Source organism: Podarcis liolepis (genome assembly GCF_965112155.1).
Source record: "Podarcis liolepis genome assembly, chromosome: 5".
In the NCBI taxonomy this organism is placed as follows: Eukaryota; Metazoa; Chordata; class Lepidosauria; order Squamata; family Lacertidae; genus Podarcis; species Podarcis liolepis.
Window position 1 is genome coordinate 41,514,872 of NC_139556.1, and position 60,948 is coordinate 41,575,819.

The following is a 60,948-nucleotide window of genomic DNA, read 5'->3' on the forward strand; positions in this document are numbered from 1 at the left end:
TAAGGACGTCCTAAGGAAAAGCAGGACCTTATGGGATCAAATCAAAAACTGTGATGGCTTCTGTAAGTTTGGGGTGTCCCTGGAAAATAGGGACACTTGGACGGTCTGTTGTATATAAATTCATAAACATGTTTCAAGAGCTGGTTAAAAACAACAACCACAACCCTAAGATATCTTTGTAATAAGGATCTCCTAGTCAAATCTCACTTTATCACCAACTATTAGAGTTTCTGGAATTTGCACATCATTCACAAAAGTCACGTTTAGACTGCCTAAAATCCTTCACCAACTGTTCATGAGTAGGGGCACCATAGGCCACAATCACAACACAAATTTAAAGCCATGCATTTGAAACCACTTTAAACAGTCATGGATTTCTTCAAAGATTTCTGGGAGCTGTTGATTGTTCAGGATGCTGAGAGTTGTTAGGAGACCGCTGCTCCTGACAGAGAACTGCAGTTCCCAGCATTCCCTGGGAAAGGGGGTTGATTATTGTACCACTCTAGGAACTGTAGTTCTGTGCAAAGTAAAGAATGTCTTCCTTCATTAGCAATAAAGAATAAAATTTCAGGGATCCTGACTAGTGCTTAGAAAAACAGGGGGAAGCATTGGCCTTGACAGACATGTGAGCAAGAAAGGCCTTTCTTTTTTACAAAAGGAAGAAAATGAAAAACAACTTTTCCCAGAACTGAAAGTCCTCTCCCAGGCTAACATTTCAGAAATTGCTGACGTACGTGAATGAAAAACAGGCGATAACGGGGCACCTTGGGCTGTGCCTTCCCATGGCTCGGATCAGCCCCCCCTTTGCCAGCTGCGTTCCCTCCCCTCCTTCCCTCTCTTGCAAAAGTGATACTTCCCAAGCCTTCAGCAAAGCACAGTTCTTGCGTGGCCCCCATCTGCAGGTGCAGCCGAGGCCTTGGCAAGGGGGAAGGATGGTTATCGCTTCGGAAAACAGCAACACTGTCTTGTAATCCCTCCTCAAGGTCTTGGCCAAAGGATAAATTCTGAGGCAGAGGGACGTGGAGCACTGAAGAGCCCCGGCAACTGATCAGGTAAGACTCATTGCGAGGAGTTCCTCTTCACATTGGGAGCAGGAGACAAGTCCAGCACCTTCGGTGTTCCGGGCACTTTTTGGGGAGATTTTTCTACTTTTTCTTGCAACGCTATGGCACTAGTAAGAGATTTCCTGGGGTTACAGAGGAGTTTTCTTGCATTGTGCCACTCTTTAAAGCAACGAAATCACTTTTTGTTCAGTCTTTTTCTTCCTGCCGCACGTTGGTCCATATGTGAGTGTGTGTTTCTTTGAGATATCTAGTTCTTGTGTTTTAGATGCTGTTGAAAGAAGCAGTGAATGGGAGCACTGCAAATAAATTAATGTTGCCTCATGTGGAAATGTAAATGGGTGCATAGGGAATATATTTGTGTGTATTTCATGTATGTTTTTCTTCTAGGTTTCTTGGCGACCTCTTTTCAAGCTGCAGGATTCCTGTCCATACTTGCTCGTTGTTCCTTTTTCCTATGCATATACTTCTTTGAGAATCTGATCTAAAGAGGCATACGGCATGGGAAAATGGGGCGATTGAGGTGCTCCACCGCCCTGCTCTTCTGCGGCAAGACATCTTCCAGAGGCAAAATGTGGGGAGCGGGGGGACGGGACTTCTGAGTAAACTGGGCTGTAGGGTTGATTTGCAAAACCGCTTGTATGAGAAACTTGCATGAATTCTAAAGATTATTATTTTGCATGCCAGTTAGGTTTTTGAATGTGAAAGGGTACTTAAAAACAGGTTCTTTAATCTGAATAAGCAGGTTAGCTTTGGCTGTAATTCAAAGTGTAATGAATCATGCTTTTTTAAAAGTGAGTTAGCCTTTGATTTAGGAAATCTGTTATGTAGAGCTCATTTAGAATTGCCACCTTTTCGTAGTCAAAGGATCGGTGCTTTTAACGGCTGCATAGTAGGCAAAATTCAACAGGTGCAGCTTTCCCCAGGACAGGGAATCAGTTAATAGGAAATGCTCTATCTGTTTATTTCTGTCTTGCTAAAGGCAAGTGTTTCTCAGTAAGGAAGCCTGGGTGTGATTATGTGATATTATATTGTTAGAATACAAGAGAACATAAAACTAATTTTCTTCTTTGTTTCATCCACAGATCATTTTTCATGTAACTCTCAATGTTAAAGCAGCGGGGGAATCGTTGCCTTGCTTTTTTTAAAGATCTCTTTCGAGATTGTTGCATCCCTTTCAGCTCAATTAATTTTCTAACTCTTACTCATCTGTATAAAATTGCTGTGTAATATGCCTATATGTTTTCTGACAGAACTTTGCATAATGACGTGCTGTATTTAATGATGTATTGAATTTTAAGCATACACTGCAATAATGTTCAAAAAGTACAAGTTCATAAATGCTATCAATTTGTGGGGAAATGTGGTTGCTTTGATTGTTTTGTGTCACCTTTCCTGGCTTCATTCAGTTTGTAAATGTGCTTCCCCTTTGAGTTGCTGAGCAATAAAAAGAACTCTTGACTGCACTTATGCCTCTTACTTATTTTGCATTAAGACGGGTGGAGTGAGAGCGAGGGAAGAAACAGAAACCGTGTGTTATTGTAGCAATACTTTCGCTTAGTCAGACTGGGAAATGAGTGTGGGGTGATTCAATGTGTTTGTGGTTGCTTCAACAACTTTAAAATTAAATCTAGGTGCCTCTGCGCGCGCACACACACACAAAAAAAACCCCAATGATGCCAAAAGTGTAACGTTGCACAACAAGCAAACAACTGGTGCACTGGTTCACGGTGTGGTAATTGTATATTGAAACACAATGGCACTTAGGGTTCCCTGCAGTGTGGTTAAGCAATAGCAACACTTCAACATCTTCTTAAAAGGCTGCTCGGCAGCACACATGCTCCTAAACCCCATGGAAACCAGAGAAGTTTAAGTACACCTTTAAAACATTTAGGTGCATTGAGGGCAGGAGCTGCTCATCTTGAAACCAGCTCTCTGTGTTGAAATCTCATCAAAAACAATGGGACTTGTTCAAACTGGGCTGGGGAGGGATAAAATTGGGAACTCTTGCACAGAAACACAGGTAGCTGCCTTATATACATTGCTCCATCTAGTCCAGTATTGCCTACACTGACGGGCAACAGCTTTCCAGGGTTTCACACAGGGGTCCCTCCACTCTGTACCTGAAGACACCAGGGTGGGAAGCAATGACCTGTCTGCTAACTAGATACTCTACCACTGAGTGACAGCTATTCCCCTTGTTTTTTTATTTATTGAGAGAAGCTAAGTGCAGGGGACAATTGGGTAGAAACTCAACAGGTAAAATTTTCTCCATGAATAAGGATGCAGTGATAGGGAAAGCCTCATCTGTTCATTTATATGGACAGAGGCTTTGTGTCTTTACAACTGCCTGAGAGACAAATCAGTAGGAGCTTTCCTTATCACAGCACCCCCACTTCTGAACAGGGGAAAAAACTTCACATGTTAAATTTATTTGCAGCTGCTAAAAACACAATGCTTCTATCCATATAAAAAGTGAAAAGAAAAGGGGTGCTAGGGCATTTCTTTTTACATATATTTAGTTGAAAATACACCCCCTCTCCTGCAACCCCCCCCCACTCTCTTTCAAATACAGTATTAAGAACAACTGGGGTCGGTGATAATAGGGAATAAAAAACCATAGAATGCATTTATTCCAATATTTCCTTGAAACTCTGTAGTGTACTTTTAGGGCATGTTGCTGTTGGGTTTGGGGTTTTTTTAAGTTATCTGGCTCATAGAGAAATCCACAGCTCAGTAGTGCAACCCTATGTATATTTACTCAGAATTTGACTCTCACTATGTCCTAATGGGTCTTACATGGACGTCTGCACAGGATCACAGCCCACGTTTGCAATGTGCTGCTTAAATATGTGAATTGTTACTCAGTTACTAGCTCTGTGCCCGGAACCAATCATTTCGTTCATTCACAGATATCTTTTGGGGCACATGTCTCTTGATAGGCTATCGAACGAAATGGTTGAAGCTCCAGCTCTCTGAGTAGCAGAGCTTAGAGATAAGTATTCGGGGTCCTATCACTAAAAAAATTAGCAATAAATAATAGATTTAAATGGTCTGGGGTCTGTACAAGTAAGCAGCCAGCCGATGAGGGTCTCGAAGAAAGCAACACAATTTGAGGGCTCTCGTGGATTACCCGTATATATACAGGGAGAATCAGGCTGCAATCCTATGCCCATGTACTTGGGAGCATGCCCCATTGAACTCAGGGTGGGATCAGGGGGCATCTCCAAAAATATTGATGTTCAGCCTTCCTTCTCTTTTCCAAAAAAACTAATATAAAGGTAGACAGAACAACTGAAGCTCTAGTAGTTGGGTAAAAGAGGGTGAGTTGGCTGTACAGCAGGCACAATGTGGTTTGCCATACAGGTTCAGCTCAAGGATGAAAAAAGCTTCACCTATTAAAATGCTCACCCCCCCCCGCCCTTTGCATCTGAACACCCTACAATCTTTCCAGTTTCTCAATTCCTCCCAGCCTCCAATGCTGATTTATTGCTCCCGTTCCCACCTACAGTGGAACTCAGGTTAAGTACTTAATTTGTTCCGGAGGTCCGTTCTTAACCTGAAACTGTTCTTAACCTGAAGCACCACTTTAGCTAATGGGGCCTCCTGCTGCTGCCGTGCTGCTGGAGCACGATTTCTGTTCTCATCCTGAAGCAAAGTTCTTAACCCGAGGTACCATTTCTGGGTTAGCGTCGTCTGTAACCTGAAGCGTATGTAACCTGAGGTACCACTGTATATCTCAACAAAATAATGGTGAATGCTTAAAACAGGGAAAGCTTCTAGATATTCAAAATGCAGCTAGGGAGCCGAAGGAAAGCTGGGAGCCTCCTTTGGCAAGGAACCTGCTGCTTTTCTGGTCTGATCCTGCGCAGAAACAATGGAACAAGCACCATGGTGGGGTAGAATTAGTATCCACTTTTGGCTCCTTGTTGTTGTTGTTTAGTCGTTTAGTCGTGTCCGACTCTTTGTGACCCCATGGACCAGAGCACGCCAGGCACTCCTGTCTTCCACTGCCTCCCACAGTTTGGTCAAACTCATGCTGGTAGCTTCGAGAACACTATCCAACCATCTCGTCCTCTGTCGTCCCCTTCTCCTTGTGCCCTCCATCTTTCCCAACATCAGGGTCTTTTCCAGGGAGTCTTCTCTTCTCATGAGGTGGCCAAAGTATTGGAGCCTCAGCTTCAGGATCTGTCCTTCCAGTGAGCACTCAGGGCTGATTTCCTTAAGAATGGATAGGTTTGATCTTCTTGCAGTCCATGGGACTCTCAAGAGTCTCCTCCAGCACCATAATTCAAAAGCATCGATTCTTCGGCGATCAGCCTTCTTTATGGTCCAGCTCTCACTTCCATACATCACTACTGGGAAAACCATGGCTTTTACTATACAGACCTTTGTTGGCAAGGTGATGTCTCTGCTTTTTAAGATGTTGTCTAGGTTTGCCATCGCCTTTCTCCCAAGGAGCAGACGTCTTTTAATTTTGTGACTGCTGTCACCATCTGCAGTGATCATGGAGCCCAAGAAAGTAAAATCTCTCACTGCCTCCATTTCTTCCCCTTCTATTTGCCAGGAGGTGATGGGCCCAGTGGCCATGATCTTCGTTTTTTTGATGTTGAGTTTCAGACCATATTTTGCGCTCTCCTCTTTCACCCTCATTAAAAGGTTCTTTAATTCCTCCTCACTTTGGCTCCTTACAGACATGCATTTTTCAGATGTGCTTTAAGCAGCTGTCAATGCATTGTTCCTCAGATGCTCATGGCATAGGTTGTATTGTTAAATCCAAACTTCTGTTCAGCTATTAGAATGAAACAGTGGTTGCCCCAAAAGGTTGGCACAATCTGGTTTACTAGTGGCTGGCAAATAACGTTGCGGCTCAGGCATCCATGCAAATGTAGTAGAACAGGTTAAAAGGATCTTCCCTCTACAGAAGCCAGGTATAGCTATTGTGGTATCTGTTTGCCCAAAGAAAGAGAGCCTCAGGGCACATGCAGAGTGCCGTTATCTTTTTAAACCACAACTTTTTATAAAATAGTCAAAGTAGTACCTTTTCATAAAAGGGATAATTTCATCCAGTTCAGCTTTTTTCCTGACCCCTGTGTGACAAACTACAGCTGATAAAAGAAAGCAGCTCTGAATTATCACAAGAGACGATTCAAATCCTCCTTTGACCTGACTACCCTAGTTCAGCACACAACAGCAGGATTTTGGTGAAACCAACGCAATAGGGAAGAATATAAACAAATAATGTATCAATACACTATTCCATCACTGAGGCTGCCAACATCTCTGGGCACCAGGCTACTTTCAGACACTACCCTTGGTGTTTGACAAGGTCTCCTCTCCCCATTTTTATTTTAAATTTGGCTTTGTTTGGCTTTGAGGGAGTTTTCTGTTGGGAACTTTTTGTCTTTGTTTGTTTTAGGAATATAGGCGCTTTACCTACAGGGGGAGTGTTCTGAGCATCACTAGCTTTTCTTCTATGAAATGGGTATTTTGTGGTTGCCACAACAATTCCTTACATTTCCTGCTGTGTCTCTAGTCCCAAAAATATGAGGGCCCCTTATTAATCTGTTATCTCTAAATTATATTATCCAGGTGGCAATCTTAAGCATACTTAAAAAGGTAAAGGGACCCCTGACCATTAGGTCCAGTCATGGCTGACTCTGGGGTTGCGGCGTTCATCTCGCTTTATTGGCCAAGGGAGCTGGCGTACAGCTTCCGGGTCATGTGGCCAGCATGACAAAGAGGGAAGGCCACAGCAGGCTTTGGGCAACCCTGAGGTTGGCAGGAGTGCAACGCATTTCTAACAGGAAAACGTACACACACATCTAGAACACAGGGGCCACAGAATGCTGCGGCAAGGAAGAGAAGGCAAAGTCAGGTGTGATGAGAATGGAACTGGGTATCACAGAATTGAAGGGACCACGAGAGTCATCTAGGCCAACGCATTGTAATGCAGGAATCTTTTACCCAATGTGGGGCTCGAACCCACAACCTTGAGATTAAGGATCTCATGCTCTACTGACCGAGCTGTCCCAGGTTCTCATGAAGGAAACCATGGACAGGGCTGGTGAACAGGAACATCCCACACTGCAACATTTTGCTGCAGGTCCCACCTGTCCAATAGTAATAATCATCCAGTTACTTTATAGTTTTTTTTTTAAAAAAAGGCAAGGGACTCCTAACAGTTAAGTCCAGTTGCGAATGACTCTGGGGTTGTGGTGCTCATCTCGCTTTACTGGCCAAGGGAGCCGATGTTTGTTCTCAGACAGTTTCCCTGGGTCATGTGGCCAGCATGACTAAGCTGCTCCTGGCGAACCAGAGCAGCGCACGGAAACGCCGTTTACCTTCCCGCCTATTTATCTACTTGCACTTTGTGCTTTCAAACTGCTATGTGGGCAGGAGCACGGAGCAAGCAAAGGGAGCTCACCCCGTCGCGGGGATTCGAACCACCGACCTTCTGATCCGCAAGCCCTAGGCTCTGTGGTTTAACCCACAGCGCCACCCGCTGGAAGTAATTTCTATAGAAATGTGTGAGGAAGTCTCTTCTAAGTAGATTGATTAAGGGCTGCATTGGTCCCTGTAAGACCTTTGGAGAAAAGATTTGCAATTGGCTGTTCAAGGCAAAAATCCAGAACTTTCTTTGTGTAGTTACGAAGCAGGGCTTCAGTGGAAGTGGAAGTGAACGAGAAGTGGTAACAGGCAGCAGCAGAGTGAGTGTAGTCTCTGAGCAGATCCGCTTTGCTGCTTTGCTGCTTTGCTGCCGTGATGGGTAAGATTGTAACCTACTTCAGAGATCTCAGAAGGGGCAGTCCTTGTAAAATGTGGCCCACAAACAACTAGAACCAATGCAGGTAACCTCTAGGTTATATTACTGCATACCCTCCAATGTTACTCTGATGAAAATAGGGACACTCTATCCCATAATAATAATTTTACTCTTTATACCCCGCCCCTCTGACAGGGTTGCCCCAGCCACTCTGGGCGGCTTCCAACATATATAAAAACATAAAGGTACCCCTGCCCATCAGGGCCAGTCGTGACCGACTCTAGGGTTGCGCGCTCATCTCGCTCAAGAGGCCGGGAGCCAGCGCTGTCCGAAGACACTTCCGGGTCACGTGGCCAGCATGACGAAGCTGCACCTGGCGAGCCAGCACCAGTGCCGCACATGGAAACGCCGTTTACCTTCCCGCTATAAAGCGGTCCCTATTTACCTACTTGCACTTAGGGGTGCTTTCGAACTGCTAGGTGGGCAGGAGCTGGGACCGAACGACGGGAGCTCACCCCACCGCGGGGATTCGAACCGTCGACCTTTTGATCGGCAGGTCCTAGGCTCTGTGGTTTAACCCACAGTGCCACCTGCGTCCCATATAAAAAAAGGGGGGAAGGGTTTTTTAAAAAAATGTTTAATGTTTAATTATATAAAAACATAATTAAACATTAAACATTAAAAAAAACCCCTTCCCTATACAGGGCTGCCTTCAGATGGCTCGGGGGTCAGATAACTCCAGTGCTTTTTTTTCTATAAAATGCTTATGGGTACTCTCATTTTCCTATTCATATTGAAATATTGCCCCTCAATGAGGCCAAACTTAGATTCACAAAATATTTAGGGGTATACGTACCCCCAGAAAAAAAGCCCCGGATAACTCCATACCCTCCAACATTTCTCCAATGAAAATAGGGACATCCTAAGGAAAAAAATTATACTTTCTTGGGCTCCATGATCATTGCAGATGGTGACAGCAGTCACAAAATTAAAAGGCGCCTGCTTCTTGGGAGAAAAGCAATGACAAACCTAGACAGCATCTTAAAAACAGTGACATCACCTTGCCAACAAAGGTCCGTATAGTTAAAGCTATGGTTTTCCCAGTAGTGATGTATGGAAGTGAGAGCTGGACCATAAAGAAGGCTGATCGCCAAAGAATTGATGCTTTTGAATTATGGTGCTGGAGGAGACTCTTGAGAGTCCCATGGACTGCAAGAAGATCAAACCTATCCGTTCTTAAGGAAATCAGCCCTGAGTGCTCACTGGAAGGACAGATCCTGAAGCTGAGGCTCCAATACTGTGGCCACCTCATGAGAAGAGAAGACTCCCTGGAAAAGACCCTGATGTTGGGAAAGATGGAGGACACAAGGAGAAGGGGATGACAGAAGACGAGATGGTTGGACAGTGTTCTGTGTTCTCGAAGCTACCAGCATGAGTTTGACCAAACTGCGGGAAGCAGTGGAAGACAGGAGTGCCTGGCGTGCTCTGGTCCATGGGGTCACAAAGAGTCGGACATGACTAAACAACTAAACAACAACAAAGTAAAAGCGGGACATTCTGGGATCTAATATTCTGAACCAGGACCGCTTCTGTAAATCCAGGACTGTCCCTGGAAAATAAGGACACTTGGAGGGTGTGTTGCTGCAATGCTTTATATGTGATGTTGCTTTTGAAGAAGGTTTGGAAACGTCAGTTGGTGCAGAATTCAGAGGTCAGGTTGCTTACCAGGGCAAGACAGTTTCGACATAGAACACCAATCCTGGCCTGACTGCACTGGCTGCCAGTTAACTTTCCGGGCCCAATTCAAAGGGCTGGCTTTGGCCTATACTGCCTTAAACAGCTGATACCTCAATGCCTGAAGGGACTACCTCTCCCCATATGAACTGACCTGAACCCTGCAATCATCGCCTGAGTCCCTTCTTAGTGTGCCTCCTCCATGAAATGCCTGGAGGCAACATGAGAATGGACCTTTTCTGTGGCTGCAGCTCCCCATTTAATACATTCTCCCCAGAGAAGCTCACTTGGCACTTTCATTACATATATTTAGGCACCAGGCAGAAACATTCCTCTTCTCCCAGACTTTTGGCTAATTAAACAATCTATGGCCTTTTAAACTATATGCGAGGGGTTGTTTTTGTTTGTCATTATGGTATGTATTTTTGTGCTTTTATATTGTAAACTGCCCTGTGATCCTTGGATGAATGGCAGTATGAATAATAATAATAATAATAATAATAATAATAATAATAATAATACACTGGTACCTCGGGTTACATACGCTTCAGGTTACAGACTCTGCTAACCCAGAAATAGTACCTCAGGTTAAGAACAGAACCTTCAGGACAGTTTACAATATAAAAGCACCTTCAGGATGAGAACAGAAATTGTGCTCCGGCAGTGCGGTGGCAGCAGGAGGCCCCATTAGCTAAAGTGGTGCTTCAGGTTAAGAACAGTTTCAGGTTAAGAACAGATCTGCGGAACGAATTAAGTACTTAACCTGAGGTACCACTGTAATGCCTACTTGCCTTGCCTCCCCTCAGAACAACAGATTTCTTGGACCACAATACTAATCACTCTTCAATGGAAGAATTGAATTACAAAGTGATGTTTTATGCCTATTTTAGCACTATTAAGTGTTGCATTACAATCCTATGCCTGTTTCCTTCAGGTTCCATTGAGTTCAATGGTACTTACTCCCAGATAAATGCATATGTAGAGCTGCAGTCTTAATGAAAGTAATTCTTCACACAGCACATAGGCAACCTATGAAACTCATTCCCATAGGGGACAGAGCTGGCTGCCAAGCTGGTGGCTTTATTGAATTGAAATTGAATTGAAATACTTTATTGTCACTTGTACAACTTGTATACAGTGAGATTACATGAACCCCCCCCCCCACTCAGCTCTCTTAGTCTTAATTCCCCTCGTTTACTGACGCACACCCACTAAACCCGAAAGTCAGTTGCCCTGTTGTTATTGTTTCATTCAGCAGCCTAACAGCCCATGGATAGAAGCTGTTCTTTACCCTGTTGGTGCAACTAATCATGCTTCTATATCTTCTGCCTGAGGGCAGGAGATCAAGAAAGTGCCGGCCAGGGTGTGAATCATCCCTGAGAATTTTCCTCACTCTCCTGAGGCAACCAAGGATGGTATTAAAAGAGGATTGTGCAAATACATGGCAGGGAAGGCCTTCAGTGGCTACTACTAGCCATGAAATGGAGGCAGCGATGCTTCTGAATACCAGTTGCTGGAAACCACAGGAAGGAAGAGTGCTTTTGTGCTTAAATCCTGCGTGCTGGTTTCCCCCAGGCATCTGGTTGGCCACTGTGAGAACAGGATCACAGGGACTAGATGGGCCATGGGCCTGATACAGCAGGCTGCTATATTCAAACCTTCTTTGGAGGTCTTTAAGCAGAGGCTTGACAACCATATGTCAGGAGTGCTCTGATGGTGTTTCCTGCTTGGCAGGGGGTTGGACTCGATGGCCCTTGTGGTCTCTTCCAACTCTATGATTCTATGATTCTAGGTAGCCTCTTACCTGATTTGTTTTCCCCAAGTAGACATTTTACCCTTGCACTGTATTGCAGCCGGAAACCTCATATCTTTCCCTGCGCAGGCAAGGGGACATGAGAAACTAATTAAAAGCAGAACGTGTGGGAGGAATGTCCTTCGACTTTGCGCTTGTTGTTCTGGCTTAATAAATCCATCGATGGCTCTGATTTCACCTCTTCGCCTCCATACACTTAATTGGCTTTCACAGAGCGGTAGCAAAGCCCCGTCCTTTCATTCTTCTCATTGTGTTTCCGCAACAGTGTTTTTCTTTTGATTACCAAGCCGGCTGAAAGATCAACTGTTCCTCCCTGTTATCAAAGCCATCCCTGGCAGGCATCATGACTTTGGTCCGCACAGTAAAGCCAAAAGATGACCATTATTTTTCATTCCTGAGTAACACACTGTGGAACCTTAAGCACAGAAGTCAGTCTGTGAGATTTACTTCTTGGTTAAATGTGCTTAGGATGGGAGCCAAACTAGGCTTTATGAGTAACTCAAAGGTAGTGTTTATAATTTGTGTATAATTTTAATCCATAAACTCCCTACCCTACCATACAGTACAGTGGTGCCTCGGGTTACATATGCTTCAGGTTACATACATTTCAGGTTACACACTCCACTAGCCCAGAAATAGTGCTTCAGGATAAGAACTTTGCTTCAGGATAAGAACAGAAATCAGGCTTTGGCGGCGTGGCAGCAGCAGGAGGCCCCATTAGCTAAAGTGGTGCTTCAGGTTAAGAACAGTTTCAGGTTAAGAACGGACCTCCGGAATGAATTAAGTACTTAACCTGAGGTACCACTGAACTTATTCCTCAGCTCTAAACCCTTTTAACTAATCTATGCTTTTACTTAGTACAGTGGTACCTCGGTTGTTGAACGTAATCCATTCCAGAAGTCTGTTCAACTTCCGAAATGTTCAGCAACCAAGGCACAAAGGGCAGTTGGCAAAGTCAACTGAGAAAATTGAAAAAAAACGCAGCGGAAGCCGTTCAACTTCCAAAAAGCGTTTGAAAACGGAAGCAAATACTTCTGGGTTTTCGGCGTCTGAAAACCAAAATGTTCAGCTTCCAAGACGCTTGAAAGCCGAGTCACCACTGTATTCGGATTCTACCTCTTTGCAGCTTTAATCTAGAATCACTGAAATGAACAATTAAATTCTATGCAAGTCCTACCCAGAAGTAAGTCACACTGAGTTCTATGGGTGAGTATGCAAGAACATAAGAAGAGCCTGCTGGATCAGGCCAATGGCCCATCTAGTCCAGCATCCTGTTCTCACAGTGGCCACCCAGATGTCTGTGGGAAACCTGCAAGAAGGACCCAAGTGCAAGAGCCCTCTCTCCTCCTGTGATTTCCAGCAACTGGTACTCAGAATGGTTACTACTACCCATGATGGCTTGGCTCTGTCTAAAGAGCTGAAGGCAGCACTGCTTCTGAATACCAGTTGCTGGAAACTACAGGAGGGGAGGGGACGCGGGTGGCGCTGTGGGTTAAACCATAGAGCCTAGGACTTGCCGATTAGAAGGTTGGCGGTTCGAATCCCTGTGACGGGGTGAGCTCCCATTGCTTGCTCCCTGCTCCTGCCAACCTAGTAGTTCGAAAGCACGTCAAAGTGCAAGTAGATAAATAGGTACCACTCCGGCGGGAAGGTAAACGGCGTTTCCGTGCGCTGCTCTGGTTTGCCAGAAGCAGCTTAGTCATGCTGGCCACATGACCCAGAAGCTGTACGCCAGCTCCCTTGGCCAATAAAGCGAGATGAGCGCCACAACCCCAGAGTCGGTCACGACTGGACCTCATGGTCAGGGGTCCCTTTACCTTTACCTTACAGGAGGGGAGAGGGCCCTTGTGCTGAAAACCTGCTTGCTTGCCACAGGCATCTGGTTGGCAGAGCCAACTGCAGTAGACCTGTTTCTGGGTCTACTGGAACATATATACTTTGCATACAGAAGGTCCCAGTGGGTTCTATCCCAGGAAAGTTCAGTAAAAGGGCTAGGTAGGAATGTAGGAATCTGCCTCATACCAAGTCAAAGCATTGGATCCATCTCACTCAATATTGCCTACACTGGCTGGCAGCAGCTCTCCAAGGTTTCAAGCAGGAGTCTGAACCCCGGACCCCACTTGAGGACCTTCTGTACACTAGGCAGATACAGCATCCCCAAGCTACGGCCCTACTACAGCTGATAGGAAAGACTCCTGTATGAGACCCTGGAGAGCCACTGCCAGTCAGAGCAGACAATACCAGCTAAATGAGCAAATAGCCTAACCTGGACTAAGGTTGCTTCCTGTGTTCCTTTGACAGCACTCTAAAGCATTTTCTCTTGTCAGCCTAATGTTTGAGATTTGGTTCTGTTCTTCTCTGAGAGCCCTTGAACAATTTCCGCCTCATTCCAAGCTGACGCATCCAGCATATCCGTGGGGCTCCCTAGCCGGCTTGCTCAAGGTCTTTTGATAATTGCCATGCCAACCTTTCCTCTCCGTTCTCAGTCCAGAGACGTAGAAAGGGCATTATCTTCCTGCATAAAAGACAGATCAGTCATAACAAAATTTGGGTTCGCTCTTTTGAATTGCAATGACTGGGGTCGTCATGGAGACTGAGAGCGATCCAAATGCTCTGAGGGGCAGCGTGTAGGCAAAAGGGCACCCATCCACATACAAGAGGGAAGGCCGCAGCAGGCTTTGGGCAACCCTGAGGTTGGCAGGAGTGCAACACATCTCTAACAGGAAAACGTACACACACACTCAGAACCATCCAGGAAAGACTGGGTGTGCTCAGGCGCCACAGAATGCTGCGGTGAGGAAGCGGAGGCAAAGGCAGGTGTGGTGAGAATGGAATGGGGTATCACAGAATTGAAGGGACCACAAGAATCATCTAGTCCAACCCACTCTAAAGCAGGAATCTTTTTCCCAACGTGGAGCTTGAACCCACAACCCTGAGATTAAGGGTCTCATGCTCTATTGACTGAGCTATCCCAGGTCCTCGTGAAGGAAAGCATGGACAGGGCTGATGAACAGGAACATCCCACACTGCAACATTAGTAATCATCCAGTTACTTTATAGTAATCATCCAGTTACTTTACTTTATAGTAATCATCCAGTTACATTAGTAATCATCCAGTTACTTTAAACTAATAATCCAGTTGCTTTATAGTTTTTTTTAAAAAAATGTAAGGGACCCTTGACAGTTAAGTCCAGTCACGAACAACTCTGGGGTTGCGGCGCTCATCTCGTTTTACTGGCCAAGGGAGCCAACGTTTGTCTGCAGACAGTTTTCCCAGGTCATGTGGCCAGCATGACTAGGCTGCTTCTGGCGAACCAGAGCAGTGCACGGAAACGCTGTTTACCTTCCTGCTGGAGCGGTACCTATTTATCTACTTGCACTTTGACGTGCTTTTGAACTGAAGCTGGGACGTCCTTAAATACTTGGGACCAGTTTACTTGCAGGGTCGCCTTCCTCCATATGCACCCACTCAACCGCTTCAATCGGCAGATGTGCCACATCATTCTGCAGTTGTGAGAAATGGACTTTTTATTCTGACAGCACCCACATTTGGAACTCCCTGCCTGTTGACATCTCTCTTCCCAGAGAACTCTGCAAAGTATAGCTCTGTGAGGAGGATGCAGATCAATAATAATAATTACAGTGGTACCTTGGTTTTCGGACGTCTCCGTTGCCGAATGTTTCTGTTTTCAAATGCCAAAAACCCGGAAGTAAATGCTTCCATTTTCGAATGCGCCTTGGAAATCGAACGGCTTCCACCGCATGTATCTGTTGTTTTTCACAATTTTCTCTACCGAATTGGCATACTACCCTTTGCGCCTCGGTGTTCGAATGTTTCGGAAGTCGAATGGTCTTCCAGAATGGATTATGTTCAAAAACCGAGGTACCACTGTATTATAATAATATGATAATAGTTTATTATTTATATGCCATCCATCTGACTAGGTTGCCCCAGCTACTCTGGGCAGCTCCCAACAGAATAAACATGATAAAACATCAAACATTAAAAACTTCCCTGGACAGGGTTGCCTTCAGATGTCTTCTAAAAGTCAGATAGCTGTTCATTTCCTTGACATCTGATAGGAGGGCATTCCACAGGGCAGGCGCCATTACTGAGAAGGCCCTCTGCCTGCTTCCCTGTAACCTTGCTTCTGGCAGTGAGGGAACCACCAGAAGGCTGAACGATGGGGGTGGAGACGCTCCTTCAGACTAACAACTCTCGGCACCCTTAACCAACGGCACTTCCTGGAATTCTGTAGTTCTGTAGTAGTAGTTTGTGTGTAGCAGCTGAATTTCTGACATCTTCAGCTAGGACTCGGATTATCCTCTATCTGAAATGCTGGAGAGCTGCTGCCAGTTAGTGGAGACAAGAATGAATTACATGGACCAACAGTTTGCCTTGGCAGAAGCCAGCTTCCTATATTCCTTCCTAAATAGGAAACCTGTACACTTTTCATCCTATACAGTCCTAAACATGCAGCCTGTACAGTCTCCTATGCCATGTGTACCTAATCTTTGCAGTTAGCCTGATTGTATAAATGAAACTCGGAAGATGTATTCTGCATCCAGCAGTTGCAGCAGTCCAGAGAATATCAGAGAGAGATCTGAAGCTGGTGGAAATGAAAGAGGCTGGGGAGATGGGGAAGGCGAGTGGTGAAGCATTTCAGACAGCTCAAACGCATGAATTAAATGCTCAAGTCAGTAATTCACCCCAATAAATGTTTAGGTTGTCCTGCAGGGGGCATTGCAGACTGACCTCTGTGCACATCATGGCACACACACAAACCAAAACGCTACATTTTGCCATTTTCTGATTGTAAAACAAAACAAAACAAGAACAGAATGCGCTTTCTTTAACATAAGTAATATAAAAAGGGGCAGGGGAGGATAGTAACACATGATCCAGTAGGTTCAAAAATGAAAAATAGCCAATGTAGTGGTAGATACAACTTGGTGCATTTTGTGTTATGTGGCACCTGAAAGGCCTTCTGCTATGCATAGGTTTAAGTTTGATATCAACAGTGGGTTTTGTCTTCCAAATCCATTTTATTACCAAAATACAGTACTTGTGAATGAATGCAGTACAAGCACTTCGGAGCAAACATGGCCCCGTTTGAATGTCCCAGTGTGCTGCTTTCAATGGGACTGATCAAAAGTAGCTTTTGTTGTCTTGTAAAAGGGATTTTTAAAAGAATATTAAGTTTGGAGGGATGGGAGAGGGTGATGATCCAGTCTATTTAATATCGTTCAACAAGTACTGATGTGAAGATATGATATATTGGCATGTCCACTCTGATTCACAGTATCTCTCTGAGATCTCTGGCAAAGGTGTTTATCTCGAAGATCTCTGCTACTAAGCTATGACTCATTCCCACAGAATCATGGAATTTGAGAGTTGGGAGGGTCACCTATTCCAACAGTACAGGAAGCAGAATTCCTGACAAGTTATTCTTCTTGTTCTTGTTACAAAAATGTCTATCACATCTTTCCTTCCAAAGGACTCCAGCAATCAACAAAGTAGCAAAATAACACAATTAAAAATAAACCAAAAGCATACTGGAATTTTTTAAAAAAATATTAAGAACATGATTTGGTTTGGTTTTCATTAAGAAACAGTAACATACCCTCACAGCTGAAACTTTCAAGGTTTTCGAAAACAGCACAAATCAGTTATCTAATGCCTGGGTGAAGAGGAATGATCTAATATTTCTCATGCATGTTAAACATGAGGGAGGGAGGGTGCAACTCTCCAGAGAGAGCATTCACAAATGGGGAACCACCACCAAGAAGGCCCAGTCATGGGGCAGTGTCAGCTGAGCAGCACCGATTGGGGCCACCACCAACAGGACCTCCCCAGCTGATCACAGGGCCTGAAATGGCTGATACTGGGAGAGGCACTCTTCTTGGGTTCAAAGCCATTTAGAGCTTTGCATGCGAGTACTAAGATTGTTGGACTCTATCAAGTCCAGGCCACAGGTTCCTCATCACTGGTCAATACTGTCAGGCGGTGACTATTCCCCACGGTTTTAGACAAGAATCTTTCATAGTCCTACCTCAAGGTGTCAAGAGTTGAATTCGGACTTTTTACATGCCAGCTTTGCACTAGGGAAAGTGCTGGTTAGCAGTGGTGAAGAGAAATAGCTGAAAAACCATAATATTTATTTATTTATTTATTTGTTTGTTTGTTTCTTTATAACCCGCCCATCCAGCTGGCTTTCCCCAGTTGCTCTGGATGGCTTGCAGCAGAATATTAAAATACAATAATTCATCAAATATTAAAAGCTTCCCTAAGTAAACATGTATATTTGACATCTGATGGGAGGGCGTTCCACAGGGCAGGTGCCACTACCGAGAAGGCCCTCTGCCTGGTTCCCTGTAACTTTGCTGCTCGCAGTCAGAGAACCACCAGAAGGCCCTCGGAGCTGGATTTCAGTGTCCGGGCAGAATGATGGGGGTTGTGACGCTCCTTCAGGTAACCAGGCTGAGGCCGTTTAGGGCTTTAAAAATCGGCACCAACACTTTGAATCGTGCCCAGAAATGTCCTGGAAGCCAATAAAGGTCTTTCAGGACCGGTGTTATGTGGTCTCAGTGGCTACTCCCAGTTATCAGTCTAGCTGCCGCATTCTGGATTAGTTGTAGTTTCCGGGTCACCTTCAAAGGTAGCCCCATGTAGAGCGTATTGCAGTAGTCCAAGTGGGAGTATAAATATATGGTGAAGGAATCTTCAGAGTGCATCCAGATCCATTGTGTTTACCTTTCATGCTGTTCATTTTACTGGGGCTTTGAAGGTCTGATCCTATGCATACACACTCCAATAAAAGCCCTACTTTGCTCAGTGGGGTTTATCTCCGGATAAATCTGCAAAGCTTTGCGGCTGTCATAACATGAATTCAGTGAAAATACGCTTGCAGGGAGAGGAGAGAAGCTTACAGCTTGCTTAATTTGATAAGGAATTTAAGTTATCAAAGAACAATTCAACTGTTTTACCATCCTCAACTGTCTTCATCATTGTCATTGGTAAAATGTGAGTAAACAAAAAAACAAACACAATGCAATTGATTGCCCTTTATATGAATAGACCTTTTACCTTTTAAATAGGACCATCACGAAATTAAAAGATGCCTGCTTCTTGGGAGAAGGGCAATGACAGGCCTAGACAGCATCTTGAGAAGTAGAGACGTCACCTTGCCAACAAAGGTCCGTATAGTTAAAGCTATGGTTTTCCCAGTAGTGATGTATGGAAGTGAGAGCTGGACCATAAAGAAGGCTGATCGCTGAAGAATTGATGCTTTTGAATTATGGTGCTGGAGGAGACTCTTGAGAGTCCCATGGACTGCAAGAAGATCAAACCTATCTATTCTTAAGGAAATCAGCCCTGAGTGCTCACTGGAAGGACAGATCCTGAAGCTGAGGCTCCAATACTTTGGCCACCTCATGAGAAGAGAAGACTCCCTGGAGAAGACACTGATGCTGGGAAAGATGGAGGGCACAAGGAGAAGGGGGCGACAGAGGACAAGATGGTTGGATAGTGTTTTCGAGGTTACCAGCATGAGTTTGACCAAACTGCGGGAGGTAGTGGAGGACAGAGGTGCCTGGTGTGCTCTGGTCCATGGGGTCACGAAGAGTCAGACACGACTAAACGACTAAACAACAAGAACTTCAGGGAGTTTGATTGTGTTAGCTGAACTATTTAGCTTTTACTCCCAGATAAGTACCGCCAAGAGCACTTTTCAATAAGGAGTAATCCTAAAGTGAATGATGCTGACTGGATTATCCCCATAAAATTTGTTGATTGAGATTGCTTTACAAAACGTTTTCCAGAAATTAAATTTTAAGCACTGCCATGGTTCTTACTAGTTGATGTAGCTTAGTATTGGAGCAGATTGTTATAATCAGTGGATTGTATAATGGATTTCTATATAGCTCTGTTACATTTGGAGGGTGCTCACTTGCCAGCAAAATTAACTCCAGAACTCCAAGTGGCAGAGAACAAGAGTACAGTGGTTTTCCACCAAAGATTTCTGACATCTCTTGATCATCAAGTGACGTGCCTTACGTGAAATCTGACATAAGAAAATCCATCTAAGCTTCATTAACATGTGACCCTGAAATTTTGGATCCCCTGCAAACTGATGCCAAAGTTTTGCATAACCTATGGTCCCCAGGTTTGAAAGTCAATTACTCAGTTTGGAAGGGCAGCACCAAATGTGGGGCTCACAGTGCAAAACTAGCACAAGACTCTGGCACCAGTCTGGAAATGGCAATCCTGCAAGCTACAAACCAGTTAAGAAAGAGTTATTTTACTGAAGATGAAAGCGTCACCTAAGAAGAACTCTTCTGGAATAGTTTACACTAGAGATTGGAATAAGAATGCTGCCTTTCTGATTCAGGGTATTTTTTAAAAGTGATTTCTACTGTGTTCGTCGGATAATAGAGTTTGGAGGCAGTCATTGTTTTATCACATCACTATCAACAGTAAATTGCAACACAGTAACAATTACTTATTTAATTGTGACTCTCAAATTGTAAGTCTACAGATAATACTATTAAAGTGTTGACGCATCAGTTGTCTAATCAAAGTAGTTCTGGCTTCTAAACTGCTTTTTTGGCTTACAGCTCGAGCTAAAATTGTTAAGAGGCAAAAACACGACATTCTTCATGCTGTGTCCCAATTTCTCACTATTCATTTGAATGAATGCCTTGGATTGAATTCCATTATGTGCATTTCAAGCATATAATAGATGCTAAAAATGGAACTTCCTCTAGCACAGCTCATGCAAAAAAAAAAAAAAATCATTTTATGCAAAAGTTAAAAAAGAATCCATTCTCGTCTGTTAATCAAAGCCTTTAAAATTTACAGATAAAGCCACAGATTTCACTGTAAGTTATCAAACATAATACCAGCTAATTCTTTATTCCAGTAATTATAGTAATAAAAAAGTGGTAAGCCCATAGGCAGGGCCTATAATTTGTTATTTTAAAAAAATAATTATGAAGCCCCTCCTGGTTTATTTTATTTAATGGAATAGAATTTGTATACAACTTAAATTGTAAATAAAACCTCTAAGCATTTTTTGTAAGTAAAAATTATATTTTAGGAGCTTCAGTTAGCATTTTTTATGTTTACACCTTATTTGGGGAAATGAAATCATATGAATTTCAATGAAGTCAAGAGACAAAAAATTATGCTTGCTAGAGGCAAACGTTATGTTTGTTTGTGGTCACTAATACTCTGCCTATGACCCCACCTGCACTATACATTTAAACAGTGCTTTTTTCCCCCTTTTTAAAAAAATGTTTAGGAGTACAGTGGTACCTCGGGTTAAGTACTTAATTCATTCCAGAGGTCCGTTCTTAACCTGAAACTGTTCTTAACCTGAAGCACCACTTTAGCTAATGGGGCTCCCGCCGGAGCACAATTTCTGTTCTCATCCTGAAGCAAAGTTTTTAACCCGAGGTACTATTTCTGGGTTAGTGGAGTTTGTAACTTGAAGCATATGTAACCTGAAGCGTCTGTAACCTGAGGTACCACTGTACTGTCATTTTCCTACTCATATTGAAATACTGCCCTTCAATGAGGCCAAACTTAGATTCACAAAGTGTTTAGGGGTATGTGTATGCCTGCATCCCTCCAGAAAAAAACACTGCATTTAAAGCAGTTTCAGTTTCCCCAAGGAATTTTGGGAATGGTAGTTTATTAAGGGTACTTGTCAGGGAACTGACATCGGAGCGAGAGGCGAAGGGGAAGCTCCCAGATGATGCTGGCGAAGGACCCAGTAGCAGGGGGAGAAACAGCTCAGTAGAGGGGGAAGCAAATCAGCGCGACACCAGGGATAAAGGGGGGCAGATGGGGGAATTGGGGAGAGGGCTCCAGGACTCTTCACTGGAGATCAGTGAGGAGAGCCCAGGTCCTCCGCTACCCACACCCTCCCTGCGCAGAAGACTCCCGCGCAGTGAGAGGAGGAGGAGAGTGGGTGTCAAACAACTTTTATGTTGGAAGAGGTTCAAGAAACGCCCACTGACGGATTCTGCCAGCGACTGAGGCAGCCACGATGAGAAAGGGCTGTGCAGTCAGAAAGGTTTAACAAGGCAAATTAGCCCAGAAAGGCACCAGTTTACGCACGAGTAACTCATACCCACTACAGTACTGAAAGTTGTTAGGAGACACCTATTCTCCTCCTATAGCTGCAATTCTCAGAGTTGAGGTGACCAGAACTGTACACAGTATTCCAAATGCAGATGCACCATAGATTTGTATCATGGCATTAGGATGCAAGCTTTTATTTTAAATTCCTGTCATTATGATCCCTAGTGTTGAATCTGCCTTTTTCACAGCTGCCAAACAGTGGGTGGACATCTTCATCTTCATGCCTACCACAACCCCTAGGTCTTGTTCCAAATGTCCTTGTTTTTGCCATTCACATAAACCTGAATGAAATGCCAGCTTCTACAAACATCTCTGAAATGCATCAGGTTTAAAACAGGCTTTGATTGTTTGACTGCTAAGAGGTTAAAATAAAGAATAGCTATATTAAAGGTAATAATTTCTCTTGAAATTCAGTCAGCTCTGAGAAGGGTAGGGATGTGCTATCCTTGACTTCTACAGGGATTGTACTTTGCAAACCTTTTTGAAGCTTATTTTGGTGCATGAACTCTCTCTCTGAAACTACAGCTGCTGTCTGCTTTATCTGAAAATAATGTGACAACCAGACTAAACTGAGCACTTGAATTCACACCTTATGACAGCACAGCAAATTCAGATGGAGCCATCCCTGTGTGAGCCTAATAGCTATAATTAGCAAGCACAAGATTAATCAATTGCTGTGTGTTTAAACATATTCAGAGCAAAAAAAGGGCCTACAAATCAAAACCAAGAGCAGTTGCAGCCTATCTGTACAACGTGAAGATAAAGGCACAAATCTTTCAACTGTCCAGAAGCTTGATCTACAATTAGCAGACGTTTATGCTGATCTTCTTCCTGTTCATTTCTGCACATCAAAATCCTGTTGAAAGTATAGCTGCAGTGGCTAGCTGAAATACCAGCAACCCTGAAAAGAGGCTTGAAACTATCTGTTTGACAAGTGACTTGGAGACTGGTTTTAAGGTTTCCTTAGAAGTAAGGTCCCACAAGTCCAATGGGAAGTATTCTTAAGTAATGTGTCTAAGGCTGCAGCTTTTATTAAACAAGTGGTGCATAAAATGAAAATCATCTCAGTTGGGTCCTGGACTAGATGACTCTTGGGGTCCCTTCCAACTTCCAATTGTATGATTCAGTCTTTTGGCTTCAGAATGGGTTGAAGAACCTTGCTCATTGCTTTGCTTTGGAGTTCTAATAAAGCTATTCCCCTGCTGTCACCACAATACTATAATACTAATACTAATTTATTATTGTTACCCCATCCATCTGGCTGGGTTCTCCAGCCACTCTGGGCGGCTATTTAAGGGCTGTTAGACATATCATGGAATGAATGAACTAAATTATAAAGCTTTGTGAGTTTGCCATCACAGTTTTTCTTCTTCTTCCTTTTGGGCGTAGGAGCCAACTTCTAGGGGCCGAGGTCCCTTCAGCCCCCCCACCCATAACATTTAGGGGAGGCTGGGGCTCCCTACTAAAGCTGATGGGCATTGCCATTCAAATGGGGTGTGTGTCTTGTGATCGATTATGCAGGGTGGGGCTTACCTGGCCCCCTCCCAATATTTTATTAGGCACCCCTGCTTTTGGAGTATTTTGCAAAGAAATTTGCCAGGTTTTGTTTGTGTATGGCTTTTCTTTTTTCTTTTTGGTGAACCACTTGATTAAGACATCCTTCTCCTATGCAGATCCGAACTGCGGTTGAATTCCTTGTCCAGTAGGTGGCGGTCATGGAGCCTATGTGACCTCCGGGGAAGCACGAAACTGACAGCAAAAAGATCAGAGATGGTTAGGTAGCCGGATGCTCTGTAATTCTGGCACTGAGCGCAGCGAAGCAGCGGGAATCCCCTTTGAAGTGCTAAGCTCCTGATCCCTCGCGCCGCTGCAGAATCACAGCCGAAAAGCAGGCAGACTCATTATCGCCGCCTTGTCTAAATTCATGAAGGGGCGACTGTTTCCCCTGACAGAACATGCCAACGCGTCGTCCGCGGGATCCTTCTGGCACAGCCCCGCCAGCCACACTTCAGACTGCCAAAAGAGTGGCGCATTTGCCACCCTTATCGCAGGCAGCCCTCCAACAGGTGGGGCGGAGGAGCCGCACGGAGGCGGCGTGCCTTTGATGCGCTTTGTCAAAACATGGAGGGCTCTTCGCTTTGAAATGCATCGGCTCTCGGGGCGGATGTGTGAAAGAAAGAAAGGGGTGGGCGGTGGGTTGCCTCGGACGGTGGAAGGCAGCCTCTTCCAGAGTCAAACGGCCGGCCGCGTCGCTGCCAAAGCAAAGCAATTAATTGAGCTCTTGCAATCGACTAGTCCCTATGGCGGAGACTCTGAGCAGCGGAGGCGAATGTAGGTGGGCGGAAGGGCTGAGATAGGGCGAGATATATCACAAGGTGATGGTGCTGGACATAGGAGCCAACTCCTAGAGACCTAGGTCCCTTCGGCCCACCCAGTGCCAGATTTACATATAAGCTAAACAAGCTATAGCTTAGGGCCCCACTCTCTTGGGGGCCCTAAAAAAAATTAAAGGGGAAAAACCCTGTTATGAATAAAAAATCATTTTACGTTAGAGCTTAATAATTATTTCACTATTAATATACTTCTTCTTAATTGTATTTCACTATTAATATACTTCTTAATTGTATTTCAGTTCAAGAATTACTTTGATAAAGTACATATTTTGTTATGTGCAAATGGCTTTAGATACCTATTAGCTCCATAAATTACCATGTAGCATATATTCAACACAAAAAACAGCAACAATTTGTTATTGACAAAGGACAGCTGGATGTATAAAGGGACCCATTACCTTTAGTAGCTTAGGGCCTCATCAAAATCCAGCCCTGGGCCCACCCCCCAATCAAATATCTGAGGAGGTCAGCTCACACCCCCCCAGTTGATGTGCATTGCAAGTCAAATGGTGTGTGTGCACTGTGTCATGTAATCGACTATGTTGGGTGGGGCTTACCTGCCCCCCCCCAATATTGTATTCAAGCTGGCACCCCTGGGCGAGACATAGCATAACGTGGTGGTGCTTGAGGTGTCACTGAAAGAAAGCCCCCCCCTCTGAAATCAAAGAGGCACTAGCCTCTTTCCAGCTCTGCAGTTCAGCACTCGAATAGCATCTTGAAAGGCATCTTCGGAGGACGTGCAGAGTGCATTCTCCTAGCTCCTAAATTACCTGAGCTGCCTGCCTACCATTTCTGCAATCAAAAGAGGAGATTGAGCCCCAACACCTCTAAATTTCATATGATTATTGTGATTTCTTCAATCGATGCACGCCCAGCAAGAAGTCTGATCCCATTAGAGTCCACGGGGCTTTCTTCCAAGTCAGTGAACATAACATTGCAGCCTGAGGCTGTAAGCCTGTACACGCCAAAACACACACACTGTGGGTCAGCCCCATTGATCCCCAAGTTGCTGCTCCCCATCATAAGTAGCTGGCTTGCATAGGAGCAATGCTAGTCACCTCATTGACTTTTCCCAGACGCTGCTTCTCTAAGTTGAACCCCCCCCCCCCTGAAAAATAAGCAGCTTCTAGAACGGCAAAGGTGTATTTCCATCATTTCTATACGTGAGGGATGGATTCCAAAAAGACAAGGCTGGGGAAATGCAGCCGCCACCCAAAGAGAGACCTTTCGCAGCACTCGGGGCGTCTCTTTGTTCCTAGGCACGAAGAGAGGTGCTAAGCACACGGTGACATTTCATCACAGCCATGAGCGATGAAAGCCAGCAGCAGGACGAGGTGGTGCCTTTGGAACTATACAAGAAAGGGATCTGTGAAAGATTCGGGACAGACAAAAGAGAGCGCTTCTTCCCACAGCGCAGCATAGCTATGAAACTCTCTTGCACAGGAGCCAGTGATGGCCACCCACTTGAATGCCTTTGAAAGCAGGTTGGACACATTCATGCAGGAGAAGGCTGTCAGGGGCAGTGCATCCTGGTGGCAATGTTCTACCTCTACTCTCTGAGACAGCAAGTTCCTGAACATCTGTTGCTGGGAATCACAAGTGGTGAGAGTGCTCTGGTCTTGCTTGTGAGCTTCCCACAGGCATCTATCTGACTGGCCACTTTGAAAACAGAATGCTGGACTAGGTGGGCTCTTCTGATAAAGCCAGGCCCCAAGAAAGCTACACCACACGTTTGGGGAATCCAATATAAGGAAGAGAAGTAAGCCCACATCAGCAGAGCTGTGAGCCCAGAGGCCAAGGGGAGTCGGCTGGAGGCCTAGGAGAGCAAAGTGAAGGCAGTGGGTTTCTTCAGGTGTACAAACAAGATTTTACGAGCCTCTCTGCGTGGATTGGGCCCTCTGCTCCACTCAGAAAAGAAGGCACAAGTTTGCCAAACATTTTTCTATGCTTTGTGTTGTATGCAAGTCTGCATCCTCTCCTCCAGGTTGATTGGTGGGCTGAAAATTACTTGCCACAATCAAGTAATAGGATCCCAACATGGGAAGATTTTCTCATAATTGTATTTTCATACCAAACAATCTTTAACCCAGGCCCCTTCAAACTTTCTATACTGCAAAGGCCCACTTGAGAGGACTGTAAATTACTACCCCCCCCAACCTGAAAGTGGACTCAAGCTCACTGCTGGCTTCACCTGCTGAATTTCCACACAACTGTTAAAGCACAATAACCCTGCTCTGATGTTGGGAAAGATTGAGGACACAAGGAGAAGGGGACAACAAAGGATGAGATGGTTGGACAGTGTTCTCGAAGCTACCAGCATGAGTTTGACCAAACTGTGGGAGTCAGTGGAAGACAGGAGTGCCTGGTGTGCTCTGGTCCATGGGGTCACGAAGAGTCGGAAATGACTAAACGACAACAACAACAACTCCCAACACCAACCCTAAACCATGCAAAGAGCTCAAGGTGCATTAGTTATAAACCTGTTTTGTTACTGTAGGCCAGGTGTGGGGAACTTTTGGGCTTCCAGATGTTCCTGAACTACACTTCCCATCAGCCCTTGCTATTGGACATGCTTGCTGAGGCTGATGGGAGTTGTATTTCAGCAACACCTGGCAAGCCAAAGGTTCCTCACACCTGCCACAGGTATTTCATCACTTGATCTTAGGCTGAAAATACTGCATTCAGTGCAAGGCCAGACAAAGTACTTTAGATGGGGCAGTGGGGTTGGGGGCAAAAGAGATTTAAGGTTTGCAGAAACAAAGGATAAGATACCCTTGAGCTGAAAAAGAAAAGGTTCCCCACTCCCTTCTCCTTTTTTTTGGTGATCATTCATAGCCCGACCTCCAGTAGGTGCTATTAGACAAATGGGAGGTTTCTGATCTCTTTCTGAATGGGGTATATAGTGAACTGGAAAACCATCTCACCCTCCTGGAGAAAGATGCCTAGGAAGCCAGGAGCAGGAGCAGCTCTGCAACTACAACCACCACCCTGTCAGGTTGAGGCCACATCAAATTATCAGTTGAGCAGTTCAAAGCATTGGATCATCTCTTTTTTTATATATATAAATTTTTTATTGATTTTACAAAAAATTTTAAGACAATACAAACATATAAAAAGACATACAAACACGTATAATTTCATAACCTTTTTTTCATAAACTGTGTTTCTCAGACTTCCCCATACCTCCCCTTTCTGCATCCCAATGTCCAAAAGTTTTAGCAACTCTGAATATATCTGTCAGTCCTCTGTCCTCTTAGTCCTTTCTTCAACCTAGTCTTATATCGCTGTATCCCTTTCTTACTCAAACCTCGACATTCTAACATTCATCAAGTTTATAATAGTCCTTAAGGTAGATCTTGAATTTCTTCCATTCTTCTTCCGCCGTCTCCTTTCCCTGATCACGGATTCTGCCAGTCATCTCAGCTAATGTCATATAGTCCATCACTTTCATCTGCCATTCTTCCAGGGTGGGTAAATCTTGTGTCTTCCAATACTTTGCAATAAGTATTCTTGCTGCTGTTGTAGCATACATAAAGAAAGTTCTGTCCTTCTTTAACACCAGTTGGCCGACAATGCCCAAGAGAAAGGCCTCTGGTTTTTTAGGAAAAGTACATTTAAGTATCTTTTTCATTTCATTATATATCATTTCCCAGAAAGCCTTAATCTTCGGGCATGTCCACCAAAGGTGATAGAAAGTACCTTCAGTTTCTTTACATTTCCAACACTTATTGTCAGGCAAATGGTAGATTTTTGCTAGCTTGACTGGGGTCATGTACCACCTGTAAATCATTTTCATAATGTTTTCCTTTAAGGCATTACATGCCGTGAATTTAATACCGGTGTTCCACAACCATTCCCAGTCAGCAAACATAATGTTATGACCAATATCCTGTGCCCACTTAATCATAGCCGATTTGACTGTTTCATCTTGTGTATTCCATTTCAGCAGCAAATTATACATTCTTGACAAATTCTTAGAATTAGGTTCTAACAGTTCAGTCTCTAATTTTGATTTTTCCACCTGAAAGCCAATTTTCCTGTCCTGTTTGAAAATCTCCATTATTTGGTGATATTGAAGCCAATTTTGTACTTTAGGTTTCATTTTCTCATGACTTTGTAATTTCAATTTATCTCCCTCCTGTTCCAAGATTTCCCAATATTTCGGCCATCTGACCTCCATATTGAGTTTCTTCGATGCCTTAGCCTCCACGGGTGACACCCATCTAGGGGTTTTGTTTTCCAACAGATCTTTATATCTTATCCACAAAGCATTGGATCATCTCTGCACCAGGAAGAACACACTGCTGTCCATGGTGCTGACTTAGTGCAGGTGAGAGGCAAGGCAAAGGTATGGCAAAGCCAGGTAGTGTTAAAGGAGAAAGGGAGGCAGAGTCACAAGACTTAGCTGCAAGTAGGCAGGATGGTGGACTTGCTGGTATGTCCCACTGAGCTTAGTGGGCCACTTGCAAGTCAACATACAGTGGTACCTTGGGTTACAAACACTTCGGGTTACAAATTCTGCTAACCCGGAAGTAGTACCTTGGGTTGAGAACTTTGCCCCAGAATGAGAATGGAAATATGTGGTGGCGGCACGGCGGCGGCAGGAGGCCCCATTAGTGAAAGCGGGCCTCAGGTTAAGAACGGTTTCGGGTTAAGAATGGACCTCTGGCACGAATTAAGTTCATAACCCGAGGTACTACTGTACATAGAATAAAGCTGCAAGAATTTTGCACAGATAGTGAACAGTGGGGGTCGGTTTTTCTAAGAGCTCAACTAGACAGGATATGGAAATTTCATTAACTGGATCTCCCACTGTCCATCCGCCAGCTGCTGGTCCATTCTTGGGAAACCCAGGGAATATTGTAAGAACATAAGAGTATGCTGGGAATCACAAGTTGGGTGAGTGCTATTGCGCTCAGTTCCTGTTTGCTGGTTTCCTAGAGGCATCCGTTTGGCCATTGTGAGAACAGGATCCTAGACTAGATGGGTCATTTGCCCAACCGTCTCTTCTTAATTTTGTTCTTTTAGTCTCTTTAAAGCTCCCATTAGCAGTACAGAAAAAAGTGCACAAGGGGTGACTACAGCATGTGAGATGGGAAGAATACCCCTTCCCCATCCTGCAGCAATGCCTTAACACTGTTCCCATTGGCACACTTACTAAATGAAGCTCCACTGCTTCCATCAACCCATTTTGGTTGATTAACATGCTATGGCCTTTTAAATGTGCTTGTTGGGTGGGCTTATTGGTTTGTTATTGCCTTGTGTATTGGTGTTTTCATTTTTATGTTGTGAACCACCCTGCGATCTTCGGATATACAAATTTAATCAATATTTATTTTACCCACTTACTGACATTTAATCGCACTTTCTAACTTAGCTGTTAACTGTTTTTGTAGGCTCTGCCATGTAAAATCACTGTTAGCAGTCTTTGTAGGAATTTTTGCAGATTCCTTTACTAGACATCTAGCCCAAACTTTAGAAAATGCTGAAGTAACCACCTGCTTTTGGTTACAGGATTTTAGAAAACACTGAACTAAAGAAATCAACAACAACAAAAATTATATAAAAATAAATTTTTTATTCTCAATTCTTCAATCTTTATTCAATCATGATTCAATATTCAATCTTTACTCAATTTATTCAATGTTATGTGTCCTTGCACATTTACCTATATATGCTCTGCAATAAAACCAACATATTTCTGAACAAGATCTACCACGCCATCCCATATCCTAATGCAGGAGTAGGAAAAGTTTGCTTGGAAGAATCCATCTTGTACTCTTCAGTTAAATTTCCTGAGAACTGGGTTGGAAAGTGGTAAGGCAGACCAGGTAATGGAAATGGATAAGGTGGATTTTGGAAGGGCTGGTACTTGCAGCCAGGAGGATTGGGCCACAAAGCAGGATTTGGCATATAAGGTAGAAGGCTGGGTGGGATCCTGGGCAGACATATCAGACAGCCGGGAGATGAAGGCCAGAGGCCTCGGCGATAGTCTTGTAGCTGTCGCTTAAGTTTCATCCTGCGATTCTGGAACCAGTTTTTAACCTAATAATAAGAATAATAAAGTAAATTCAGAAGCTAGTAGTCACAGAAACAGCCTCATGTTCTCAGAATGCACAGTCACTTACATCAATGGGCCACTCAGACCAGTTTCCACGTAACCAAATGGCAGCGCTACCATGTATTTAGTATTGTACAATGAGTCTCCCAAAGCAGATCATAAACCACCCTCCCTCTGCAATGATCTCAAAGAAGCTTCCCCCAACTGGTGCCTGTTTTTGACTGCAAGTACTGACAGCTCCTGCCACTGTGGCCAATGGTCAGGGGCAACTAAACCAAAAAAGATTCTCCACCCCTAAAGTAGTAAAGGTAACGGGACCCCTGACCATTAGGTCCAGTCACGGACAACTCTGGGGTTGCGGGGCTCATCTCGCTTTATTGGCCAAGGGAGCCGGCGTACATCTTCCAGGTCATGTGGCCAGCATGACTAAGCCACTTCTGGAGAGCCAGAGCAGTGCACGGAAATGCCGTTTACCTTCCCGTCGGAGTGGTACCTATTTATCTACTTGCACTTTGCCGTGCTTTCGAACTGCTAGGTTGGCAGGAGCAGGGACCGAGCAACGGGAGCTCACCCCGTCGCAGGGATTCGAACCACCTACCTTCTAATTGGCAAGTCCTAGGCCCTGTGGTTTAACCCACAGCGCCACCCATGTCCCTACCCCTAAACTACAGGCTATGAAATACAGAAGCCAGTGCCTAGATGTGAGCACAGCGCTCAGCGGAGAAGGGCAATGGAGCAATAGATAAAAGTGGCAAAATGATATGGTAGTGGGTATTAGTCAGTTAAGAGACTCCCTCCCTGATGCCATTTCCTATCCAACTAGTCTGTGCAAATTTTACATGCTGTTTGGTACTATCACAGAAGCAGAGAGCTGTTAATACCTCACTGGGTGTATTTATAAAGACGCTGTGCAGCTTCCCATCAAGGACACTGTACTTGCATCCTGTGCCAAGCAGGGGGTTGGGCTAGATGACTTCAGAGGTCCCTTCAAGCTCTAGTGTCTGATCAAGGGCCTGGCAAGCCTATTGCTGTGATCGGTAACTGGACTTCCCTCAGACACTAAATGCGCTCAGGGCAATGCCTAGAAAATCAGTGATTCCTCCCGTTGGGGATGGAGGCAAGGGAGGACACAGAATCCCACCTCCCCCAAATTTGAACCTTCTGCTTAGACCTTAGCAAGCTAGTCAGAAGGGAGTTTTCTAATCAGGTTCTATGGAGCAAACAAAGGAACTCCTCTCTGCGATCCAGAGCCCTGGCGCAGACTTGTGATCGCAGGGAAGATCCCACAGGTTTTTAAAGCTGCAGTCTGGGCAACTAGCTCCACTGAGCAAGCAACATAAACATGCAGAGAACTGCAGTCTAAGCAGTGACCCCAAACACACCTACTATGGAGCTCATTCCACAGGAAGGCATATTTGCACTGTTAATTATGCACTACGATACTAAAGGGCAGCGAGGCTGTCCAAATGACAGTTTCCCCTCCACAGTCTATAAACTGTCTGAATAGGGCCACAGCGGCTCTTCCAAACTTGGTGCAAAAATATTCAGCATAATTGCCCTACATCTGTAGGCATTTCACTGACAACCTCAGGATGCCCAACCTAAGTGATTTACCAAATGACTGTGCCCTAGGTCTTTTGATGAGCGAGCTGGATAAATAAGAGGTGGCATGGGCATAATCCTGTGGTTGGTCTTTCTTGCTAAATGGATGCAAACAAGCCATGTAGATAAGACAGTTGCCAGTGCTCCCATCTGCACAATGTAGCACTCAGCAAGAATTCCCATTTCAAAAGCCAGCTTGGCACCAGTCCACAAGGCACTTCTTTTCTCTAAAGTAATCTCACAGCAGGTTCTTTAAAGAGAAATGGACTTGTGGCTTGCCATTTCTCTTCGGGGTGGCCCCACCGAGAGACACTCCAAAAACTGCAGACTCTTAAGTAAGATGCCATGAATTCCATGGAACTTGGGCCACATTCTTGTCCTACACTCATCCCACTATTATACCATTTTAAACTATCATAGCTGCTTCCCCCAAGGAATCTTGGGAAATGTAGTTTGTTAAGGGGTTTATAGAATTGTTGGGAGGCTCCTTAGTATCCCTCACAAAGTTACAATTCACAGAGTAGGTTTAACAACCCATCCCTCCTCTTCACAGGGAACTCTGGAAATTGTAACCAGGTTAGGGGAACACGGCTCTCTTAATCCTCAACATGCTCAACTACAGCTTCCAGAATTCTTTGGGCGAAGCCATGATTAAAGTAGTACAGTGATACCTTAGGTTACATACGCTTCAGGTTACATGCACTTCAGGTTACAGACTCTGCTAACCCAGAAATAGTGCTTCAGGTTAAGAACTTTGCTTCAGGATGAGAACAGAAATCGTGCTCCGGCGGCCCGGCGGCAACAGGAGGCCTCATTAGCTAAAGTGGTCTTCAGGTTAAGAACAGTTTCAGGTTAAGTACGGACCTCCAGAACGAATTAAGTACTTAACCTGAGGTACCACTGTATCATAGTACTTTACACTGTATGGTCTTACACTTTAGTAAGTGCGCTTGAGATTTCAGCAATAACTGAAGACTTTTCAGCTTTTTATTTTATTACATTTATAGCCTGCCTTTTCTTCCACTGGGAAGTAGGCTACCCTTCTATGTGAGATTCATATGGCATTTGTTCCCATCCTTCTTCATGGTTGTTCAGGGCAGGTCATCCTCACAACCACCTTGTATGGCAGGTCAGGATGAGAGGCAAGCAATGAGCCAAAAGTTTATCTATTGCAGAATGTGGATTTGAATCCAGATCCAGCACTTTTTCATCTTCAACCAGCTCCTTCTCTAGTTTGCATGAACTGTTACTTATTAAAATTTTAATCCCTCTTACATTTATACCCTGCTTTTTCCCCCATCACAGACTTCAGGCGGTGTACTTGTAATTTGCAAGTGGTCTCCAAACCACCCCCAGACCTGCTTAATTTCCAGCACAGGTGGGGCCTCATGACTTTCTCTATCCTAATTCCCACATCAATACTGTACAGTGGTACCTCTGGTTAGTACTTAACTGGTTCCGGAGGTCCGTTCTTAACCTGAAACTGTTCTTAACCTGAAGCACCACTTTAGCTAATGAGGCCTCCTGCTGCCGCTGCGCTGCCAGAGCACAATTTCTGTTCTCATCCTGAAGCAAAGTTCTTAACCTGAGGTACTATTTCTGGCTTAGCGGAGTCTGGAACCTGAAGGGTATGTAACCCAAGGTACCACTGTATATCAATAACGAAACTGCTTCTTAAAGGAACGGTAGTTCAGGAAGAGCTTTCCAAAACCGCACCTCAAGAGGCAACCGGACTACTCAGGAGTAAGTGTCTCAAAGACTTGCTGCCTACAGCACAGGCCAGTTACTCACCTGCTCTTCCGTCAGGTGCAGCTCCGCGGCCAAGCCTTGCCTTTCCCACTGCTTCAGATAGGGTTGTCGCCGGAAGGTGCTCTCCAACTCGCGGAGCTGCTCCATGGTGAACGCTGTGCGCAAACGGGGGTAGTGCCGTCGTTCCTCCCGGTCCAGGTTCACGTCGGAAGCGGCGCTCTTGCTCGCCTCCCTGACCGAGACCGGCTCGCTTGCGCAGGGTCCTTCGCCGGCTACGAAAGCAGGAGAGCAAGAAGTGTGAGCCAAACTTGCCTTCCTTTCCTGAGCGCACCTAACAAGGTCTCGCTGAGATAACCCCAAGCGGGGGGCATCTTCTCTCGCCAGGGCTCATTTGCCAAACATGGATAGAAAGCTCCCCCCCCCTTTCTGAGGGAGAAGAGGCAACACACCACGCCTCTCCCCAGTTTTTTAACTCTCACGCCTCAATAACAATTTCCACTCCTAAACGCGGGTAGACTCGGGGTGCGGCAACATCCATTGCTTAAATCCTGTTGGTTTTAAAAGGACTTGTTCCCAAGTGTACCCTAAAAGCATACCCCCCCCAAAATAGCGCAGCATTGCTACTGCGCCCTAGAGGAGGTTCTCCAGTACTGCTCAAAAACTAGCCAAGGCGCTTGGGGAGGATTACGGCGTTAATACCACCTCGTGACTGCCGGGTAATTCTACTAGTCCTCAGTGAGGCTGATCCAGCGTTTTACTTACTCTTGTTTTGCGAGCCATCGGCGGCAGTTTCACGGGCCTCGCTGCATCCTTCCTCTCCACTTCCGACGGCGGTGTCGTCTCCTCTGCGCAATCCCGCAGGGGGGCATGGCTTCTTGGGCTGGGCCTTCCCTAACCAGGAGCTTCCTTTGCACAAATTGGGAACGCTCGGAGCGGGCACGCAGCAGATATGGGGCTTGCGCGCGATCCCCTGCTGATCGCAGGCCTGCTGGCCCATGTGCGCAGGAAACACGCCGACCTCCACGCTTCTCCGGCAGGGGGCCGGCCCTCTACTGCAAATTTATAGGCGACAGCGAGCACTTAAGGAGGAAGATTCGCACCTGACACTCGCGGCCGACCGATCTACAGCGCCCCCTCCCGGCAATGCAGAGTTGATTTCCAAACACCAAGTGGGTGTGTCTTATCTTAGTATCAATATACTACGCCCTGTCCCAAGGGTGTTTCGTTTCTGCTGTTATCTGGTGGTCGTCTTCTTATTTTAGCTGGAGAAGGAGATAAAAGATTTAAACGGAGAAGGAAACCCCCCCCACCCAGTGATTGCGTAACTGCCTTTTAGAGATGTCCCCCCAAAATGGTTTCGTAAAATCTGGAAACATAAGATCAAGAAATGCGAAACTGGCATATTGCCTCCAGGGCTATATTAAGAATACAGTGGTACCTCGGGTTATATACGCTTCAGGTTATAGACTTCGCTAACCCAGAAATAGTACCTCGGGTTAAGAACTTTGCTTCAGGATGAGAACAGAAATTGTGCTCCAGCGGCGCGGCGGCAGCAGGAGGCCCCATTAGCTAAAGTGGTGCTTCAGGTTAAGAACAGTTTCAGGTTAAGAACAGACCTCCGGAACAAATAAAGTACTTAACCCGAGGTACCACTGTATATAGATTGGTGGACGCCCACCCTGGCGGGCCTATTTAGTGCCATAAATACAGGGACGCGGACTTATAAAAAATATTGGGGGGGCCCGGGAAAGCTCATGAATAATAAATAAGCTCATGAATATGCAAATAAAGTGGCGCCGCCTCCTCGTGAGCGAATAGGGGAGAGCGTGCTGCGCCTATTAATCGGAACAGCTGATATGCGGGAAACGTGGGGCTAGCCGGAGAAGAGAGGGAGAGCCCCCTCCGCTCCGGCCCTAAATAGGCTGGCTGGCTGGCTGGGAGGTGTGGCCGGTCGGGATTCCCCTGTTCTCACGGGGGCTGAAACCGCCAGGAGGAAGGAAATTCCCCCCGGCAGTGCCTTGGCAGTGGCGGTGGTGCTGCGAAGCAGCGAGGCAGGAGCCCCCACCCCCGGGGATTCCCTAATCTCGCGGGGGACGGCCGGGGCTCTCCGACTAGGGCGCGCGGCTGGCTGGCTGGCTGGCTGGCGAGGGAGCAGGTGGGGAGGAGGCGGGGGACGGCGGCGGCGCTCTGCTGGAAGGGCGCCCGAGATTATTGGGGGGGCTGAGCCCCCCCTAAAAATTTTTTGAGGGGGCTCGAGCCCCCTCAGGCCCCATGGAGTCGGCGCCTATGCATAAATAGTACCAGGGAAATTGGAAAATGGGCAGCATTTTCCCCATTTTTAAGAAAGCAAACAGGAACTACTGATCCTAGTGGTGCAGCAATAAAGCTGCTAGCACATTTGCAAAGTTAAGCAGGGACCAGTATAGTTTCAAGCTGGATTGAGGGTGGTGTGTTAAGATTCCTGCATTGCAAGGGGGTTGGACTAGATGCCCCTTCCTGCTGATATAATGTCCAAGGTTGTTCCAAGGGATCAACACTGTACCTATGTACAGAAATCGGGTTTGTACTGAGATTGTACGAACACGCTGCCCAGTGGTGTTCACAGAAAGGGGGAGGATGTTAGTTTCTGTTTCTCACTGAGCAGCTGCTTGCAGTCACAGGACTGTTTACATTCCACAGTCCAGATACTGTTGGATTCTCACGGGAATGGGAGATGGGATGTGACGTTACTGGTTCTGTTCGTTTCCTTTGTTCAGTTGCTCTCTGCTTCTCACAGAGAGAAGATGTATTTTTCTTTGCTCTCTGTATAGCTTAGTAATAAAGTATAGCAATGTAGCACCATACCTGCCTCATCCTTCCGTTGTGGACTTTGTTGTTTTAATGCTCTGCTGGGCTCAAAGGAAGATGAGTCATATCAGCTCAGACGACCAGAGCTGAAATTTCAATAAGAAACTGGGAGAAATTATCAAGTTTTGACATTGACCACAGACTCTTGCTGTTGATTAGAGGACTATATGTTGTTGTTTAGTCGTTTAGTCGTGTCCGACTCTTCATGACCCCATGGACCAGAGCACGCCAGGCACTTCTGTCTTCCACTGCCTCCCGCAGTTTGGTCGAACTCATGCTGGTAGCTTCGAGAACACTGTCCAACCATCTCATCCTCTGTCATCCCCTTCTCCTTGTGCCCTCCATCTCTCCCAACATCAGGGTCTTTTCCAGGGAGTCTTCTCTTCTCATGAGCTGGCCAAAGCATTGGAGCCTCAGCTTCAGGATCTGTCCTTCCAGTGAGCACTCAGGGCTGATTTCCTTCAGAATGGAGAGGTTTGATCTTCTTGCAGTCCATGGGACTCTCAAGAGTCTCCTCCAGCACCAGAATTCAAAAGCATCAATTCTTCGGCGATCAGCCTTCTTTATGGTCCAGCTCTCACTTCCATACATCACTACTGGGAAAACCATGGCTTTAACTATACGGACCTTTGTTGGCAAGGTGATGTCTCTGCTTTTTAAGATGCTGTCTAGGTTTGTCATTGCTTTTCTCCCAAGAAGCAGGTGTCTAATTTCGTGGCTACTGTCACCATCTGCAGTGATCATGGAGCCCAAGAAAGTAAAATCTCTCACTGCCTCCATTTCTTCCCCTTCTATTTGCCAGGAGGTGATGGGCTCAGTGGCCATGATCTTCGTTTTTTTGATGTTGAGCTTCAGACCATATTTTGCGCTCTCCTCTTTCACCCTCATTAAAAGGCTCTTTCATTCCTCCTCACTTTCTGCCATCAAGGTTGTGTCATCTGCATATCTGAGGTTGTTGGTATTTCCTCCAGCAAATTTAATTCCGGCTAGGGATTCATCCAGCCCAGCCTTTCGCATGATGAATTCTGCATATAAGTTAAATAAGCAGGGAGACAATATACAGCCTTGTCGTACTCCTTTCCCAATTTTGAACCAATCAGTTGTTCCATATCCAGTTCTAACTGTAGCTTCTTGTCCCACATAGAGATTCCTCAGGAGACAGATGAGGTGATCAGGCACTCCCATTTCTTTAAGAACTTACCATAGTTTGCTGTGGTCGACACAGTCAAAGGCTTTTGCATAGTCAATGAAGCAGAAGTAGATGTCTTTCTGGAACTCTCTAGCTTTCTCCATAATCCAGCTCATGTTTGCAATTTGGTCTCTGGTTCCTCTGCCTCTTCTAAATGCAGCTTGCACTTCTGGGAGTTCTCGGTCCACATACTGCTTGAGCCTTCCTTGTAGAATTTTAAGCATAACCTTGCTAGCGTGTGAAATGAGTGCAATTGTGTGGTAGTTGGAGCATTCTTTAAAAAGGGTGGAAGAGAACACTCTTGTTTCACTCCTCTTGAAGTTTTAGAGGCTTCAGAATGAGGGTCAGAGCTGGTCTAAATGGAAGTGTGACTGAAGCCTCTAAAACTTCAAGAGGAGTGAAACAAGAGTGTTCTCTTCCACCCTTTTTAACATTTATATTAAGGACTTGGTACCCCAACTGGCTTCAGCAAGTTATCCTCCAATAATAATAATAATAATAATAATAATAATAATAATAATAATAATATTTATTACTTATATCCCGCCCATCTGGCTGGGTTTCCAAACCACTCAGGGCAGCTTAAAAACAGAATAAAACACCACACATTAAAGACTTCCCTAAACAGGGCTGCCTTCAGATGTCTTCTAAAAGTCAGATAGTTGGTTTTTTTCCTTGGTGCCACCACCAAGAAGGCCCTCTATCTGGTTCCCTGTAACTTTGCTTCTCGCAGTGAGGGAACTGCCAGGAGGCCCTTGGAAGTAGACCTCAGTGTCTGGGCAGAACGATGGGGGTGGATATGCTCCTTTAGGTATACTGGGCCGAAGGCTATTTATTTTGATGTATGCAAATCATAAATACTTACTTTGTAAGTAAAAGTAGGACATTTCCTCTTGTTTAAAAAAAAGGAAGCAAAAAACCCTATTCTTCCTGGTGGAAATCCTTTGTTCTGATATAAACTATGTTTCTTGATTCTAACACTGAGAAGCTAGGATGGTCTAGTCACTAGTGGCATGGGCATAGCCAGGATTTTTGTTAGGGGGCAGGACTTTTGTTGTTGGGGGCAGAACTGACGTGATTGGTCAGTTAAGTATTTCTATTGTTTTACTTGATCTGGGGGGGGGGGTCAGCTGCTTGACCCATGTCTAGTGGTTAGAATGTCCTCCTAGGATACAGGAATGGGGAACCTGTGGTCCTGCAGATGTTGTCAGACTCCAATTTGTCTGTTTTACTATATGCTGATGACCTTGTTCTGCTCTCCCTGAACAAAATTGGACTCAGAAGGATGCTGGTCAAATCTGGCCAACTGTGCAAAAAAGAACATCTAAAAGTTAACTATGTGAAAATTAAGGAGGTCATATTTGGTAAGAGGGTTACTAAATCCAAGTAGACATTAGGTGGTCATACTCTTGAGCAAGTACATAGGTGTAAATACCTAGGATTATTTACGGATGAAAAGCTTTCATGGAAACCCCACCTGGATGCAACCAAGTTATTATCTGCTCGCTCTACTGGACAGTTTTTCTGTTTGAAGGGGGGCCAGTTAATCAACCCAGCCATCAAGATCTATGTGTCAAAGATCATTGCACAAATGCTTTACAGGGCTGAACTCTGGGGAAGCGGTATCAAATCTGAACTAGAAGTCCAACAAAACAAATTCATGAGGCAGATATTGGGGCTTCCACTGGGGACCTCAGAGCTGAGTTGGCTCTCCTCTTGATAACAGCCAGAATCAAACTACCCTACCTCAGATACTGGTGCAGGCTGAATGCCTCTGAGGAGGACCATATTTCTGCTGAGCTCTGCTGTTTACAGCAACTAAGGACAGGTGGCTGGGCACAAAGGTGTCACAATAAGCTTAGGGCTTACAATCTCCAAATGGAGACATATTTGGCCTTAAAAATTGTGTCTTTGACCAGGATTCCAATCGAGATAGAGTATTCATTATAGCTGCCCGTTACTCTACTTGGTACTCCCAAATTAAGATCAACCATTCAAGGCCCCACTACCTTGAGATACCAACTTTCCTGCAATTGCATTTCTTGGACTAAGATTCCAACAGACGCAATCAGCATACTTAGAGGGGAGACACCTGGGAATCCTCCATAGGGAACAAATGCATTTATGGATGCAATCAGGTAGATGATATCATGCACAACTTGCCCCCTATGTACAATGCCCAGAAGAGGGGAAAATGCCATCTACTCTTAACCTTTTCTCAGGCCAATCCCCCCCCCCCCCGGAGGTGACAGTCAAACTCTTAGCTGATAAAGATCTACAGATTACACACCTGGTAGCCACATTTGCTCTGGCAGATAAGAAGCTCCCTTCCGCTTTTGTTAATGCTCTCTAATTTTATTTTTTTATCTTACAAACTTTTTATGTTGTAAAATTTTATAGGGCATGCCACGCAGTTTCAGAGGAAAGCCTTGCCTTGCCCTCTGCTGTACATTGTAAAGGCCTTTGGCTATGTACGATACATTGATTGATTGGCTCCAACTCCCAAGAGTCCCAGCCAACATGACCAATGATCAGGAATGATGGGAGTTGTAGTCCAGCAGCATCTGGCGAGCCACAGGTTCCTCATTCCTTTTCTAGAACTAAGGAGTAAAAGGTAAAGGTAAAAGGACCCCTGACCATTAGGTCCAGTTGTGACCGACTCTGGGTGCGGCGCTTATCTCGCTTTACTGGCCAAGGGAGCCGGTGTACAGCTTCCGGGTCATGTGGCCCCATGACATGCTCTGGCGAACCAGAACAGTGCACGGAAATGCCGTTTACCTTCCTGCCAGAGAGGTACCTATTTATCTACTTGCACTTTGACGTGCTTTTGAACTGCTAGGTTGGCAGGAGCAGGGACCGAGCAACAGAAGCTCACCCCGTCGCAGGGATTCGAACTGCCTACCTTCTGATCGGCAAGTCCTAGGCTCTGTGGTTTTAACCCACAGCACCACCCTGGGTTCAAATCCTCACTCAGCCGCAAAACTCACTGAACAATCTTGGGTCAGCCAATGTCTCTTAGCTCAACGTACCTCATGGAGTTGTTGTGAGGTCCATGAAGTAGAAGGAGATATGCATACCACATGATGTGCGATAAATAAATGAGTGGGCAACACTATTACTGTATCAAGCAAACATTTCTAAAATCATTTTAATCTTGGACAAAAATAATTATACCTTCACAAAGAGCAGCAGTGCTCTGTTTCTGTTTAGTTGTAAATTAAAATGCTCTAGTGGTTTCAGGGATGGACTCTGGTAATATGGCACCCTGAACAAGGATAGCATTTTGTGCAACATCCCCATGTTTATTTTCACGATCATTCATTTTGGTACAGATTACCATTACAATGATACCTCGGGTTACATATGCTTCATGTTACATACGCTTCAGGTTACAGACTCTGCTAACCCAGAAATAGTACCTCCGGTTAAGAACTTTGCTTCAGGATGAGAACAGAAATCGTGCTCCGGTGGCGCGGCAGCAGCTGGAGGCCCCATTAGCTAAAGTGGTGCTTCAGGTTAAGAATAGTTTCAGGTTAAGAACAGACCTCCGGAACGAATTAAGTACTTAACCCGAGGTAGCACTGTATTATTATTATTATTATAATATTATTATTATTAATGATGTGCCCCTTCCATTCAGCACTTGTGCTGGGAAACTGCCTGCAACACCCTAAAGCCAGCAATGCTTATTTGAATAAATAGATTCTGCTAATAGATTCAAAATAGCAAAGTTAATCATGGCTTTCTAAATAGCAGCAATATTCAATTTAGTTGTAAATTAACATGTTCTATTGGTTTCAGTAAACAGGTAGTATTCATCATTGTTCTGAAGTACTACATATCAAAAGAGAACTTGATTTAAATCAGCCTGCCAGTACCCTGAAGCCAGATCCTTAGAAATCTCCTTATTCACTTGAGTGTGATTATTCTGAAGCAATTGAACCCAAGATTGTAGCCTCCATTTGTCACCCTTTGAACTTGATGCATTCAATGTTGAATTGCAACTCACCACTGCAAATTTATTTCCCGTGTGGATTGGCCTACTGTATTTCTGGGTAAAGGGAAGATAGCACTATCTGAACATAAATCTAAAGGGAGGGTCTGAAAAGAATAATCCAGCAAGATTAGCTTCCAAATGTATAAAGGGGCCTAAAAGTTTAACAAAACAAGTTTTCTACCCCCAGGGCCAACTTGAGGAGCTGAAGATTACTAAGGCTTATCTGTCACAAAATGGTGTTGCAAGGTCAGAACCGGTCACAAAATGGCAGCAAGTAGACACAGAGATTGTAATAAGCAACTGGCAATTTCCGACATCATTTCCTGCCGCTATTTAATCCCTCTTTGGAAATTGCTACATGCTTTGCCAGAGCCATTTTGATGTGACATGCAGTATAGTTTATTCTAATATGTAGTTAGACACATTTTGTGCACTTACTTCAGCATACGGGATTTAAGAAGGAGATGGGCTGTTTCTTAAAAAGAACCAGATTATGGAAGGATACAATGAAATAGAAAATGATGGATAGGCCTACTAGGAGTCTGTCTGGAAAACCTGTCTCCACCTGCTACAAAAGTTACTTTTCTTTGCTCAGCCCTTCAGTAGAACTAAGCTGCAGTAATATAGTTCTCTTTCAGCAGGCAGATTGGGAAATCAAAGGATGGGCCCCCAATTCTCCTCTGAGGCCATTGGCTCCAGAAGTCTCCAACCCTTCTGTCTTCTCTCAATTAAAATAGCCATTGCAGCACAGAACTGGTTTCTCCCTAGAATTCTTGGATCATTCATTCCTGTTTTCTGTTTACTTGACCCATTCTGGATAGTCAAACCCAGAAGAACATTCATATCACATAGACAGCTGGAAATTTTGTTTCAACACAGGAGGAGGCAACATCCCAAAGAGACTCCCAGACTGAAACAAGGCCCAACAGACTGCAAGAGGCAGAAGGCCAAGAGGCAGAAGGCCTCCAGACCATCTGAATGGCTATCAGACCTGTTGATATTATAAGGTTTGTGTCCAGCACCATATTTCAGACATTGTTGTGAATGATGCATGAGTTCCACACTACAGTCCACAACTGTAGAGTTTTAAAACTGCCATTTTGTGAAGAGTTTCCATTAACCTCTTGCGTACCATAATATTACATAAAAAGCAGAACCTTCAACAAAGAAGGGGTGGGAAACATTTTTTTTTTTTGTCAAAGGTTGCAGGATCCCAAAGCTGCTGGAGGGTCAATACTGAGTAGGACCTCACAATGCCACACAGACTTAACACATTGAAACCTAAACCAAGCAGAAGAATTCAAATGATGTCAAGAAACAGCTGAACTGAAAGACCTGCCTTAAAGGTAAAAGGTAAAGGAACCCTGAAAGTTAAGTCCAGTTGCAGATCAGTCTGGGGTTGCGGCGCACATCTCACTTTACAGGCCGAGGGAGCTGACATTTGTCCGCAGACAGTTTTTCCGGGTCATGTGGCCAGCATGACAAAGCCGCTTCTGGTGCAACAGAACACCGAAACCAGAGCAGCGCACTTTTTTGGCGTGCTTTCAAACTGCTAGGTTGGCAGGAGCTGGGACAAAGCAAAGGGAGCTCATTCTGTCATGGGGATTCAAACTGCCGACTAAGCCCAGGAGGCTCAGTGGTTTAGACCACAGCGCCACCCACGTCCCTTACAGTTATCCAAAGCCTCAAACTTAAAAGTTTAAAATATGATTGCATCCCAAATACTGAATGCATGCAGTTGCAAAACGCATGGGACACTTTTTGCATATTTGCAAGCAGCACAACCTTACCTCTTTATTCTGTCCCCCATGCTTTGCAACATCTATATGAATGTATGGAGCTGCCAGGAAGTTTCAACCAATGTTGTCATCAGTATGTGGATTTTGCCTAACTACCCAACTCTATCTCTCCATTCCATCACACTTCTCAGACTAGTTGCTAGACTAGTGCCTAAAGGCAGTGATGGGCTAGATTAAAACTCTTAGTTGCTGGTGATGGGTGGCTCCCAAATCCAGACGTTTTGGTGAGAACCTGTTCTGGATAGGGATAGACCTGAACAGATCTGTACTGGAGCCATCATTGTCATTTGAGGTCTAGGAAGCCCCAGTGGCAATGAATGTAAACCACTCTTTGTAAACCACTTTGATGGTTTGTTGTTGTTTTTTTCAATCAAGCGAAGTATAAGTTTCATGAAAATAGGAAAATAAATGTATTTTCCCACCCCTCCTGGTCTTGGATAGCCTAGCAGCAGTTATACATGCTCTGGTAGCCTCATCTTTAGTCTATTGTCATGCGCTGTACATGAGGCTGCCCTTGAAGATGGTCCGGAATGCAGCTGCAAAGTTGCTGAGTGATGCAGCAAAATGTGATAATAGAGTTGTGGAGCTGAGTGCGACCCCGAGGGTCATCTAGTCCAACCCCTTGCAATGCAGGAATCTCAACTAGATCATCCATGACAGATGGCCTTCCAATCTCTGCTTAAAAACCTCCAAGGAAGGAGAGTCTATCACCTTCCAAGAGAGTTTGTTCCACTGTCAAACAGCTCTTACCATCAGAAAGTTCTTCCTGATGTTCAGTCGGAATCTCCTTTCTTGTAAATTGAATTCATTGGTTCTGGTCCTACCCTCTGGTGCAGGAGAAAACAAGCTTGTTCCATCTTCCATGTCACAGCTCTTTAGATATTTGAAGGCAGCTGTCATACTCCACCTGTTTCCTACCAGACACAATATAAAGTGTCAGTTTTGGTCCATAAAAGTTTATACAGTTGATACACAAATGCTTGAAGTTCTGCAGAGGAGACTGCCTTTCAACAGCTGTGGCTCTGTGGGTGGTTCAGGGCCTTCTGTCCTGACACCACAGTTTCTAAGGGATGTACATAAATATAGCAAGAATGAGAAAGTAGATAAAATCAATTAAAGTTAATCATGAAAACAGAAAATCCTTAAAATGGCTGCTGGAATAGAAGTCTTTGTCAGGTGCCTGAACTTCAACAGAGAAGGGGCCTCTCTGGCTGCAGGGGGAGGATGTTCCACCGGATCACGCCCACAATACTGAGCATGCAGTTCTGCTGGATTCAGGCCATGATCTGAGCCACTAACAGGGATTTTGGAACTCCCTTCCACTGGAGACTGTCTGTCTTGCACATTAACAGCTTTTATGTGTGTGTATTTTCCTTCAGGCTTTCGGAGACAACTGAGCTATGGTGCTGGTCTCTCTGCTACATTGGATGTATGTTTCCTGATATTCCTTTGCAAGTGATCTTTGGTTTTACCATTTTAATATTGCTGTTTTGATTTCTTGCATTTTATCAAATATAAACCTTTGGGTTGAAATGTAAATTATTATTCCTGTTATCATCACTGTTATTGTTCTTCCAGAGGCGTTGGCATAAAGTGAGAAAATGCTCCATATGTAGTCTGTGCAAGCTTTCCATTATTACCAAGATATGTTTTCAATGACTGCACACTTGACAGTGCAAAAGTAGTTCCTGGACTGAGCCCGGGATGCATTTGAGCTATTATGTCAACATTTCAGAGAGGGATGTCAAAAGATTTTCTGGAATGATAATGATCTCTACCATACAAACACATTGTTAACCCACAAAGAGCTGTTACTTAACCAGGCAAAACACAGTTAACCCATTAAGGAGCCTCCATGAACAGAGGCAGTATAGCACCAAATACCAGCTGCTAGGGCTGCAAACAGAAACAACTAAAATCCCTTTGTGCTTGGTTGCTTCCAGAGGCATATGTCCCTAGCTGACGTCAGAAACAAAATGCTGAAAAAGGTGGGCTTTCGTTCTACCTAGCTACATAGGATCTGGTGCCTATAATCCCCCGTTCATGTTCATTAGACCCCTCTTTCTTGCCACATCACAACAGAACATTTGGGTGATTTTGCCAGTCAATGTAGAGTCTTGTAGACAATGCTGATCTAGGTAGATCAATGGTCTGACTTGGTATATAAGGTAGCTTTCTGTGTTCCTAAGTATGGCCAGCAACCATTCAACAGGTAAAGATTACCTATAACCAGCAACAACCAACAGGTAAGGCTTCCCAACATTGTTGTGACAGGAGACGCGCCTTCTTTTCCCTTTCCTTTTCCTGCAAGGTCACACCAGCTATTTGGAGAACTGCTGTTGTTCCATTCTAGGCAATACCTTCCAATCCACAGAGCATAGGGGGTTGTAAAAGAGCCCTGTAAGGGCCAGGCGCCAGGAGTCTGACATGATCCCCAGCTACTCAGGACTGGATTTGGCTGATCAAAGGAATCCAAAATAGGGCAGCTCCCACCTCATCCCCTCCAGACTGTCATTGTCCTCAGGCTTTGCATGGGAGACAATGCCCCCCTCCCATGCTTCATTTAAGATCACACATCATTATCTGCCCAGAGGGACAGTTTCCCTTTTAAGTACCAACCATAAGCAATTGATGGCTGTTTGTAACACTCACCGCCTCCTTTGGAAATGCTAACAAGTTTATTTAGTCCAGCCTTTGATGTCCTTATCATTGCTATTAGATAGTCAATTAGGCTTCAATGAGATTAACTGGGTAAGAAAACCTTTTGTTTAAGGGACCCTTGCCCACTAACTTGTCCCTTACCTCGCCTTTTCCCTACTTTGGGGCAAAGGAGATATTTGGCATTGGTAAAAGTGTTGCAACACACACAAAACAGGGTTTTGGGATAGCTTGACATACACTTTCTCTTTCTTCCCAAATGGAGTTACCTGCTCCTTTACCAATTAGAATCCCATTCCTTCCCATTTGCTTCTGATTTTGAAAAAAATAAGTCACAGCGGTGGCCATTGGTTTCAAGGGAGGACTCAAATTGTGATTATCTCAGTAAATCTCATTAGCTCCTTGCTTGAGACTGATGATCAAAAGGATGGGATTGTGAAATGCGCTGAACAGCATTGCTACAAAAAAAAAGTAGAGGAGATTTGTAAGTCTCTCACTCGCACAATGCCCCCAACTTGGTGAAACGGCGTTTTCTAACATCTTTGTGAGCACTTAGCAAAAAGAGAGTTCCATTGAGAAGGAATGGAATCTGCATTAGTGCTGGTTGTATTCATGTTGATCACATCTGCACATATATTTTTGACAGCTGGGTCTGCTATTGGTTGAGGACTGAAACCTATTTTACGAAAGACAGCAGTGAAGGATTGTCCATGAGGACACTAATCTCATTCGGCCAACATCTTCTGACATCCATTCAATCCAGGCGTTGATACTTGCTGCCCGCTTCTACCTCCTTCCTCTTGGTGTTGCCCATTATAGGATGCAGCAGGGAGGAAGAGGAAGACCAAAATGGAATGAGTTATCTCTGCCGTTTATTGCCTCTGGCTTTAACTCCCTTCCTTCTACCCTCTCAGTGTATTTTAAATCTTGTTGGAAGCCGCCCAGAGTGCCTGGGGAATAAATAAATGACGACTATTATTATTATTATTATTATTATTAGGTACCAGCCACTACTGAAAAAGGGGGTAGACCACCTCCCCTGCTCTAAAAATCCTGAGTGATATCTTGTTTAAGATTACATGAGGGTTTTTCAACAGTGCCCCTTTTATCATATATGCACCATACTTTATAATGTCAAAATTATATATTTATTATACTATTTAATCTATACACATTACACAGTGCTATTATTTTTCTCTTAACACTCCCCCCACTTTTCCTTTCCCCAGTTTTGTTGCAGATGTGTTGAAAACAGCTGGGTGAAATCCAGACACCCCTCCTTGCAGCTGCTTCCAATTCCAAACTGCCTTGAGTCAAGAAAATATTCCATAAAAACTCAAAGCTTGAGTCCCCCACCACCACCACCACGCCCAGCCTCCTTGGAAAGGGAAGGGGGTGGGTTATCCTAGTTTAACTGACAGTTGATTGTGCTTCAAAGGGAGAGATAATAGGCGGCAATTAGACCTAATGGCCTGGCAGGGCGAAATCTTTCTCCTTGAACTCACAGCCTGAAATGGTTTGCCTGCCTGGTAGGAAGGCAGCAGGGGGCAGAGTGGTTTGCCCCAGGACACAGCTTCCTGCTGGTTTTCCTAGCCCCATTGCAGAATGGTTCCTTGAGCAAGAAAAAGCCCAGATTGCCTTGCTGATTCAGTCATGTTTCCCTGGAGTGTATCTGTTAAGGAATAATAATAGTCAGTAGGGGTCTAAAGTTGCATGGCAAGGACCCAGATCCCAAGCTTCCCTGGAATAAAACACACAAAAACAAGTGTATTGGGTTAATGGGATAAATAAGGCCACAACTTTATTGGTTACAGATGTATTGGCTTAGGCAATTGAGTGAAGCAAGACTATAACCCAGGGATCAGCAAACTTTTTCAGCAGGGGGCTGGTCCCATAGCTGTCAACTTTTCCCTTTTTTAAAGGGAAATTCCCTTATTCCGAATAGGATTCCTTGCAAGAAAAGGGAAAAGTTGACAGCTATGGCTGGTCCACTGTCCCTCAGACCATGTGGGGGGCTGGACTATTTTTTGGGGGGGGGGGAACGACCAAATTCCTATGCCCCACAAATAACCCAGAGATGCATTTTAAATAAAAAGGACACATTCTACTCATGTAAAAACATGCTGATTCCCGGACCATCCGCGGGCCGGATTTAGAAGGCGATTGAGCCGGCTCCGGCTCACGGGCCTTAGTTTGCCGACCCATGTTAGAACCTGACTCCTGCATGCCCGCAGGAAGTCTCTTTGAAGGGTTAACCACTGGAAGGGGGGAGCCCTCTGATGTACATCAAATGAGGTCGTCCCCCCCCCCGGGTCACCGTTAGGGATGTGTCTTGGCCCATGCCCAGGCTTCGGACAGGAACCACACCCCCAGATCCCCTTAACGGGATACCCTTACCATGGAGGGGCAGGCGGAAGCAGCAACCTCCACTCCCACAAAAGGCTTACCCAATGCCTAACCTCACAAAGTTGTGATGATTGCTACTAGGTAGGCGAAAACCAAGTGGCTAGAGTCAATTATGCCAAGTGGAAAATTTCCTACCTGGCCCCAACAACCAGGCAACCGACGTAAGTCATATCAAGGTCAAACTACAAAGCAGAGTGTGGGCAGGCTGGGAGATCGAGGACTGGAAGCAGAAAAGGCAGCATCCCTGGCCACGGGAGAAGCCACGGCCCTATGCAAGCCCAATTGGTTGGGCTGAAGGAGACACGGCCGGGGACCCTGCTGACCTGGGCGGCTTACCTCCGCCCACTCCAGGGTCACTTTGGAGACCCGGCTCCCCTCCCCACAAAGCAGCCCCTCCCTAATGGGGAGCTGACTTCTGAAAAGGAGGCACAGACCTCTCAGGGAAGATCTCCTGGCCTGAGACCAGTGTCCTGAGTTGCAGATTTGTGGCAATAGGCCGGTCCTTAGTTTCTTAGTGGCTGAGAAAACGCACACTACATATGCTCAACTGTACTGTATGGGCTGTGTCCAGTTACATCGTACTCTGAGGACAGGCATTAAAATCAGGGGACTGCACTGCAGGGGGTTGGACTAGATGACCCTTGGGGTCCCTTCCAACTGTATGATTCTAAGTTAGCCAAGTCCATTGATCTCAGTGCACCTACGCTGAGTATGAGTCACAGGCAGGATATGTGTTTTACTTGGACCAGTCTCTCTTGAATGAGAGTGTCCAAGCATCCCAATCACACAGAACCCATAAGATCTCCCAAAGGTGACTGCAGTTCTATAAAAAGCAACTGGAGCTGCATTGGTCCATAAGATCCAAAATAGACAGTTGGGCAATACTTTTATTAGGACCAACCAGCATGTCACAAAAGAGTGGCAAGCTTTCTGAGTCCTGCTATGATCAGGTGCTATGCCTTTCTGATCAGGTGCTATGCAGAGCATGGGATGGGGAGAGAAGGAAAAAGACAAACATTATGATGCAATCCTATGCTATAGTTGGCTTTGACTTTTTTGTAGCATCAGCTGAAGCCTTCCTAAGCTTAGAATTCTGGTTTTGATGTATCTGTGCCACCAGCTCTGCTCTTGTCGTAGCTGCTGCTCTTTGTAGAAGATGCTTTTATTGTCATCTATTTTATGGCTCTGGTTGTGTCATTGTATTTTATGTTGTGTATCCCTCCCAGGTGTCTTTACGGATGAAGAGTGAGTTATACTCACTTTTTAAAAAATGAATGGATAAAATCCATCTGGAAATGTCCCTGCAGATTCCTTCATACGACTATATCTGAGCAATGGAGCAACTGTTTGGATAGAAGTTTTGTTAACAGGAAATCCCTTCACAAATGAGATACTGGTTGTTGCTCTGCCCAGATGTGCCCCAAATGATAGCCTTAGGCGATGCCTCCTTAGCACAACACTAGATGCTGGTGAAGGTATTTTTAGGATTTGAATTCTCTTTGGACAACAGGTTTTCTGCAGTATCTCATGATCAAAGGCTCAGTCTAAACATTACCCCAATAAGCAATCAGTGACCACACTAAAGATATTTGATAATGTATTGTACTCTATGCTTAACAATGGGGAGATGCTTGAAATTTATTACAGTTTTCCAGAAAGTAGCACAATGAGATTGATTAAGAAGATTGCAACTGGAATATTTTCCTCATACTTTAACACTTTTTTTTTCTCAACAGAAAAAGAACTTTGTGATATATATGGATGGTAGTGCATACTTCCCATTATGGCACTATACAGACTTATCATACTAAAAACACATTTACTTAGGAGTGAGCCCTATGGAACATAGTTAAACTTGCTTATGTTCATAAACATTATGTTTCAGTGTCATTAAGAAAGGTGAATTTTTCAACCAATTATCTTTCAAAATAGTTTGTTTTGTATTTCCTGCCATTAAAATGGTAATTGCCATTTTGGTCCTAGAGATTAAGACATATAACAGAAAACGTAGCCTATTTTATTTCACTAATGTTAGTTGGCGTAGAACCATCTACAGGGTGAAACGCTATGTGTCACATAGAAGTCTTTATCACACATAATTATCTGAGAGTTAAGCTATCATTCTGTTCTGCCTGGTGAATGTTCTGTGTAACCAGAAAGCTTACAATAAGACTCCTATTGTAGCAGAAGTTGGTCCCTAAAAGACTGTGACTCTGCTCCAACTCCAAATCATCACATTGTGCATGACTGAATTGGGGCCATGTATTCTCATCTACATCAACTCACTATTGGGGCCTGTATATAATATGCACACATCTCTAAACTGGTTCTGAATGCAGATCTCCTTTGACAGCACAGAGGAAATGTGTTTGTTGCTTTATGCTCCTGAAGTTAGGTAAATGCTTGACCTTCTCTGGCACCCATAAAGGCACCTCTTGTTTGCTACAACATAAGTTACTCAGCTTATCATCGTCTGTCTGATTTTTCCTCTCCACTTCCTTTTTGTTTCATCTTCTCTGATGTTACTTTATCTCACCTCCCTTCCATTTTCATCCACTTGTCTTCCACAGAATGTCACAAGTTCCTTGTTTGTTTAAGACCATGTGTCATCGGTCCTTAAGAGGCAACACAGCTGGATACAGCGCCTTCTGAGAGAGAGAGAGGCACTGTTTGGTGGATAAGCCTGAAATCCACCAATTCCAAAATGTATTGATGGGGTCCAGAAGGTACCATTTGTGCATGCATGGCCAATTCTCCATTCCCCTCAGTTAAGTTTATGATTTCCAAATCATGGCCGTAGAAAACTTGTCAGTGGATCTCATGAGCCTTGTGGTAAAGAATTGGTTCACCATACCAACCTCAAGGAGGTCAATTGTTGAGGCCAATGTGGTGAAGAATGGCTGCCTCAACAAGCAGACCTTGAAACTGGAACAGCTTGCCTGGTGCCTAAGAAAACAATTGGCATCCATCGACAAAAGTGACACACTGCAGTTTCCCCATCTTTATTTTCTCTCCCAAACAATTACAAAGATGATGAAAACTCTCTTGGTTAAACTAGGAAAATGTTGGGAGATATGAATAGGATCCTTCTTAGATCATAGTAGTTCTCCATTGATTCTGGAGGTACTCCTTTCTGGGCTCATTCTGCCGATGCATAGCTGTTCCCAAATTAATAATATATTTTGTTTTCTAAAAATAACAAGGCAGCAGTCTACACTGTTACCTATTCCTAGGACTTCATCAGCAGTTTTCTCTGCTCCTCCCATTCATTCTGCTTTTCTCCAATGCTTTCTGAATGGGAGCTAAGTGGGCTGTAAATTCTCTCCTTATTAACACCCTTTCTTAATGACTGTAGTTCAGCAAGTAAGATCTGGAGATATGCCCTGGGGTGAAACAGACAAGCATCATCTCCTGCTTTGAAGGCCACCTGAGAACTAGATAGCCATATAACTCTGCAGGGCTTTTAATTCAATGAGTTAGCATTCCAAGTCTAGCCCTGGTGTATTTTGGAGTACAAGCACCCAGTCCTGTTGTCCAAAACTAGGGATGGCTTAACAGCTGTTGGATGCAAACAGGATTAACCAGTTCATGGACCTCAGGCTCCCTCTCATCTCTCCCGGCCTCCTACATACACCATTTATTATTGTAATTCTTTGTATGTTTTAAACAGATTTTCTATATGTATATACTTTTAATTCTATTAATGTTTAGTTGTTTTTAATGATGGTTATTTCCTCCATGTTTTTAGTGATTCTTGATTTTATCTGTAAGCTGCCTTGAGTCCCATCAGGGAAAAAGGGAGCCTATAAATATATAACAACACCTCCCCCCCCCCCGAAAGTAAATGTAGCATCATGGGATCCAATCCAGATTAGGATCACAGCCCTGGGGATGGGGATGGATAAACTATTACCTCCATGTACCCATTTCCTGGTCTGAATCACTCTGCCAGAGCAGCAACTGGCTTTGCAGAACAACCCCTGCCACTGCCAGCAGCTCTTGGAGGGAGATTTGGGCCAGGAAACTGGTGCAAAAGGAAGGAGTTGAAGTCCCTTCTTTTGTTACGACCCTGATCCAAACTGGGATTTTTCCGTGGCTGCATTTATCCTTCCCCCGCCAAAATAGGGGGAAGGAAAAACAGTTCTCCCAGGTAATTGTACTCTCTGTCTCTGTGTTGCTGCTGTCTCAATATCTTGGCCTGGAAGGGCCAGTTTCTTTGAACAATGAGAAAATATAGCACACCAGCAAGAAACTTTGATTAAAGTGTTTTAAGAGCCGGTATGGACAGAGTATGGACAGAAGGCTGATCGCCAAAGAATTAATGCTTTTGAATTATGGTGCTGGAGGAGACCCTTGAGAGTCCCATGGACTGCAAGAAGATCAAATGCATCCATTCTTAAGGAAATTAGCCCTAAGTGCTCACTGGAAGGACAGATTGTGAAGCTGAGGCTCCAATACTTTGGCCACTTCATGAGAAGAGAAGACTCCCTGGAAAAGACCCTGATGTTGGGAAAGATGGAGGGCACAAGGAGAAGGGGACGACAGAGGACGAGATGGTTGGACAGTGTTCTCGAAGCTACCAGCATGAGTCTGACCAAACTGCGGGAGGCAGTGGAAGACAGGAGGGCCTGGCGTGCTCTGGTCCATGGGGTCACGAAGAGTCAGACATGACTAAACGACTAAACAACAACAACAACAATGGACAGAGTGCAAGATTTGGACAAGCAAGACCCCCTTCATATCCCTACACAGCTGTGAAACTCACAGGAATGACTTGAAGCAAGTTGTCCTCTCTCACAGCCTGCCCTACCTTACAGGTTTGTTGTGAAATGAATGTATACTGCCGTGAACTGATCGACCACAAATGCATGCTACCTAAAACTCATGTGTTAGTTGCTAGTTAGTTACACTTAGGTCTGTTGCCATATGGTAGCCAGACTTTATTTATCTTGAATATAAGTATTCCAAATAAAGCATCACAGAATGCCATAGAGGTCTAAAACACATCAAATTCTGCCTGTGTGTAAACTCATCCTTCTTGGAAAGCCTGTAAAAATAAACAAGTTCTTAGTATAAAAAGTGTACAATGTAACTTCAGAGGGCTGTGTGTTGCACAATTTCCAAGACTTCACATCCCAACCTTTTCACATTGATGCACAATTTGATGTGTACATGGCCAGGAAGGATACCTTCACAGGTATTTGCTAAGTCCATCACCATTTTACAGCCCCATAGGGAATTAGAAAGCAAAGCTACTCTGACTGTTTTCTGAATCACAAAACATCAGTGGGAATAGAGCTGGTTAGAATTTTTTTGATCAGAAAACTTTTGATTTTTTTATACTCTCCCAGGCTACATCTCCTTTTTGTCTGATAAAGTCACATGTCAGGGTTCCCTTGGAGACATTTTAATCTTTCATCACATTGAAGAGAGAAGAAATATAACACCAGAAACTCTTTCCCCCTTTTTGCTCAGTAACTGATTCACATAAGGATGAGTAAGGCTAGAGACAAGATGCAGTATGAAATGGTACATTCCACCACCCTGGCAATCTGCTATTAGCTTCCAGATGTTCCCATCAGTTATATGTTCATTGTTGCTGAAGGATATGGTAGGATTCCATCTATTTATGCTCCAATCCAGGCTCAACAGGGAAGAATAAATGAACAAGGGCAACAGAACTGAGTTACATGAATGAACCACGCACTATATGCCACCTGTTTTCCACATGATGCGTCCATACATCATCCTGATCAAATGTCCTTAAATAGGATTTCACTACTGGGTATTCTTCATTATGAATACATTTTCATTGAGGTAGTCACTTGTTCCCTGGGATTTATTTCTATCTTATCCTTAAGACAGGGCTGCCATGCGTTCAGATTTTCCCAAACATTACCAGGATTTCAAAGGCAGAAATGATGTCCAGGGAGAATTTCTGAAATATGGTGCTTTGTCCTGGATCTTAGGCAAGTTAATCAATTTTTTGTGTGTGTGTTTTTGTAAAAAAAAAAAAAAAGCTCAGCAACATCTGGGTTTTCCTTTAAAAAGTTCAACAATTTGGGGGGGGGCGTTCCTCATTTTTATTTTCATGGTTTTTACTTTTTGAAATAGGGCAACCCGACCTTAAGAGCTCAGAGTGGCAAGAATGTAGGGGCTGTACAAAAGGACATATAAGGGGCCTTCACGGTAAGCTGCTCTAGATTTTTTTTGGGGGGGAGGGGAACCTGTGCCTCTCAAGTGCATCCAGTCCAGTGCTGGGTAAGGACTAGAATATCACTAGACACTCACAAGTGGTTCTTTGCAAGGGAAGGGCTGCAGCCTGCTGCTTAAAGTAGCAGACAGGCAGTGGCAGATAAGTTCTCATTGGAGCTGGTGGAAAGTGGAGAGGTCAACAGTGGATGGAGCCAATGCCAGACAGAGCCAACTCATTCTAGTTTTGCCTGCTGACTCCCTATCTTATTGGGCTCCAACTCCCATCAACCCCAGATAGTCTGGATTAAGGCTGAGATTAGAGTTTAAGGGTCCCAATCTTAAACACACAATCAACATCTGAATTAAGATATGTGAAGTCGTTTCAGCATGAGGATTTGGGTTTAGGGATGGGCTCTGATCTCAGATACCTTGCCTTTTATTCAAAGCAAAGAGCCAGATCTTGCAGAATCCCAGTGAAGCAAATGAAATTACCCATTTTGATGCATAAGGCTTGGCTCAAGTTTTACTATGCCAGAAGAGACACCTAATCAGTGTTCCTGTGCCCTTAGGAACAGCCTGCTGTATAGAAATGCAATTACACATCTGTATGCCATTTAAGGAACGAAGTAGAAAAAGTGGTACTTCACCTATTGCATTCTCAAGTTACCCATTAAATATGAATAGGTCATTCAAGCCGGACACATTGGAATGTCATGTGTTGAGATGAAATCCATAGGCTTGTAAATTAAATTGAAGGGTTCTATCCAATGCTAGTCATACTCAGAGCAGACCTATTGAAACTAATGGGCATGACTAACATAGGTCCATTAACATCAATGGGTCTACTCTGGAGTATAATTTAGCTGGATATATATGCAAGTTTGAAAATGTGTATTTTTATGGAAGCACACCCAGCTGGAAGTGGAGGGAGTATCAGCTCTGCATTGCTACTTCATGATGACATGGACCTCAACTTGATCCAGATCTGGGTTCAGTTATTTCTCTGGGAATCCAGTGCATGTCAAGAGGCATGCTAAAAGACACACACACACACACACACACACACACACACACACACACACACACAGATAGTGTAGACACCCACACCCACCCACACCCACAACCTAAATGAATCCATTAAAAAAAGAGAGAGAGAGAAGGCTTGCAAAGTGAACCAAATGAAATTTCCAAAACTTTTTTTTTATTGTGTGGGGAGCATATAAAAATATACACATTGAAATAAAGTAGAAAGATGAAATCTCCTCTTAATACTCATTAACCGATTAATAATTCACTTCTCAACATTTGCACAAATGCTGTAATATTAAATCAGAGCAGATCAAATCAAATACAATCACAGTTCAAATATCTGTGGACTATCCAAAAGATACAAAATGATTAGATTTCTTTTCTGTTGGGCCACTTTGTCTAAAGTGCTAACATTAGGAACATAGAAAGCTCTCTTATACAGACTATTGGTCCATCAAAGTCAGCATTTCCTACACTGACTGGCAGCAGCTCTCCAGGATTTCAGGACTTTTCCAGTCCTACCTGAAGTTGCTAGGCACTAAATCCTGGACCTTCTGCATGCAAAGCATTTGCTCTACCACTGAGCTATAGTCCTATAACCTGAGAATAAACTCCATTGAACCTGATGGAATTTGCTTCTGAGTAGACATGAATAGGCCTGCCCTGCAAATTACAAAGCAGCTCACTATAAACCCCTATTCTGTAATGTGGGGAATATCAATGATCTACCTTGCAGGGCTGTTGCAGTTACCTGAGAATAAAAGTAGTACTATATAAATGCCTAGTACAGTGGTACCTCTGGTTAAGAACTTAATTTGTTCTGGAGGTCCATTCTTAACCTGAAACTGTTCTTAACCTGAAGCACCACTTTAGCTAATGGGGCCTCCTGCCGCTGTCGCTGCACTGCCGTCATGCAATTTCTGTTCTCATCCTGAAGCAAAGTTCTTAAGCTGAGGTACTATTTCTGGGTTAGCAGAGTCTGTAACCTGAAGTACCACTGCATCATAAGGATTTTTAAAAAGGAATGTGGCAAGTTCCCTCAGTCTTCATCTGCTTTATGGGGAACAATAACCTGGACTGGGGACTTCTTTTCAGCCTTTCTGGAGGCCCCATGACCATGGGGAGCAGAGCCAGAGGAACACATAGGCAGAGGAACAAGAGAGGAGCTAGTTTCTACACATACACACAGAGAGACCTCTATCCTCCATCCAGGGAAGCAAAAAACATGATCAGAGTTCATAGACACATTCCAGCCAGGCAAAAACAGCAAAGGAATGTGCCAAACATGGCTGGGGAGAGGATGCATGACTAGGGATGGGGTGAGGCCTGGGGGAAAGTCCCAAGCGCCAGAGAGGTCTGGAGGCACATTTTGCCCATGGATCTTGTTTACAGGATTGTTGTTAGGTAATGCATGTAAATACCTGAAAGCACTACACAAATGCTAAAATTATATAGCTGTTTTTTAAAAAAACAAAATGAATGCACTGCTTTACTGTAATAAAATCTCTAAGTGGTATATCTGATTAATTCTGCACATGCATACATCTTTACCAAAATAAATGGTTCCAGTTATTTTCTGTATTTGATATTGGGGGGGGGGGAGTCCAATCCCCACCCCAGCTAAAAACATACCTATTAATGCAGAAAGCATTTTGAATTAGCTTATGGCTTACATCTTATCATAAAGAGCAATATATTGATAAAAGTACAATATATTGCACTGCAAACACAGACAACTTTATCAGTGGGTTGTGAATGAACACCAGAATTTTATGGCACATCAATGTTCTCAGGGTCACCCTTACAAAGAAGTAAGTTAATCACAGTGTTTAACATCTCTCTGATGCTATTATTGCACAACTTTCCGAACAACACACTATCAAGCCCTAAATCAAGCATAAGCTGATCTTGCTAAATCGATCACAGGTGATGGGCTCTTGTCTAATTTTATATCAGGCTTCTCCAGATGTTGCTGTTCTGCCCCATGACCTAAATTTAAGGGGCAGCTTGAAGCTGGTCTGTGTCAAGCCCTCGTTTAAATGTCAAAACTCAGTTAAGGTCTTGCTGAATGAATTAGCTTTTTTAAAAAAAACACACACACATTGTAGTTATTTATTTTCATCCCAATTTCCCACTCATATCTCTGTGCAAAATATATTCAAAACCTATGTATTCAGGAATCTCAGTAGCTATAAATATAGCTCTGGAAGAGCAGACTTTAGTGCAAATCCTTCTGTGGGTCAGCAGCATTCCTGACGATTGACTCAGAGGGGCAGGAAGACAGTTCTAGGGTCCTGGCATCCTATGAAGTAGGGCATGGGCATTGGCCAGAGAGCACCAGGTTGCCCTCCAGAGTTGCTTCTGGGATCCAGAGTTGGAGCTGGCATTGGAGGGAAGGGGATGCCAGAAGGAACAGCTTCCCTCCCAGTGAAAGTATGCTGGTGTGGAGAGTAAACATAGGACACAGGCCCACTTTGAGGTCCAAAAGGGAGGGGGCTGTAAAATGGCACTGCGTGAAAAGGTTCGGGTCTCATCTCCTGCAACTGACGCTTCAGTTTCATCCGTCGGTTCTGGAACCAAGTCTTGATCTGTGGACAGGAGAGAGAGAGAGAAGTGGATGAACTAATGGAGGAGCTCTTCATTGGTTAACACAGCATTCTCCCTCACTCAACCACTTTTATGTTGAAATCCTTCTGCTTCTTTTAAATTTCCCACACCACCATGTCATTTCCAGATTGTCATTTTTTTGGTGGTGGTGGGTGGAGACCTTGAACCTCACGCTGAAGGAAAGGCATAATATAAAATGCAGTAAGAATTGTTTAAAGTTAAGAAAAGTCAGTCAAGGAAATTCTCTCATGCACACATCCATACCCAGCTGCCTCCCCAAAAGTAGCTAGATTATTTTATTGTCTTTTACTCAGTATAATAGCCATTTTAGGGTCTCTTGAGTTTGTCAGGAGTTGAGCCAGTCTGGTCGCTTACCTGCACTTCGGAGAGTTGCATCTTACTGGCCAGTTTGCGTCTCTCTGCGGCGCCCAAGTACCTGTGCCGCTTAAAGGAGTTCTCCAAGGTGCTGATCTGCTCCACGCTGAAAGCGGTGCGCAAGCGGCGGCTGTTGGTGCTTCTACTGCCGCTGCAGTCTTCAGGGGTCTGGCCCTCCGAGAGGCTCCCTTCGCCGTCCGAGCTGCCCTCCGTTGCACTCCACGTCCGCTTGGGAGCCTCAGACGCCTCTAGCAGAAAGAAGAGACAAAAGCCAGATGGTCAGGGACACGCCCACCGTAGAAATCAATAGCGGGTAAAGGAACACATTTCCCATGTTCGGAGAAACTGATGTTTTATCCCCCTCAAAATCCTAGGGCAGTAAGCTGGGCTCAGCTATTTCCGGCTCATTCGTCCAGCCTACATGCATGTCTTATTTTTTAAAAAGAGCCCCATTGCACTGAAGAGAAATTACTCCCAATATAAGTATGCATCGCATTGCAGTTTTAGCGCCGTTCATTCACAGCACCGGGAAAACACTTCCATTATCCTCTATTTTATTTTGCTCGATCAATCGCTCTCTTTGAAAACCCCGAACTATTTCACAGTAAAAACATCAATAACAACACACACAAGCGAATTCTAGGCCAATGCAGAGAAGACTGGGGGTGGGGAGATCTCCACTTAAAAGACTTGTTAAAAGAGAAAGGACTTCAATAGATGCCGAAAAGATAATAAAAGAGGTGACCGACTGATGGGAGGAAGTTGCAAAGGGTCTGAACCGCCACACCAATAGCCGCGATTCCCTTCCCCTGCCCTGGGCAGTTTGTTGATAAGAGCATGAGAATTTTAATCTTAAGAGCCGTGGTTTCGAGCTCCACGTTGGGCCAAGTGACCCTCCCAAGTCAATGATTCTATAATTCCTACACCTGAGCTTGCCATTTGATGTAAGAGTTTCACCTGGGTGATTAAGTCTTATAGAGCTGGTTAGGACTTCCCGCACAGGATCGGGATATATTTCAGCCAGGTCTTCCCCCGCAAAGTTGGCTTTTAGTTTGACAGATAGTGGTGGAAACACAGGCCACTATTTCCAGGTGGAAAGAAGGGTTCGGATGGGTTTTAGGGAAAGCGGCTTGCGATCAATGGTTTTCGCAGCTCGGCCTTGTCAAAGGAATTGAAAGGAAGCAAAGGACCTGATCAGTGACCGGGAAACCGGAAAATAGTAAGTGGCCTATACTCTATTCCGTGCTCGATTGTTAGGAAAACCGAGCCAGCGCCTCGCCTATTAATGTTGAAGCCGCCTTTCCAAGCTCCTAGGCTTTCGAACCAGCGTCCCCAGAAAACCCCTTCGCGCCCGGACGGGCAATATTCCCCACGTTGGAAAGTCCGGCTAGACTCTAGAGAGCATTAGGATTCGCCCTTCCCCAAAGTTGCATTATTCCGTCGAAAAAAAGCATCAGCAGGGGCACTTGCTTCCGAGGAATTGCGAGTTTAGAAACCCGGAGATCAATGGGAAACACCTATAAAAACAATAAGAGCCGTGCTGTATCAGGCCAGCGGCCCAGCAAGTCCGGCGTCCTGGTCTTAACAGTAGCCAACCAGATGACCATGGGAAGCTCAATAGCGTTCTCCCCACCTCCGTTTCCCAGCAGCTGGTATCAATCAGGACACAAATTGGAAGTAGAGTATAGTGAAGGCAAATTGATAGCCTCTCCTCCATGAATCGGAGCCTGCTAGAGAAGTAGTACCTGCTGACGTCGAGGAGGAATTCACTTTCTTCTGGAGCGAAGGGAGGTGTTCAGAAGGCGGTTCGTGGCCCCTGGGAACGACTTTTTCCCCGACCGGCCTTCGTTCTCTCCCGGCAGACCGGCAGTTAGACGGAGGCTCGCTCTGTTGGGTCGGGATGCCGTCGGGGAAGGCCGAAGACGCGGTTGGGCTGACTCCTTCCCTGCTCCGGGCGTGGTTGGTGGCTTGGCTGCTCTGGGAGAGCCACTCCACCGAGAAGGGAGCCTTGGTCATGGCGCGCTTGCCGTCGGGGGTTAGACGAGCCCGGGTCCTGTGCGCTGGATGAGCTGAAGCCTTTGGACGCGCAGGCCGTGACGCGCATCTTCCCTTATATGGGGCGCCCCCAAGCAAACAGCGACAGGGGCAAACACAACATCAAAGGCCAGATAAGTACCGGCCCATTATCATCATGCCTCCCCGACAAAAGAGGTTGTTCGCACATTTTCCAAAGCCCTGGTAGGGCTGGCTCCACCGTGTCTGCCGAGAGATCATTTCATTGGATTGTAAGCGATTTACAGGACTTGTCACATCCTTTATCCGTCTATGCAAATGTTCACTTACTGCCCGACTCGATTGAAGGAGGCTTCAAAAGGCCACCGGGGAATTTCAATACCCCGCGCTCGGAGCAACGGCCATTTCTTCTTTTCTTTTTTCTTCTTCTTTTTTTTCAAATACACATTTCGGAGAAAAACGGGCCTGGATATCATTTACCGTCGTCTTCAGACTGGAATGAGGAC

The 60,948-nt window shown here is 44.7% G+C and overlaps 2 protein-coding genes and 1 long non-coding RNA gene across 3 annotated transcripts; 1 reads left to right on the forward strand and 2 right to left on the reverse strand.

The window, feature by feature from the left end:
- The first annotated feature begins 644 nt into the window (after positions 1-644).
- On the forward strand, positions 645-2,527 carry LOC310707945. Its single transcript, XR_014526773.1, has 2 exons — positions 645-1,052; positions 2,147-2,527. It is a non-coding gene; the product is annotated as an uncharacterized lncRNA (long non-coding RNA).
- A 27,084-nt stretch (positions 2,528-29,611) lies between these two features.
- On the reverse strand, positions 29,612-34,324 carry LOC310707594 (homeobox protein vent1-like; the record flags this gene model as incomplete). The annotated part of the gene is made up of 3 exons (XM_083504709.1): positions 29,612-29,960; positions 33,370-33,599; positions 34,090-34,324. 3 exons carry the CDS (start codon positions 34,322-34,324, stop codon positions 29,628-29,630), a joined length of 798 nt encoding a protein of 265 aa, XP_083360835.1. The 3' UTR covers positions 29,612-29,627.
- A 23,254-nt stretch (positions 34,325-57,578) lies between these two features.
- Positions 57,579-60,723, reverse strand: LOC310707595 (uncharacterized protein). The gene is made up of 3 exons (XM_083504710.1): positions 60,175-60,723; positions 58,430-58,677; positions 57,579-58,035 (listed from the first exon to the last, which is right to left on the reverse strand). The coding sequence occupies exons 1-3, from the start codon at positions 60,443-60,445 to the stop codon at positions 57,712-57,714; spliced, it is 843 nt and encodes a 280-aa protein (XP_083360836.1). The 5' UTR covers positions 60,446-60,723; the 3' UTR covers positions 57,579-57,711.
- Positions 60,724-60,948: the final 225 nt, after the last annotated feature.

What these genes read in the sequence shown, in the direction of transcription:
- LOC310707595 (XM_083504710.1), bottom strand. Translation starts at nt 60,445, where the DNA reads ATGACCAAGGCTCCCTTCTCGGTGGAGTGGCTCTCCCAGAGCAGCCAA. An exon ending in TTCCTCCTCGACGTCAGCAG is followed by an intron (nt 58,678 to 60,174) that starts GTACTACTTCTC and finishes TCTTTCTGCTAG; the next exon opens with AGGCGTCTGAGGCTCCCAAG. An exon ending in TGCAACTCTCCGAAGTGCAG is followed by an intron (nt 58,036 to 58,429) that starts GTAAGCGACCAG and finishes TCCTGTCCACAG; the next exon opens with ATCAAGACTTGGTTCCAGAA.